The 72,089-nt window shown below is 34.4% G+C and overlaps 4 protein-coding genes across 4 annotated transcripts in view; all 4 read right to left on the minus strand.

Annotated features, from left to right (window-relative positions):
* Nucleotides 1–1,264: 1,264 nt before the first annotated feature.
* LOC129265549 (thioredoxin domain-containing protein 16-like) lies at nucleotides 1,265–28,838 on the minus strand. Its single transcript, XM_064101864.1, has 18 exons — nucleotides 28,386–28,838; nucleotides 25,984–26,069; nucleotides 23,708–23,781; nucleotides 21,992–22,066; nucleotides 20,331–20,452; nucleotides 19,708–19,804; nucleotides 18,525–18,681; nucleotides 17,582–17,742; nucleotides 16,825–16,909; nucleotides 15,295–15,448; nucleotides 14,478–14,633; nucleotides 13,426–13,669; nucleotides 12,671–12,810; nucleotides 11,167–11,251; nucleotides 8,638–8,782; nucleotides 7,777–7,940; nucleotides 4,435–4,637; nucleotides 1,265–3,692 (listed from the first exon to the last, which is right to left on the minus strand). Exons 1-18 carry the CDS (start codon nucleotides 28,531–28,533, stop codon nucleotides 3,457–3,459), a joined length of 2,532 nt encoding a protein of 843 aa, XP_063957934.1. The 5' UTR covers nucleotides 28,534–28,838; the 3' UTR covers nucleotides 1,265–3,456.
* Nucleotides 28,839–34,774: 5,936 nt separating this feature from the next.
* Nucleotides 34,775–43,901, minus strand: LOC129266045 (uncharacterized). The gene is made up of 5 exons (XM_054903926.2): nucleotides 43,026–43,901; nucleotides 39,446–39,604; nucleotides 38,637–38,852; nucleotides 36,959–37,129; nucleotides 34,775–36,554 (listed from the first exon to the last, which is right to left on the minus strand). The coding sequence occupies exons 1-5, from the start codon at nucleotides 43,096–43,098 to the stop codon at nucleotides 36,469–36,471; spliced, it is 705 nt and encodes a 234-aa protein (XP_054759901.2). The 5' UTR covers nucleotides 43,099–43,901; the 3' UTR covers nucleotides 34,775–36,468.
* A 3,187-nt stretch (nucleotides 43,902–47,088) lies between these two features.
* On the minus strand, nucleotides 47,089–59,877 carry LOC129265021 (copper chaperone for superoxide dismutase-like). The gene is made up of 8 exons (XM_054903000.2): nucleotides 59,765–59,877; nucleotides 57,350–57,422; nucleotides 56,494–56,631; nucleotides 55,336–55,516; nucleotides 54,592–54,652; nucleotides 53,637–53,714; nucleotides 52,142–52,224; nucleotides 47,089–51,001 (listed from the first exon to the last, which is right to left on the minus strand). Exons 1-8 carry the CDS (start codon nucleotides 59,780–59,782, stop codon nucleotides 50,845–50,847), a joined length of 789 nt encoding a protein of 262 aa, XP_054758975.1. The 5' UTR covers nucleotides 59,783–59,877; the 3' UTR covers nucleotides 47,089–50,844.
* Nucleotides 59,878–64,756: 4,879 nt separating this feature from the next.
* Nucleotides 64,757–72,089, minus strand: part of LOC129265020 (acetyl-coenzyme A synthetase 2-like, mitochondrial) — a 16,002-nt gene continuing 8,669 nt past the window's right edge. Inside the window, exons 6-14 of the mRNA XM_064101865.1 lie at nucleotides 71,688–71,835; nucleotides 71,089–71,226; nucleotides 70,778–70,870; nucleotides 70,177–70,286; nucleotides 69,474–69,600; nucleotides 69,111–69,238; nucleotides 68,557–68,620; nucleotides 67,949–68,070; nucleotides 64,757–67,487 (exon numbers count right to left, since the gene is read on the minus strand). Of these exons, the coding sequence (XP_063957935.1) occupies nucleotides 67,323–67,487; nucleotides 67,949–68,070; nucleotides 68,557–68,620; nucleotides 69,111–69,238; nucleotides 69,474–69,600; nucleotides 70,177–70,286; nucleotides 70,778–70,870; nucleotides 71,089–71,226; nucleotides 71,688–71,835 (1,095 nt within the window). The 3' untranslated portion in view covers nucleotides 64,757–67,322. The remainder of the gene's footprint in view (nucleotides 67,488–67,948; nucleotides 68,071–68,556; nucleotides 68,621–69,110; nucleotides 69,239–69,473; nucleotides 69,601–70,176; nucleotides 70,287–70,777; nucleotides 70,871–71,088; nucleotides 71,227–71,687; nucleotides 71,836–72,089) is intronic.

Here is a 72,089-nt window from a genome sequence, read left to right on the forward strand (position 1 = left end):
ATAACTAAAAACTATTTGGGTTTTTGTTTGTCCATGGCTATACTATGAAAGCTTGTGAAGATACTTTTCTGTAGCTCTCTTGCCATCCTGGGTCAGTATAGAACCTCTACCAGGATCCATGCATGATGTAATATTTCCTCTTTGATAGTCTATCTAATACAGCTGTTTTGGGGATTTATTCCCTACTTTAATGTTGCCCTTCTTACTGAGGCACCGTTTTTTACAAAGGCGAGAGCTCGCTCAAAGTTTTCTCAAGGATAATTCCTTTGTCGGATTCGCCTACTCAGAAAGATAAATATTCTGAGATAAGTTTTTCAAAAACAGATATCATGTGATTAAAATATTTCATTCTATGAACCACTGTTTTAGTTTTCATAAACTATTTCTGTGCTTGCAATGCATTCATCAGCATTTTGTCTACCTGTTCTCGGGTGCTTGCCACCCTGTTCTTGGCACGCTTGCACCCTACCTATTTTTGACACATTCGTCATCAGCTAGCATTCCTTTCTCTATTACAATCATACTTTTCTCCTTTCTCTTATTTGTTTGTAAAACTTCAGTAATTATCATATATTTATCTTTGGTGTTATCTCTCTTTCCAGAGCTACCTCATAACATGTATAAAACATAAGCATATGAGCGTAGCTGGCAAAATACAGACAACCATATGACGTCATCATTGTGTTTGGAGATTCTGTCAACATTAGCAGCAAAATATTGATGGAAATGTTAATTTAAATATAAGTTTTTTTTAAATAACACAACCATATATTTTATGAATTCCACCAACTTCCTACCTGTTTTGTCATTTTGCTTGATGCAGAGCTGCCAATCAGATATACATGTTTCAATGTTGCTTTTTTTCATCTGCAAGAGCAGTGCGCATTTTAGCTTGCATGCAGCTTGAGCGCCGTGATGAACGTGCACGCCACCCATTTTAATATGAAATACAGTTTCTTGGGGAAAAATACATTTTTTTAAATCACAGAATACAATTTTTCATTCCCAGAGGTTGGCAGGTCTGTTGATGAAGGGAATCTGGATCAATTGGGTTGCTTATTGTGCCTTTAAAAGTCCTTTGTGTATCTAGATTGTATGCTAGAAAACCATGGTAAGATAGCAGTCGGTTTAAAAACAGGTGGTCGATAGGTAGTGGAGTCACTATACATTATGTTCTTACAATACATGCTTATAATTTCATAAATGTGGAAGAATATATTATTTTTTACTACACCAATAAACATCAGGAGGCTTTAACAAAATATTTCTTTTATCTGTGCATTTATTGAGTAAGATCACTATGTCAAATGATGATTGAGTTATTAAATATTGCACTAAATTTTGTATCCATTACTTAGTATTGCATTTACGAGTTGACATTTATATCCGCCCTCCCGAATAATATTATACAAGGGCATCTCAGGAAACAGATTTATTCATATTTTACCCGGTAATACAATTTAACAATAGGCATCGTTAGAATCAAATTTTCTATCAAATGTAGCTCAGTAAAAAACAGTTTGAAGATGCAGAAAACTCATTTGGCAAACAGTATCTGAATTCAACAGAAAATCATGTCTCAAAGTTCTGTACTTGTTTCTTTGAAATCTTGGTGTTATTTTCAATGATTGCATTTTGTAGCAAAATCATGGCTAACCAAACACTTTGAAATATGTGAAGCCTGTGAACATTTTTTATTTAAATAAAATTATGTAAATATGAGCAAAATTAAAAAGAAACAGAACTTTGTTATTCCTAAGTTATTTTCTTAAAGAGCTTCTTCAAACTTCTTCAAATGGTGTTAACTCACAAATGAAGAGGAAAGTTGCACTGGGTAAAAACATATAATCTAAACAAAATCAATATTACTTTTCTGGGATGCACTGTACATTAATACATACTTCATTTCACTTTTTTATCAAGTGCATGGTGTTACAGCTATTACATTGAGAGTTTGAGACCATACAATCTACCAATGTAAAAGTAATTGAACTGTGCAAATAAACATTATTGCAACTAAGTTTTTAGATAAAGGTAAAACAGAATAAATTGGAATTCCTTAAAACTTTAAGACCTCTCAAGTTATCCATTTAACTTTAAAATGTGTCACAAAATTTTGATCATCTAAGTTGCAACACAAATCTATTTTCACAACATTACAGAAAAAATACATTGTTCATAAACCATAAATATACAAACAAGTGCAAGTTTCTACAATTGACCAACATAACATAAAGGCAAGGTTACATATACACTCACTCCCATTGTCACTTGTAAATAGAAATGCATGGGTGATGAGAAATACTACTAGATTGACATGGAGTATTGGCTTTGTTTAATAAGGTTTTCTTGAATTTATCTGTAAGCAGCTGACAATGTTCTCTTTTTGGGATGGAAAGATATTATTAATAATGTTTTTTCATTCACTATGCATAGGGATATCAGGAAGAATAGATTTTGTGATCTTAAATTTGAATAATTTTCAGAATTATTGTTCCTATACAGTATATCCCTCAAAAGCAGACTCAATATTACCTTGAAGAATTTGTGCATCAATTATACACAAATATCAAGAAATTTAATAAATTTCTTATTCATGATTTCAGTAATACTATGATAATGTTGATGTATTAAAGGAATAAATACAATACAAAAATAGCACACATGTAACTACATACTTAGGCCTAATAGTAAAAGAAAAATCTTTCTTAACCAAATTCAAAATGAATGACTTAAAAATGGTAGCAAAATTTCAACCTCTGAAAATAACGTAACACATTCCACCAGAACTTTCGAAAAGGAGAAATTAAATAGACGTAATTAAAAAAAAAAAAGCTTACTACAAAATACTTGCCTATCAAAATGGTATTAAAAATAGTACCATAATGTGACCACGATGGGCATACATATTTCATAAACTGGAATAAACATCAAACACCAAATTGCAATTCATAATAGATACTATTGAAAATGACACACCAGAGATACATCTAAATGGCATACACATAAATGACTACCATAACATAAATACACCAATGCCTCTAAGTTTTACAAGGACAGACTCTATTAATAATAGTATGAATAATTGACGTGTTTAAACAGGAATGTTTAGAGGGTAACTGGTTCAAACAGCTAGTTGATAAAGATTTTCATTTCAAGGATGAGCAAATATCTCCCCCCCCCCCCCCAACATTACAAACATCTGAAAGAAACAAAAAAAATTAATGGCGAATGATTCAGACAAGTTAATATGACAGCTACAAAGATAATCAACTTTAGAATGAAGAACCACAAAAGGTTTCTCAATTATTTCAATCTTATTACATGTGCAAACTTAAAAATATCTTCTATTGAAATCAATGTTATTTAAACATTGGAACTCCATACAAGTCATTAATAACTTTAATATCCACCCCATTCTGAATAAATATGTTGTTTCTTTGAGAGAAATAAACATTAAAGCTCAACATGACTATGAGAATGTTTATTTTCATTCATTGCTACATTAACTTTCATACTATCTTCTGCATCTCGTGCTGGTTTCTCTTCTTCTTTTTCATCTGTTCCTTCATTCGTATCATCTTGGTAACTCCCAAGACCTCTACGGCCACCTGCTATATGTTGTTCATCTTCCATAAACTTGAGGAAATCATATGGAGGAACTAAAGGCTTCCACTCACGATTCATCAAGGCTACAAGACAAAAAGAAAGAGGTATTATCCAGTTATGTTTAGGACACTCTTCAGGAACTACTGCTGTGGGAATACCTAAAATATTTCCTTAAGAGCACACTCTTCGGATGGAACTATCAGCAGAAAAACCCAAGATATCTGTGAGAAGCTCTCATAAGTGTTCCTCTTCATTGAATTTTAAAGAAGGAACTATAATTGAATGGTTTTGAAAAATAACATTAAAATGGAATCCTTGAAATAAACTAAAAAATAATAAACTGCTTCACTTGATTAATCCAACACTTCAAGTTTGATTAATATTTGTATTCATTACAAATCACGAATAACAGAGACAATGGCATGGCAATAGGTCATCTGAGGCCGAATGAGCCACAAATATTGAAATACTTCACATAAAAAAGCTCCTACAAATGTAGGTATATGGCACTACAGGCATCCATGGAATCTTAGAAAGCAGATAATATGGCACTCAGGATTGGAGCTTGGACTATGGACCTCAGAAAACAATGAAAACTTGTTCCAGAATAGATCCATCATCACTGAATAACCAAACACTGCAGAAATATTACCTCCTCATAAAGTACACTCGGGTAGAGCACACCTTGTCCAATATACAGATGCTATTTTGTTGAATAATGTCATGATAAACATCAACATGGTCTTGTAGATGTGCATCCTACGAGTTACTACGATTCATGCTCCTTATCAATCATTAAAGATGGCTTAATGAAATACTTCTCACCTCTAGCCTCAGAACATTGCTTAGGGCTTTCCAGAGATACCTCTAACCAGGCAGTGAGAGCGGTCTCAGAAGGAGCGTTTCCATGGGGACAGCGACACACTTCACCCAATGCATGGTCTAAGATGGCTATGGTTGCTTGTTCAGGGGATGGTAAGAAACCATACGTGGTCAGAGTTTGAGATCCTATAGATTCCTCATCAGTACTGTCAAGGGTAAACATATTAATTTGAGTTAAACACCAATTATACAGACAAATCAAACTCGCTCATACCATTTATGAATATATGTGTCAGTGAATTGGAAAATGCAAAAACAACTACAGCTGAAAAAAAAAAAAATATGTTGAAATTTAGCATTTTCTTCACAAGGAAATTGCCATATAAATATTATAAAATTCCACAAACGAATTAATGATAACCCATGGGTTTATCTAAAGGTCAAGTCCACCCCAGAAAATTGCTGATTTGAATCAATAGAGAAAAATCTAACAAGCAAAACGCTGAAAATTGCATCAAAATCGGATGTAAAATAAGATAAGTTAGGACATTTTAAAGTTTAACTTATACCCCTTTCATAGTGCCCTCTTCATTTTTCACCGGCGAACTTCGCCGGCGAACTTCTCCGCCTCGCATTCCTCACTTCCCCAGCGAAGAAAAAAATGTACCCTTTCGCACTGACATTTCTTCCCCGGCGAAAGTCAACGGGCGATTGCAGAACAAACGAAAGAAAATTGTAAACATTACTTCTTACCTATTACAAAAAGGTATCAAAAAAATTAATTACAACATATTTTGGAAGTATTACGATAAAACCAAACAATATCACCTTGTTTTTATATCTTAGCGCATTTTATACATGTAAAAAGTGCTTTTTAATAAATATTGTTAGTAAAAAAAAAAAAAATGTTCGAGGGTATCTACTTGGCCATAGCATTCAGCTAAGCTTGCAACTATCGCGCGCGGAATCTCGGTGCAGGGGACTTTGGGATAGAAAAAAATTGACCTCTGACGTCATTAAAGAGGAGAAGTTCTCCGGTTTGCTTTCATACTGGCCTTTTCACCGGTGAAACAGTTTCGCCGGCAAAGTTCTCCACCTCTAGAGGTGGAGAAGTTCACCGGCGAACTTCACCGGTGAAGTTCTCCTGTGTACCTTTCATACTGGACACTTTCCCCTTCGCTGGCGAACTTCGCCGGTGAAGTTCGCCGGTGAAAGGCGCAATATGAAAGGGGTATTAGTTTTCTCAAAACAGTTATATGCACAACTCAGTGATATGCAAATGAGTGAGTTGATGTCCATCACTCACTATTTCTTTTGTTTTTTATTGTTTGAATTATACAATATTTCAATTTTTCAATAATGTAAATTCGACACGTTCAGGCAGGAATAAAACTCAATTTAGCATGACCAAGGAGGTTTAAAATGAGATGGAGTAACAGCATGTAAAATCTCTTTGAACAAGGTTATAAGCTGCCAGCAGAAAGTATGTCAGGCATGCACTTTGCTCAACATCTCTTGCAATTGTGTAGACAAATGATTCCCGCATGACTCGCAGCTATAGGTCATACATAAAGGGAAATATGCTTTTGTGATGATAATTACTTTTTCGCGGCATCTTCATGATCTTGGTCTGGTTATGTGTAGTACATAATTCGGAGGCATGCGAAAATAAACTATGCAATATGTCCTGAAATATGACTCAAATTTGCTCGACTGGGCATGTGCGGGCACTCATCTGGCATATACAGTAATGAACAATATTCCACTGACCACATTTGAAATTTTTATTCGCCGCAAACGATTGGAAAAGTGTTAAAATTTGGTTTCAGTAAAGAAAGATCAAATTCTTTCTTTTTTTCACCAATTAAAGGTTAATTGATATAGTCTGTGCAAATATCTCGTCGTAATAGTGCTTGGTTATTGATGTTTTGTCAGGCATTCAAATTTCAGTTTGTTTATTAATATGAAAGATGGAAAATTGATACAAATGGATATTCGTAACTGGCGGCTTCGAAGGCGGACATCAAAAGGTCCTTATTGCCGTTCTTTCTTTTGTGCTTCTTTAGAAATGAACATCTGCTTGAATAAATTTGTTGCCTGTTGGAACTCCAGTCATAGAATCTTCTTGACATGACAAGGGTAGGAAAATCAGAATATTTTATATTTCATATAATAGAATACAAAAGAAATAGTAAGTGGGTGATGTCATCAGTCCCCTCATTTGCATACCGACCAAGATGTACATATAACTGTTGTGTGAAATTAAGCGAAATTTCAAAATGTCAGAACTTTCTTATTTTACATCCGATTTTGATGAAATTTTCGGTGTTGTGCTTGCTTGATTTTTCTCTTTTTATTGTTGGGGTGGACTTGTCCTTTAATATGTGGATTGTGGATCACATCATGAAAGCCCCATTCTGAACTGTGGTAATAAAGCTCAGTAACAGAGCTGCCAAGTTGTATTTTGCATCTTCAGTATTCTTATCCCCCAAAATCAGTATTTTGACAAAAAAAATCAGTATTTTTACCGTGTGAGATAAATATTTTGTATTTTTCCCCAAAAAAGTGTATTTCCTAATAAAATGCTTGGCGCACTCGCCCATCACGGCGCTCAAGCTGCATGCAAGCTAAAATGTGCACTGTTCTTGCAGATGAAAAAAAAAAAACATTGAAACTTGTGTATATCTCACCCTGGTTTTTACAAAATGATTGAATAAAAAAAAGTTACCTGAAATTACATTGATCTGATAACCATATTTGTGTACGTTTTATGAAATAGAGACATATAGAGATGATTTTTCTCAATAAATTTCGATTTTGTATAAAAAAAAAAAAAAAAAAAAATCGTTTTTTTTTTTTTTTTTTTTAAATACAAAAAACGTATTCTTTAAAGAAAAAACGTACTGCCGTATTTTGGTTGCAAAAACGTACTAAATACGGAAAAATCGTACTACTTGGCAGCTCTGCAGTAACATTGTCTAGTGTATGATGAGACATTACACTGCACTTGTGCAAATAAATACACATTATACGTTTCAAGTTTTTTTTAAAATCTCCTATACATGGACATCATTGGATGGTATACTAAAAAGCAATGGATAAATTGGACCACCTTTTATTGAATGCTAATTGCCAACTTTGCACATCAACACATTTTGCTACTATGCAATGATACAATTCAAGAGCATAACAAATGCATCACCTCCTCCCCCTTGTCTATCCAAAAAAAAAAAAAAAATGACCACTTGACTACTCATTCTAAAACTCTTGATAACCAGGAGATATGTTCTGATGTAGTACAGAACCCAGTACTACCATCTTTAGAAACAACTGCAACATACTTACATATCCATCTGACACAAGGTGTACTGGTGACCATATTTTGTGTTTGCTATCTGCTTCATTGACTGTGCAGCAACCTCTGAGATTTCATCACCAGCATGGAAGAGGATGACAAAAGGCTTGTGTCTGGCTAGATAGATGGGCATGCTCGATGCTGTCAGTTCAGGCTAAAACCAAATACATAGAAAATTATGTATATTTTTCATTTATCTATGAAAGTAATTTAAAAAGAAACATTACAGTACAGTACTAAAGTATAATGTGTCTGAATGCTCAAGATTCTAAAGATTCTAAACTAATTTGACAATATATATCCTGTAAAAAACACAATGGTCCTAATCACTTGATTACATATGATTTAAATGATTTAATTGTAATTTAAATTGTATATCAAACCTTCAAATAATTATTCATCATCTCTTAAATCTTATCCAACTTGGAATATTACACTTTTATAAAAAAAAAAAAAAGCTTGTCACTGATGCTGAATGAATATTTGGTAGAGGACCTGCCATTTTACATTTTCTTATTAAAATAAATGTTTGGTACTGAAAAATTGTAAACTAGCCTTAAAAACAGATATACTTAAGCTCTGATGAGTGCATGTTGAAAAGCCTGAGGATGTCTGTTTTTAAGGCTATTTTACAACATTTTTTTTTATTGATAACTTAAATATATCACATAGAAATGTGAACTAAATATGCTCACTTTGAAAATGATAAATGCAGAAGTGAATCCTAATCGGTAGACTCAATAAATCTGATAAAAAATTCTTTCTTCTTACAATAAAGCATTTTAGGAAAGGGGTGGAGGCTGGTCAAGAATTTACTCTTATGGGTCTGTCTTTTTATATTGAATACTCACCAGTAAAGGAAGACTAGCTTGTTTTACAAAAGCCACAAGATCTTGAAATGTAGACCCCTCTATGAACTTCTGCTGGGGTTCCTCAGGGTCATTCCATTTCATGACAGTGATTGAAGGATTTGCCTGGTCTGGGAAAGAGCTTTGCCTAAAAAAAATGAACCAGTGCATCCTTCATAAAATGAAAGTATCTTGGTTAAATGTCATCAGGTCAAAGAATTACATTTGATATGCACTAGCGACATTGAATAAATCAGCTTGAGCTCTGAACTACTGAAATAGTTCATGGTTGCTTACCAAAAATGCAACATTTTTATCACGTAGTCTTATATTATATATCCAATAGAATCATAAAATATTTGTCAACTCCATTCTTCACAACTTCCAAACCAAATATGTTGCTATTAATGACTGCAGAATCCTAAAAGAGAGATTGCAACTTCTGGAATTTAGAATCAGGGAGGATTTGTGACATCAAATCATTTACACGTATCATTCGACTTTTGTGGTCAGGGTCCTTGAAGCTTTTGGTTGCTAGATGCTTTCTGGAGCAATATGAGCCTTATTTTGCAGCAGTTGACATGTTAATAATAACGTAATAACTAGCACATCAATGATGTGGAGCTCATCCGGCATCTCGCGACAAAATTTAGTACAATTTTAATTTCAGCCCAGTTGACACTGTAGCGAATTATATTGGTGCCATAAATTGAGGATATAAAATTGAAATTGATGAAGAAATGACATAGAAGCATTTTCTGTGATCTATGAATAAATTTCATATAAATTAAGCATAAATAATTTTCTGTAGAACCTTGGTGAACCTCATGTAGCTCTCAGATAGAACAAAAATAATCAAAATCAATCAACAAATAAATATTTTTTGTGAGTTTTGAAAATATATGAATAAATTAGCATATTTAATGACTTTCAAAATTATGTGTGGAATTTTGTATCACCACCTTGAGCTATCATATAAAGCAAACAAAATTGAAATTGATCAACAAAATGAAGAAATTTTTTTTTTGTTAGATATGAATAAATTTTGCATAAATTAGCATAAATAATTTTCTAGACAATATTTCACAATTTTGTGTACAAATTTGGTGAACCTCATGCAGCTCTACCAGATGGAAGAAAAAAAATCAAAATCGGTCAACAAATAAAGAAAAAGAGGCATTTTCTGTGATTTATGAATAAATTTTGCATAAATTAGCATAAATCATTTTCTACTGAAATTGTCAAAATTCTGTGTAGAAGTTTGGTGAACCTCTTGAAGTCCTACCAGATAAAAGAAAAAAAATCAAAATCGGTCAACAATTAAAGAAGAAGCATTTTATGTGAATTTTTAAAAATATGCATAAATTAGCATAAAAATTGTTCTAGTCAAAATTTTAAAATTCTGTGTAGAAGTTTGGTGAACCTCATGAAGCTCTACCAGATGGAAGCAAAAATTCAAAATCGGTCAACAAAGAAGAAGCATTTTTTGTGAATTTTGAAAAATGCGCATAAATTAGCATATTTAATGAGTTTCAAAATTCTGTGTAGAAGTTTTGAATCCCCCACCTAGTGCTATCATATAAAGCAAACGGAATTGAAATCTGACTTGAAATGGCGAAGAAGAAGCATTTTGAAATTGTAGACGGACAACAGACGACGGACGCCACGCCACGGCATAAGCTCATCTGGCCCTTCGGGTTTGATGAGCTAATTACATTATTTGCAGGGCGCTTAATACAGGTGTTTCTAAGCGCTCAGTTTTCTGCCTATCAACTATACCAAAGAAAATGACAATTTAATCTTCATGAATTAAAAACAAAATTCAAAGCAACAAACGAGATGCAATTAAGTTGTGCACCTCCATATAGACCTACCCACAACTGATATCTGGACATTAAAACGGTGGGTCTTTAGCAAGGTCTTAAATTGATCAAGGGAGTTGGCCTTGAGGAAATAAAGAATGTTAACACAAATATTACAGAAATTTGTGAAGCACGTTTACATGATAAAAAAAATGTTACAATGGAATCGGGGGGTTGGCATCTCTGCTCTAGCTAAACATTCTCATTTCCTGATACAGATAAAATAGCCACCAAAATTTATATGAACCGTCACAACGTATTTTATTAAACTTGTTTAATCATCATCCTCATCAGTATATTGAAGAAGAATGCAGAGCCTGTCCAGATTCCCAATCATTTCTTATGGAAGATCATGAGCCTACTTGGAGTACACATATCAGAGCTTGTATACAGCACAGAAGTCTATAAAAGGAACCCCACTGTGCGATGTATCTCCTTAGAGGACAGTCCAACATTAACTTGATTTTCATCCATGAAAAATCACATATATAACCAAATTAAGGGTAAAACAGACATATGAGACATAATTATAATGTATTCAAAACACATTAAAATTAATTCAGTAAACAAAAGTGGTTGATCTAAAAAGGTAATGAAGAATTCACTTTTTAATTTGTCCTATATTTCTCAATTTCCTCTTTATTTTTCAGGAAATTGAAATACAACTTACACTTCTTGAGCACAATGAGAAGTGCACAATCCAAACAAATATTCTCCCCTAAGCTCTTCTGCTACTTGCTGAAAGACTGCCTTCTCTGTATGATATAAGGGAGAGAGAGAGAGAGAGAGTGAGGTGTGTCAGAAATACAATGACAGCAGACAACATAAAAATAGATCGACTGGAATGCTGGATTAATCAGTTTTAAAATCAAGCACCATTTTGTATATATTAGGCTTGAAAATAGTCCAGCGCTGAGTTCATCTTTTGTGAATTCCAATCATATCTGAATTTAAGCATGTAACAGCTGCCCTGCTAGAGCCAGGGTATTTATACTGCATTACTGTAGAGCACTTATAGACATAGATAAATTAAGTGATAGGTGCTATACAAGCAAGTTTAATTATAATCACTTTTACGATACACTTCAAGAGAATGTGAACTAGAGTAACTGAAAACTTAATGTAACAAGGGTATATAAATTTGTTACACTTCAATCAAATGCTTACACTGTGAGCAAATGTCCAACAAAGAAGAAACTTTAAGGACGTTCCACAGTTAAAGTGAAATCCATGTCATTTTCACCAAACTTTGCACATAGATACTTTAGAACCTTAATATTCGAAATATGCAAAAATTAACATAGGTCCATGTGCTTGATTATTTGCTATAGAGCTTCAAAGTTCACCCAAATTGATGTTCTTAAGAATTGCGCATTTAAAAGAATTTAGCATTTTTAGACCGACCAAGATTACTACAATGAGTTTAAACCTCTATTACTCAGTCAAAATACATGCAAAAGTCATCAAATTTTGCAAGAGAGTTAATAATTGTATCGTTAGAATGGAGAATCTATTTATAGTGCTATTTGTTTGCAATTGTAAGTTTAACAGCACTGTCAGTTCTTAAAAATGGCGTAAAAGATAACAAAATCCCAATCTAAAAAATGTAAACTTTCAGTAACAAACTACAAACGTACAATAAATGCTGCACTTTATTCAAAATCCATGTCATTTTCACAAAAATTTGCAGAGTTGTAGAGGAAGGTATACCTAAGAGGTACAAACATTAAAACATGGGGGTTCATGTGCTTGTTTTTAAATTATCAGCATTTTTATTAGAGCAAATATGCTTTTTAAAACACCAAAAATGCGCCGAATGCTTTGTATCTATGTGAAGAATAAATCAAAACCACTCTACCATTTTATTTAAACTCGGGGTAATATTCGTGATTCTTGGTAGCACTGCAGAGTAAAGTATTTTGAAATTGTAGAGAATTTTTTTTTAATGGTCCATGAAATAATTCCCTTATTTAGCTTCATGAAATAACGCATCGGATCTGCAGTTAAAGTGCAGAAGATGAGAAAAATCAGCTCATACCCGCAGCTAATTAATCACCTGTTCATCCATTGTGACGTCAGCGCGCAGAGTGTAAACTATGCGCAGATCATAATGCGCACAAACATAACTGTGGAACGTCCTTAAATAAAGATGGAGACATAGAGCAGATAATTACCCTGTTTGAATCCATCTGGTATGACAGCCAAGGTAAGGCTGGTCATGTGATCTTTGACCCATGGAGCTGGAAAGATGCCTTTTGTAGCTTTTCCGACCTCATCCAGATCTTTTAGATCCATTGGATTAGACAGCTTGTACCTGATATATAATTATTCAAATATATTGTAATGGACTGTACCTGATTTCACAATTTTTAAATCAATTTATGTAAGGTCTAAAACAAAATGTCACAGAAGCTGTACCCGAAAGTGTAGCTGCATGCCTAATTATGGTTCAGACATTTTTTTTTATTTGAATGACCCAGTTAGGTGGAGGCAAGTCCAAATAATAAGCAGACTGTATGATCTGCCCATTTCTACCAGAACTACATACCCCAGAACACTGGCAGCACTGATGTGATGTAATCATGCAATGTCCCATAGTACAAATACACCCAGTACAAATTGGGACTATTTATTGTGTAGGGTATCACTAAGCATAATGAAGAGAAAGCAATTTTTTATGGTCTTCAAATGCTATAATACTTGTACTTCCACTGGGGTATTATGTATGATATGTGCTTTTTATCCCTAAGAGTGAAAATCTTTGCACATTTTAGGTTTGGCTACCACATGTATACAAATACCTGAAACATTATGTTAAGAATTATTATGGCTCTGAACTCAAGTAAATGAATCATGTTGTAAGTGAAATAATGGAAATGCCTTGTATGTTGCAAGAATTGTGATAAATTTCAACAACCATGGTACTCACAATAGGTAACTTTTCAAAACATTGCTCTTATCCAGTATCCCTCCATATGTAGCTATATCAGATTGCTCCCTATACATCTTGACAGTGGGATAGACCGTCACATTGTTCTTATCACACACATCAGGCCAGTTGGAGCATTCCACTCTTCCAAGAGGGGGTTCTTGACTTTCAGTTGAGGAGAATGACATGATGCTCTCTGCTGCTGAATCAAATGAATCCAAGAATGCAAGAGATCTTGGATTCCCTGAATGAAGAATAAATAAAAACATTTTGAATCATTTACTATATGAACATGAACAGTCTCTACATCATTCATCCAATAATAACTGATTGAAACATAATATGACAATTCGAAGAAGTCAAAATAATAAAAAAATACATACTAATAAACCTTTTCTTTCATTCATATTACTAGAAAATAAACTTCACTGGGTTTAAAAAAAAAATCATATTTCCTAATGTTTTTGTTGTTGTAATGATTAGATAATGCATCAAATAGCACTGAGTCAAAACCTCAATTATCTATTTAAAAGAAAAAAATCTATTCCATCAAATAGTCTTATGGCAGCCATGTATTTTTTTTCAATTTTGAACATTTTACCATTTTGAGATATGAGATTTTGTCACCCCTACAGTATAATGATTTCACATTGCAGCCTTCAATGCAGCAAAGACAGTGATCATCTCTATGGTCAATGAGGATTTCAAAAAAAGTGCTCAAAACCTGTGTTTGTATCCACTAGAAAGTAGCACTACCCACAACAATGAACTTCATATGAACCTGATGATAGTGTCACAATCAAAATGTATTTAACTTTTAACATTGTGTTTAGAATTTAACATTGCATTTGGAATTTTAAACTGTTTAGCTTTCAACATTGTGTTTGGAATTCTAATTCATTTCATCATTTCCATCAACTTTGCTTAAAAAGCGAACAGTACAATCAGAAAATTGGTGTTGTTGAAGCTAGAATCAGCAACCTGATTCATATTCTCAACACCACCACTGAACTTATAATCCCTCAATGACATAAATAAGATGGGATACTTACATTCCATTGTGAAGAGAACACTGGTTAGATGAGATTGACCAGTAAACTTGGGAAACGTCTTATCAGTCAGAGCAGGGGTGATGTATTTCTTACGTTCAAATGCAAGACGCGAATGACTAGTAGCTTCTTGGACAAGATCATCCTGACGCTCCTGAACTGCAAACATTCATAATAGCATATTCCATTTTTAAACTGCACTTGATACATCAGAACAACAGTGTTTTTTCAGATATTTCATTACACCGGTCATCTGATAAAATATATCATTTTACTGTACATGCATATTTACAACAACAAAAAACTTTTGACACAGTTGTTCATTTCAATAAAGAAATACTTATATACCATCTGTAGCTAGATATCCTTGGTAACTGTACTTTGTCTTCAAAATAGCACTTTACAAAGGTTCAAGTTTCTCTTGTCATTTGTAATAATAATTTGTCATTTAGAAGCAAGGACTAGTAGACGCATATTCTTTTCCTTTGTAAACTGATCATAATCAGTGTGGGTGAATGAACTGGCAAACATAGTCTTTTAATTTGCTGAACACAAAATGATTTCGGTACAATAGACATATATTCACCTATACCCTAGCCCTAGTTATCTCAGGTACAGGCTTAAATGTATGCTCAGATTAATTCTCAAATTATGTTCCCAATTTTCCTTGATTGAGAATGACTTAAATGATTTGTGTCCTATACAAGACTAATGTATATCAAATAAGTCAGAACAAAACTCACAACAGAAGTAAAAACAATATTTAGAATACCATCTGCATTACCCTTGTGTCAACTCGTTCTATTCAGGTGATTCTTACCAGGAATATAATCTTCAGTATAGTGTGTTTCAATGTCTTTCTCATCATCACTCTCATCTTGATTTGGGTAGAGATAACTGAAGACATGCTGGATGTTTGCCTTGATGAATGCTTTTAGTCCAGATGCATCATTCACACCTCCACCATTTATGACCTAAAATATATTAATATTAATCAAAATTGTATATTATTGTGCATATTTTCTTCTAATTAACAACTCATAATATTACTGTAAATCACTTTGATCCTGAGGATGTGACTGTCCCTGCAAGTTCCCTCATTCTCTTGATTGTTAAGTTCATTATATTGTGTCAATATCAATGACTTCAATCAGCTATTATATTTGTTTTTTCTAAATTCTGTTTGTATTTTATGTTATTTTATTGAGACACTGAAAGTACATTAAAACTGTACAATTAGGCCTACTGCTCCTTCAATATGCTCCCTTTTATTTTTCTCTTCCTCTTTGTTTTTATCACTACCATTATCACCATTGCACGTTCGTGTAAAATTTGTGTACAATTATATAATAATTTATGTTATTGCAAATATATATAATCATATATATAATACTAACACATCTACGCTATTGCAATATTGTATAAGGGGACTGTGCAAAATATTTAATGTTACAATTATTTCACTTGCAAAAATGGGCAATACAAGTAATATCAAATTCCCCATATTTAGGTCACTCTCATCCCTTATTCTGTAAATAAGAGATTTTGAATCTTTATGGTACACACCATAAAATACACCATGAAACCATGTTTTATGTTTTCTTACTACATGTGTTATTTTATAACAAATTGCAGCATAAAAAATATTATACAAGAAACTCTGACAAACTATATGTTCCTTTTTACGATTTTAATTTCTCGAGAACAATCATAAGTCACAATGGACCACTTGTGTGGAACAATTTTCCCCCTAAATTAAACAATGTCCTTCTCTTAATTCAATAGAAATGAAAATCACACCTTTTACATAAACATACTTCTTCTTGTTCTCAATGAATAAGCTTTTCTGTTACATTTACATATTCTATGTTTTTGTTTTGTATTTATTATTGTTATTTAATCTGATTTTTAATTATTTTGCTGATTTTGTTGATTTTGAAACCTTTGTTTCTTTCAACAGAAAGTTGATTGGAAAATCTTTGGTAATGAATTTTAATCAGGGAATAACCATGATAGGCCAATGGCTTTTTGCTATTCCCTCACATCCTATTCCTCACCGTATGCAAATTTTGAAGAAATTTGACAATTGTCATTGCTGTTTTACTTTATTATTATTTCATTGGTTCCATCTCTATGTACTGTATCTTATTTGTTTTTTACAGATGAGGATATAAATGAATTTGAGACATCATAACCACATTGTTATATCATCACCATTATCACTGTGATAATCACAGTACTTACCATTGCTAATATGAACAGAGTTCTAAAAATATGCCATCTAGGAATCGTTGACAAAATCAGAATTATACCAAATTACGATACTTTTAATCAAAACAAATCCACACACCTTATCATGACTTTGAAGCACAAAGCATGCTGGGATACATTCTCCTTCCAAATCAGCAAGCAAATTACTGTCTGTTACATCAGCCCTTTTGAAATGAAATTATAAATGAGTACTTTCTGTCATGTCAGGAGCGAAAAATGTATATTTCTTAATAATATGAAATCCTCACTTGTATTTCACATAGATACTGAAATAAATTATGGTTTATAGTAAATTATGAGAGTATTCCATGGTACAATCATGTGATTATAGTGTGCACAACAATGAACATGTTCAATCAATTAAACACATTCCATAAGCTTTCTTTAAGTTATTCCCAAATATTCATATCACATCAAATATAGGGGAGCTACTGACAGACATGTAACAATTGTATGAAATTATGCAATTGCTGTGCAAGCACCCTATGCCACTTTCAATGTTGAATCTTTTGGTACCAAGTTTAATAATAAAATACAATAAAATAGTTATAAAAATAGAAATCTATCTCATTAAATTCAATACTGAAACGTAGCAAAAACCTTAACATGTGGTCTGTCTGTGTAAAATGTATCATCGGACTGTTCGTGGCTAATATCTATAAAAAAAAAGGGGGGGGGGGTTCCATAGAAAATTGATCTGAAAAAGCCAAGTTAGAATAGAGAGAGTGAAAACTTAAATGCTATGATGGACTTTCACCAAACCTACTTTAATTTGATTCTCACATTTTTCTTCTTTATCAAACAAACTTTAAATTCATGAACCAACAAGAACTCACCTATTAACGACAGTAAATCCTAAGTTTCCCTGGTACTCATCTTTCACATCTAATATGAGAGATAAAGCTCGTTCATGATTGGTTGGATCAGTTATAGCATAGAGAGAAGGTACACCATGTTCCTTGTACATATTTGATTGCCCTCCCTCAGGAACGTCATCCTGAAAAGAATACACAGAACAGTTGGTTAATATAAAGACTTGTGTAACAAATTACTGCAGAATGCATCAAAAATGATTAATTCAAGTAATTTCATTTCATATTAGAAGTGTCTGTGAAATGGTGACAAGACATTTGCTCCTGCGACAATTGCTCCAGGCTTAATTTTGTAAAGGGTTAGGGTTGCAATAGGGTTTTATGTTAGGTTTAGGGTAGGGTAGAGTGTTAAACCCAGGGTTGAAGTTGGCCATTCGAGTAGTGTGTGGAATTTAGAGTGGAGCAATTGTTGCTGGAGCAAATGTAATGGAATCATGTGAAATACCTCAAAGAACTAGAATTACTATGATAATAGCTGATAAAGAATAACTGAAAACAATAGACATATTATCAACCCAGTATGATATAGAAATAAGAAATCAATGTAAAACTGATGTTATATCTGCAGAGGAAGAACAAAGTGAAGACGTACAGTAAAAAGAATTTCTGTTAAAAAGCTTGGGGTCCAATTTAAAAACAAATATTCAAACCAATGCCATTCACCAAAGTAATTTATCTACTTTACTGCTCACGAACCAGAGCAAGAAAGAGCTAACAAGTATAAAGGCACCTTATTAAAAGTATATGCTGCATCTCATCACAGATAATGTCGGAAAGACAGTAAATAAAAGTAAAAAGTCAGTTACCCAAATTAAAAGAAATATGAAACTTTAAATCAATGCTTGCTTGCTTTAAGTATTGTGTTCTACAGTGTACCTAAAAATGAGCTTCATATTGAAAAACATACCAAGTCAGGTAGTACTAGATTTAGCATAAGGATAGAGAGACTCTCTAGTGTGACTGGTCCATGATACTTGACCCACATACAATCCTGATGTGACTGTGCCTTGCTGCATTGGCTTATGCCAACAACTGGGTCTGGTAACTGATCCAAGTTAGGTTTACTGCAAACAGGTCCAAATAACAATGATTAGACAAGTGATAAGTATGATCATGAAGCTACTCAAATGAGACTGGTATAATAAAATTCCAGGTCAAATTTGTTATCATGTCCAGCTGCTATTAAATCCACCATACCAAGTGAGTATTGTAGAAATTCACAATTTTCATGTCCAATTTCAACGGAATAAATGCTATTGCTATCGATTCATATGAAAAACTTTATAAGCCAACAAGAGTTTGACCTGTGCCATTGCATCAGTGCAGTGAAATTGATCAGATGCTTTTACTCTAACATGATAAATCAACAGAAAAACTGAGTGTTCTAAAGGTTTCATAATTCTGTGTTAAAGAAATTCTGAACCTTTGCTTCACTTTTTAATTTTTGATATCCAAGGTACAGTAGTATTTTTGCAAATGAAAAGCCTTTTCGTACAAGAGCAGATGAAGATCATTGGCTGTAATCCTGAATATTTCTTTTATATCACTAAGATGAACACGATTATTCATGTTATTTCAAAATATGCCTGTTATCTTACATAAAGTATACCAAATTACCAATTAATCAAGTACCTATTCAATTGAAAAAAGAAAGGTCATATGCAAACAGTTGCTTTAAAATAATTAAAAAATGGCTTATTTGAGGGCTAATTGGCATATTAAGAAATATAGCCCAATTCCATATATCAATGACAATAAAACATTTTACACCCTAAAAAAAACATATTTGCTCCTCATATTCCAAATTAAAGATAGAGATGGAAATGATCAAATTATGACTCGGGGAAAACAACCAAATATTTTTCAAGTTATTAAAAGATTATCAGATTTTAAGGAAGTCTTTCAATACTGGAAACTCTTGATGTTATGCCCAGTTGCAGGACTTTTTTCCCCAATGCACCCAAATATTGGTAAAATAAAAAAAAAAAAGCCTAAAAAATGTTGTGTACATTTAGGTTTTAATCTCTTACACCAGTGAATGAAATTCTTCACAAAAACACACACAAAAAAAACATGAAATTCTTTCTTACTTTTCTTGTTCTTCTTCCAAAAGATATCTATTAGTTGTTAGAATGAAATCATACTTGTGTCTGTAAGCAAAGGCCACCTCCATGAATGCTCGATCAGCTGAAATATTAAAATAAAAAAATAACAACAGCTAAACATCAAACAGGTAATACAGGCTCATACTACCTGTTTGATGTTTTTTAACCAAGTAAATTTTTGACAAAGTGACATAAGAGAAGCTCTCCATCACTAACTATCTTCAAATCTAAATAAAAAGCCTGTCTCTATAGTTAGAAAGTGCATCTGAATATAATCATATTAGAGCTGCACTTTACAAATTTATGTTTAGTAAATACGGAACTGTCTCTCAGAATAATTAATTAATCAGATTACAGAAATCATAAATACTAGGACTCACAAAGTATATATTATGCATAGCTCCAAAATGATATTTTTAATTTCCTTTATGATCATTACTCATTAGCCATCCTTGACCACTGACTTATCATATGATGTATTGTAGTTTTTCTACATTGATACTCTAAAAGCAGTATTATATCTTTTGAGGTACAGGTACACTTCAAGAGTGACAACATAAAGCTAAATATAAAGTACAAGTTTTGATTTATTATTATGATTTAAATACCTGCAGTTCCAACAGCTGGGACATAACCCATGATAATGTCCCTCTTTCCCTTCCACTTATCTTGCTTCTCAAGAAGATTGGATGGTTCTCCAATGATGGGCACATCAATCAGGAGAACAAGGCTGTGTTAAAAGAATTATCAAAGCATTTCAGAGATATCAACTTTTTTTGTAAATTTCAAATGAAATTTTATCATCTTATACAATAAATGTATATCTCATCACTTGCAGAGTTTGTAGGGTACAATACATAGGGGAAACCAAGACCACACTCAAGAAACGATTCTACGGGCACAGATCCACCGTCAACACAGCAAAGCTGGACACTCCAGTTGGCCGCCATTTTAACCTCCCCAACCACTCCATCACTGACATGATGCTACAGGGCATCGAATCTTTAGGTACCCGTCCTGACTCAGTCCGTACTAGCAGGGAGAAGCTCTGGATGAGACGACTTCGCACCACCCAACCTCATGGCCTGAACATCCAAGAGGGGAACGACTGATTTTCTTTCCTATCCACTTTCAATTTATATATACATATAATTTTTCCCCTCAGCTCTTTTGAATAGTTACATTATAGTTTCTTACTCTACTTTCCTCCCATATCTCATACAAGCTCAGCTCCAATTTTTCCTTCCTTATTCAGGCGATATAATAATTATTATATATATATATATATTTGTTTTTTCTCCACTCACCTCTTTTAGATTTACCACATTTGCTTATTTACATGTATACTATGGTTTCTTCATAATACACCCCCTCTCTTCTATATTTGCTTTTACCTTTTTAGGCAATTTGCTTCCTCTTTTTCACATATACATGTTTTTTTTTTCTTTCCTGCTATATAGTCTTATGTTTTTTCCCGTCACACCTAGCGGATTACCATATCAGTTACACCATATGTGTATATATTTATATATTTTTTCATATACATTTCTTTTTTGGATATATTTATATACATATCACTTGTAGATACATATTTACACTTACCTTCTTCTCTTAGTTTGTTTAATGCTTTATCATATATACTTATATGTCTTTTGCACATTATCAGTTGTTCCCCATTCTTTTTCTTCCCTTTTTTCCCCCCACTCTTATGCACCAGTTTATTAAGCCTTTCTTTGTAACCTGTTTGACCCACCTCTCACTAATTCTCTAGTTATTCATCCCTCTATCACTGTTTTGTTCCAGATCCTGTTTGATGTTGCCTGCCTCATTATCTTAATCCCTCTTGGCCTTACTTACACTAACTTTCCTTTGTGTCTGCCTACTCCTTTTCTTTCATCCCCTTCACTAACCTGATTGGTCTTCTCTACTCACTAATGCCCCTTTTGTCTCCTTGTTTCTAGTGTTGCTGTAGCTTGTTTGTGGTCTATATTATGGTTGTTCCACTTTATATGTTTGTCATTTTGCCTCCGACGAAGATTCTGCTAGGATCGAAAGCTTAGGCCCCTTTTTGACTTTACAATAAACAAACATAAACTTTAATAAAAATAAAGAAATTTAGCTTTGTCTTCAACTGTAAATTGAATAGAAAATACAAAGATAAGATATTCCAGCCATTTGTAAATTCATGTGTAACTTCAAACACACAATTACACCTGCCTGTTTAACATATCCAAATGCTTCTAATTAAATAATTACTTTCAGTACTTACTGGAGAATATTAGAAACAATAGAATCCACACTGAAGAGAGTATCATAGGCCAAGGTGATGAGGAAACTGCCATGTCTGAAAACACAAACATATGATTGAATATATTCATTGTGACTTGCATTATGAGAATGAGACAGCTGTATTTTCAGTAAAAGTACAAGTCACTCAAACTTGCATTACCTGTTTCCTAAGATGGTCATGATACAACAGATCTTATATCACCCAAAGTACATGTACTTAGCAGACGTACCCAAAAGTCAAATTCATGCATTTGTGTACTGTATCTATTCATGTCACAAAGCACTGACAAGTGTGACAACAAATGTAGGTATTTAACTATAAACCTGTAGAATATATGACAAATCCTATAAGATCTAAAGATCCTATATGTATCAAACAAAGTGATATATTCGTGACTAGAATAATTCATCATTATTCATTTGTTAAATGCCAACATGATATTTAATTAAAAGAATATACAGTCAGATCAATCATTCCACTTTCTGCATTCTGGTGTTTATTTTATCAACTTCTTTTACATTTTTAGAGCTTTTCAAAGCATCTCCTAATATCGATTCGAATCTATTAAAGTTGCTTCATGTTTATAGCCCATTTGGAAATGAATGGCATGACACAGAAGAGATGAAATATCTTTTAATATCAAAAATTTAAAAAATATGTTAGCATGCATTTTCAACATCTGCACTTTTTTCTTGATGGAATTCAAATGTAGGATATTTTTTGTCCATATTTCACAATACTCTGTAATTATATCTGCAGGTAGTCCCATATGTTTTCACTCAATCATCACAGAGAATCACAATGAAATTCCATACAGATCTAATGGTACAAGATACCAGCATAAAAGAAGTCTGCTGCAGAGATATATTAATCTTACATCTTATTCCTGACAACCAATTCATCATTGCAGTCCAGGGGGAAGTTTCACAAAGGTTAAGTGAACTTAAAATCAATATTAAATTCAAGTTTTGATTATTATTTTTCAGATAATTTTAAGGGTACATATCCAATATCATACGCACACTTAAACATGACTGTAAGTCCTACTTAACTATTTGTGAAACGGCTCCCAGATTTCCTTTTTGTTGATATTCTTATCCAGTCTCAAAGTGATTGGAACATGTACAATAGAAACTTCAGAAAAGATAGTTGATATTCTTATACAGCATAAAAATGATCGGAACACATACAATAGAAATTTCAGAAAAGATAGTTGATATTCTTATCCAATCTCAAAACAATTGGAACACGTACAATAGAAATTTCAGAAAAGATAGTTGATGGAAAGCAGCATTGAAAGGGGAATAGTCTAGTTTCTTGACACGATTTTAATTTCCTTTATAAATTAACGTTTTCTTTCTAAATTTGATGTTTTATGTTGAGAAGAGAAACAATGAATCACTAGTCAATTTTAATTGTAAAGTGCATCATGAAATTTAATATGTAAAGATAATTTCAATGCAAACCTTGATTTCAATATCGTGGTTGAGCAAAGTCAACATATGGTAGTTACCATTAACAGCAATGGTTTGTTTTTTATACAGTATGACCATTTCCATTGATAAAGTAATTCCTTATTCAAAGTTCTCAAATCTAATATTCTATTTAGAAATGAACAATGAATATGTAAAAAGATCATGACTGAGACATGATAGTTTCAAATAATTGAAGTTTTAAATGAATGGGATTGTGTACCTGAAAATGTACAGGTTCTCTGAAGCATCTGATCGAAGACAATAATCAGGTACAGGATCTGACAAACAGTTCACCTGATGAATTGGAGATAAACAAAGAGGATTAACCTTGTTGGATAAAGTAAAACCCAATGTATAAAACTTTATATATGTTTATACATATGGAGAAAAAAAATGGTATGCAGCAGAAAAAAACATCAACCCATTCATGCTCTTAACATAGTACAAATTATATTTTATCAATACAATGCCCTCTTACAACTTTCACTTCCTGTTTGGCCAATGCCTTTCTCACTTTTTGATTAATTTGCTTTCCTGTTTAGATGTAGTTTTTTTTCAATTTGTTGATCTTTTGTAGGGAACAAATATTATTTGAAGGGAAAAAAATTTGTTTGTTGTATGTGGGCTATGCTTTCCACTCTTTTCATTCTGAAATACACTTTATATTGAATCCCATTTACCTGAATTTTACATAAGTTCTATATATATTATATATATGTATGAACAAAGTTCAATTTGGCTTCAAATATGTTTGTAACATAACAAATATGACACTGGCTTTAAAAAGGGGATTTCCTGGTTTAATGAAGTAATTCACTTATTAGTGGAAAAGGAAGTTCAATCCCCATTTTTATCTTATTTACAGACGAACGATCTCATTAATATTGACTAATATGCCTTCTTGCCAATCACTCAACTAATACTTGCTTACATAGAATAATTGATGATTGGTACGAATCTTTTAATGAAAAAGAGAAAGTTGGTGCATGTTTCCTTGATATTTCTAAATATTTTGATTGTATTGACCATTAATTATTACTTTTTAAACTGAATAATTATGGCATTTCCGACACTGAACTCCTCTGGTTTCAAAGTTTTCTTTCAGACAGAAAACAAGCAGTTTTTTCTCAAGGTTAACAATCCAAAACAAAAATATAAAAATAGGAATTCCTCAAGGTAGTATTTTAGGTCCTTCCCTTTTTCTAATTTATATAAATGATATTACAGATTGTTTAAAGAATTGTACATGTAATATTTACGCTGATGATGTTGTAATATATGTGTCTGATAAAGATATTAATGTTATATCATCCAAGCTTCAAGAAGATTTGAATTCTATTAATGAATGGTATAACTGTAACAGATAAAGGATTAATGCAAAAAAAAGTAATGTTATGATTTTGGCCCAATAACTTAAGGAATAATAATGATCTTAGATTGAAGGTGTATATTAATAATGATATCATTGAACAAGTACAAAGCATAAGATATCTAGGCATCATGTTAGATTGTAAACTATGCTGGGATGCTCATATAAAATATTTAATTAAATCTTTAAGTTACAAGATATTTACACTAATGAAAATTAGTAATTTTTTAAGCAAGGATGTTTTGAATAAAATATATACATGCACCATACAACCAACCTTTGATTATTCTTGTTCCGTATGGGGAAACTGTTCTTTACATCATAGGAATACACTTTTACGATTACAGAAAAGGGCTGCATGCATAGTAACAGGCAATTTTGATTATAATGTAAATGGCCTTAGTATAATTAATTCTCTTAAATGGCAAACTCTTGATATCAGACGTGATTACTTTTTAGTTTTTACCTTGTAAAATGTATAACTGTATTCATGGAAAGGCCCCAGTCCGAATGTGCAATGAAGTGGAAATGGTTTTTGAAAGACACTCTGTTAATACTAGACTTGCCAATACGTTGAACGTCGTTTTACCAAAGCCTACTCTCAAATGTTTTAAGAGTTGTTTTAAATATGCTGGCGGCTTGGTTTGGAATAGCCTTCCATCTGATATTCAAAATGCAAATTCTCTTGAAGTTTTTAAACGTACGTATAAATGCCATTATTTTAAAGCCGTCGTTTAATGAAATGATATGTATTGTTCTCTAATTGACCGACCTTCTTTTATTTTTTTCTCCCTCCTCTCTCTCTCCCCCTCTTTCTCTTACTTTCCTCTCTCGTCCTTCTCCTTTCATTTATCCTGTTCTCCTTCTAGGTCAGACAGTTTATGAACTTTAATATTGTGAGCCATTGTAGTCGTTACTCCTTTTTTAAATAATTTTGTGCATTGTATATATTTTGTGTGTGTGTGTGTCAGGACCATGATGTAAAACAGCCTCGGCTGATCATGTTTTATCTTTATCCTGAATAAATATGTTACAATAAATAAAATAAATTATTCATTTTCTTAATGAACATCCAATAATATATACATAAACCCAATCAGCTGAATGTTATACTATTTTGCACTAACCGTTCCAAAGAAGACTCCATAGTCCTCTAGGTAATCACCAGCCTCACTAAAATGACTTTGAAAGCTTTCAGAGTATGGTGGCGTAGCTAAAATAAATGGAAATTAAGAAGAACAGGAAATACATATCTGTTTGAAGGTGGTCACTGACTGAATCAACATAAATGTGTAAAATCAAAGAAACAGATACCGTGTTTACACTTAATCGGCTTTTGAATCGGCTCGCGGTTCAGAATCGCGAGCCGATGCAGCATCGGGTTTTTCATAGCGTGTAAACGCAAGTAACTTGCATCGGCTCGCGGTTCAGAACCGGCAATTTGCACCACCAAAGTAGTAGGTTCAGAACCGCGAGCCGATGCAGAATCGGCTTTTTTACTATGTGTAAACAGAAAGCCGATTCTGCATCGGCAATTTGTGCGCATTTCATTTACTTTACCATTGTGACGTAATTGTAAGTGCACGGATCCAGCGTTGTCTTTATTATGACGTATATTGTTGGTGTGCATATCATTTCAGGTTTTGCATCGGCTCGTGGTTCTGAACCGTGAGCTGTAACGTGTAAATGCAAACCAAAAGCCGATTCTGCATCGGCTTTTGGTTCTGAACCAAAAGCCGATCAAGTGTAAACACGGTATTAGACATCAAATTTTACCCTTTCTTTTGAATTAAGAACATACATGTAGATTACACTCTGATATCTGCACAATCTTACAACATGGATTATTTGTACCCAGTGAGGTCTAATATTCCCAACACTTTGGTGGAAGAGTGCTCTGTAGACAGAAACAACCATCAATTCTGGGGAATCTTTTATGTAACTACAGCCAGAAACAGTCTCAGGGGGAAAGCTTTTGTCTAGTATTAAATGGGATGTACATTAGTTTGCCCAGTGTTTTGTAAACATTGACTTAGCAAAGTATTTTAAACAGCAATTTAGGCTCCACTGGGTACATGTGACACCTCACTTTTGATAAATGAAAATATTATGTTGATCATCTTGAATCACTTTACGTACTATGCTGGGGAGTCTACTCTTCCATTTGGAGTGAACAAAATCGATGCATCGAATAGCAAATTTGATGTGGATTTTAATCTTAGTAATATTACCCGACATACCTGCTAACTAGTGCTAAACAATTCATAAAAATATTGCTAGCAAAATTCTTAAGAATTTCCCTATAGAACCTGTATGGACGTTTCAACTGCATGTTATGTGTAAGCTCTTATTAACCTTTCATTTCCAAATAAAACTAAACCAATATTTTCACAAAGTTCATTAAAAAGTTAGTAAACATAATGTCATCTGATGTACATTGATGTAGATTAGAGTATTTGTAGCCAATGGGATTGTGTCTGTATCATGGTGTACTGACAGAGGTAATCATTTTATCAATGAATTAATACACACAAATAATCATTAAATAAAACATTTAAAACAATAACTTTCATGCATCTAAACACTAGGTAACGTGTACCAATTATTTATTTTGATCCATTTACATGTACTCAACAGTTTATACAGAGGGGATGTTTATTTCAAACAAAATATCATGCCAATGTCATAATGTCATGAGAGCTAACAAAATTTGGATTGCCATTCTTTTTCCAAGAAAGCAGATCTTTTCTAGATCTATTTGAAGCATTCGTGGAAAAATGATGAAAATGCTAGAATAGAATTAGATTGATATGAAGGTTTGATTTTCATTCAAATGCTGCAAGACTAGATCTAGTCTACTTTGAATAAACATCCTTCAAGAGATGTAAGGTAGGGGCCCTAAAGCTACGCACCACTCATCGCACATACAGTTTTTAGTGGCAAATGCACACTCTGTGTGTGGAACTGTGACTGCAGAGTGACGAACGATTCCTATTCATTTTTTTCTTCAGAGGCTGCAGTAAATCTCTAAATGCAGAGAAAATTAACAAATAACTGTTTGGAATTTTTGGAGTGCGTATTTTATCGCTTAAATTCAATAGGCCTATTATCCTATAATAATATGAACATATTGCCCCCTTCTACATCGGGCGGCAAAATCAAGAGGTGTTTGGAAAACATGGCAGGATTTTCGTATAAGTATAAGTGAGTTTTGCGATATTTTCTTCCTGGTTATGTTCTTTAGACTTTAATTAGAATGTTTGCCACAAATTAGTGAGGCAAAAAGATAATTTGTTCAAAAATTAAAATTGGCATAGTTTTTATCATTTGTAAACAAAGTGCATAGCTTTAGGTCCCCCCATCATACGACATATTCTTACTGATTACACATAATACATATGGTTGAATTTGCCACAATTGCACAACACCTACGGCCACAGCCGTGGCGCAGCTCGCGGCAGAGCTCGGGTAGTTACCGGTATGCGTGTACAGCGGCCTGGAGATTCCATTCTCTCCACCGGTTACTTACTTCTTATGAATGAAATAGCGACAATCTCTTTCGATTTCTTGACATCGTTGAACGCCTGAGAAGTAACAGTATTGTAGAACTCACTAGAAGTGGAAATAGCAAATATGGATAAAAATGAGAAAAACAGGAAAGCTGAGCTGCCAGCCATCGTTAATCTATCACGACATTCGACAAGAACAGAGAGATGAAGATGGAGGAGGAAGAGGCCGGCCGAGCGAGCGAGCGGAAGGCCGAGGCGAGGGAGGGACGCGATGAAGCAGCTAGACAAAAGGGGGAAGTACCATATGGTGGGAAATGTGGGCGTGGCTATTATTATTGTTTACGATAAAATAACATGTACATCTTCACAATTCCCTGGTACACCAATCTAATATCCTGTTGATTCAGGATAACACTGTCTAGAATGATGAAGGCATACAAATAGGCCTGCACTGTCTAAAATCACAAGACAACGGTCATTGAGGGGACAATCCAGCTGTTGCCTGTAAGAGGGAGGGGGGTCATTAAAAAAAATCCACATCTCCACCCGATCGGCCGGTCAAAGAGCTGGAGATCCATTTTATCTCAGATAAAATAAAATATTTTATCTCCGTTAAAATCAGTGAGATAAAATACCCTTAAAATCTCTCCGAATTGGTATTCTGAGAACAATTTTATCTTCATTTTATCTCTGTAAGACACACCTATTTTTTAATCAATATCCAATTAAAAATGCGCTTTTATAGCTCTCTCATATCACTCAACCAATGAAAATCCATTCCGCCAGGAGGTGTGGCAAAGGAGTGAGATTGCGTCAATCTATTGACTTCAAATACGCTTGCAATATACGCTTGCGCGTCTTTACAGAGATTTCTTTTTAAAAAAATGACAATACTCTCATCTTTTTTCGAAGTCTATATTTCCTCTTTTCAAGCATCATTTCAAAGACAATATTAGTCAAGAAAAGTCTCATGAAATACTTCCTGATTGTACAGGAATAACGTTAAGGTATTATTCTCAATAAATATATAATTTTTCTTCATTTTCATGTCAACATTTGTAGTTAATTCACCAAGAAATAATGATGAAATCAACGTCGCGGAGATAAAATAGCCCCTACCCTCTTTTAAGTTTATTTTATTTTTCTTCAAAGTAACATGAGCGCAAGCACATCATCCGCGTTGCAATGGCCAGATACGCGAAGGGTATATGTCTACGCAGGCACTCCCCTGTTGCGTATTATCTGTAGATACGCAAGATAAAATTTCTACGCAAGATAAAATTTAAAATTTTATCTGAAAGATAAAATGTCATCTCAGAATACCAATTTCATTTTAAGAGATAAAATAAAATATTTTAAAGATAAAATGACCTCAGAATACCGCCCCTGAATGTTTTTTTTTTTTTTTTTTTTTTTTTTGGGGGGGGGTAGTTCTTTAGACCATAGTTTTAAAATAAAATAGATACATCTTACAAGTTTAAATACAAATATAGGCCTGTTCTTGCAAGAGTAAAGCACTAGCGAGTGAAATTTTTAAATATTTCATGCATCGGCATGGACCTACCTGTATCCATGGGCGGAAATCCCAGGGGGTACAGGGGGGACGCGTCCCCCCTACCATTTTGGAAAGGGGGGACATAATATCAAATGTCCCCCCTACTATTTGTGGTCTTTTATTATGAAAAAAGATATATAATTCAAAATCGAAATTATACACATGTATCCTCGAATTTCGAAATATATGTAAACAGATAGTTTTTATTAAGAACTTGGATAGGAAAACAAAAGGCATACCGGCCCGACTATTCTCGTACTCGCATCTAGCCCTATATGCCAGCCAAAGAGTGATGACATTGATGACATCGATGGCCATTGTCAATTTCATAACTAATAAAAATGACGAAAAAAGAAAATCGCCTCTGGACGCTTATAAGTAAATTTAGAGCATAGATGGTAGACGAGAATGTTCCATAACCCGTAAAAAACATATCTTTGTTTAACCAATTCATTTTCCCTTTATTCCAAATTTTTTGGAATATAAGGATATTTTCTTTGTTCGCGTACTCAGTAAAAAGAATAGTTTTCATCAGTTATGATTAATCCTTCGCAGTGAATTTTAACTATGTTTAATCCCCCAAAATTTGTTTTTAAATACTCTATTAACGAGACTTTTATATTCCATTTTTACACAAAATTCCTGCCGCGGGAGGGTCATCATAGGTAGATCAAGGGGGCGAAGCGGCGGTCCGCCCCCTATTGGCGGCGCAAAATAGGAAGGTGAGGAGAAAAATAAGAAGATAGGACGAGGAAGAAAATTAAATGATGGAAGGGGAGGGGAATAAGTGGAAAAAAAGAAAACTTTCAGGTCATAGTATAAAAATAAAAATTCGCTCGCGCTTTGCATAATACACAGCAATCTCTTTATTTCAAAACGTGCTTATTTTTTTTCTTCACATTTTAGATCGAAATATATAAAATCAAATCATTTATTTAGGAAGATATCCATCTTTTTCATAATTTGTAGGTTAAAATCTTTATTAAAAAAAATAGCTCGCGCTTTGCGCTCGCATTGCTTATTGAGATAAACTGCTTGTTCTTTATTTCAAAGTGCTTGAAAGATCCAGTTTTCAGATCTGAATATAAAAAAAATAATTTTGCGCTTCACGCTCGCATCAGTAATATGGTTAAGTCAGATACTATCCCGTTTATTGCTATAAGGTGAAAAGAAGATGACTTTTTTTGGTCGGAAAATAAAAAAATCAGGATACGCTTCGCGCTCACATTAATTAAAATTTTGTTAGATAGCTACCCTGTCATTGATTTTAAAATATTCTAATAATACAAATTTTTAGGCCGGAAATGACATATCTTCAGCACACACTTCGGGCTCGAATCTAATATTGTTTAGTAAAATTCCTATCATGTTCATGATATGAACAAGCGTGACGATTGTCCAGTTTTTAGGTTGGAGAATACAAACTTTCACCTCTTACTTCGCGCTCGCATTAATTGTTTAGATTCCTATCCTGTTCATAATTTTTTTTTAAGTACTAAGAATGTCTAGTATTAAGGTTGGAAAATCCAAAAACTTTCAGCTCGCGCTTCGCGCTCGCATTAATTGATTAGATTCCTATCCTGTTCATATTCTTTTTAAGGTGCTATGAATGTCCAGTATTTAGGTTGGAAAATAAAAAACTTTCACCTCGCGCTCGCATTCATTGTTTAGATTCCTATTCCGTTCATTATTATGTGCTAAGAATGTCCAGTTTTTAGGCTTCGCGCTCGCATTAATTGATTAGATTCCTATCCTGTTCATATTCTTTTTAAGGTGCTATGAATGTCCAGTATTTAGGTTGGAAAATAAAAAACTTTCACCTCGCGCTCGCATTCATTGTTTAGATTCATATCCTGTTCATATTCTTTTTAAAGTGCTAAGAATGTCCAGTTTTTAGGTTGGAAAATAAAAAACTTTCAGCTCGCGCTTCACGCTCGAATTAATTGTTTAGATTCATATCCTGTTCATATTCTTTTTAAAGTGCTATGAATCTCCAGTTTTTAGGTTGGAAAATCAAAAACTGTCAGCTCGCGCTTCACGCTCGCATTAATTGTTTAGATTCCTATCCTGTACATATTATTTTTAAAGTGCTATGAATGTTCAGTATATTTAGGTTGGAAAATCTAATGATTTCAGCTCGCGTTGAATTCCTATTCTGTTTATGATTTGAAAAAGTGTTACGAATGTCCAGTTTTTAGGTAATTCCATCCTGTGCATGATTTGAAAAAGTTTTACGAATGTCTAGTTTTTAGGTTGGAAAACCAACAACCTTCAGCTCGTGCTTTGCGCTCGCATTAATGGTTTAGGTAGGTTCGAATTTAGTTCATGATAACAACAAATGTTCAGAATGTTCAATTTTCAGGTCACAATTTATGAAATATCAACATATTTGGGCTCGCGCTTCGCGCTCGCATTATTTATTGAGGCCTTTCATCTTTAGTTAGGAATACCTTCCCTCTTCGAAAAATGACTATAAATATATACATATATATATATAATAAACACAAGTTCACAAGGTTGACTGGAGGTTCATCAAATTTATTTGCAACTCTGAGTTTCACGCAACCTACGTGAGGTGCGATCTTCAGGCATATATATATATACATATGTATGTGTGTGTGTTTGAGTTAGTAATTATGTAGAACATAAACACGGAAAACTCAATTGTGTCCCCCTACCTTCAAGGAGAGATTTCCGCCCATGACCTGCCTGTATCTAACCTGATTAAGGATCTCATAAGCCTAATCAGCTTTAAATATAATTATTTAGACCTGAAAAGAGACATTTATATTATTTTTTGTAATATATTTAAAGGACAAGTCCACCCCAACCATAAGCTGATTTGAATAAAAAGAGAAAAATCCAACAAGCATAACATTGAAAATTTCATCAAAATCGCATGTAAAATAAGAAAATTATGACATTTTAAAGTTTCGCTTAATAAAACACTTAAATGCAAATCCTGGTCAGTATGTAAATGATGAGACTGATGACGTCATCCACTCACTATTTTTTTTTTGGTATTTCATTACATGAAATTTGAAATATTCTAATTTTCTCCTCATTGTCAAGTGAAACAAAAACTAATCCCACCCGGAACATGTGGAATTAGCGTTGTTTTAATACTATATGGTTCAGTCAAGTTGGTCCTTATTGTCAAATATGTAAAAAATTAAATATTGTATAATTCAAACAATAAAAAAACAAAAGAAATAGTGAGTTATGGACATCATCAACTGTCTCATTTGCATTTCACTGAGATTTGCACATAACTGTTTTGTGAAAAATAAGCGAAACTTTAAAATGTCATAACTTTCTTATTTTACATCCGATTTTGATGAAATTTTTACCGTTTTCCTAGTTTGATTTTTCTCTATTTATTCAGATCATCATTTTTCTGGGGTGGACTTGACCTTTAAACAACTAGCCCGATTAAAAATTTTGTTTATTTATATCGATCTGGAAATCCTGGAAATTTAAGGACTCTTTGTAAGAATTCATTAAGAGGAAACCATTTCATTTGTAATCAAATAAGCCTAATGTGAGCGCAAACCGCGTGCTTATAACATGCTTAATATTCAGACCTATAAACGAAACATTTCAAGGCCTTTTTGCAATGATGAACAGGATGCGTATTTTACTAAACATAACAGTGAACATGGTGAATGGTGGTTGAAGCGAAGAGCCAGCAGAAATATCTCCGTTAGTAAATATGCATGATAATCAAGCAATGCGAGCGAGAAGAACGTGAATTTTTATCATTCTTTTTTTCTCTCCACTCTTGCTGTATACAGGGATTTTTGATTATGTTACTTAATTTGTAGTTTATATGTTTATCCTCCTGATGGCTATCTAATTCAAGATTTTAAAAATATTGTAGATCTGCTCTAAATGCTAAGTTTCGCTCTATAATTTTCTTCGTGACGGTATTACAATTCCCTCGTACCCGAACATAATGATATATATTTTTAGGGGGTGGCATTGATGTTGAAATCGAAATCACTGTAATAGTCCACACACATTAAACATTATTTTGTCTTCCCTAAACGTATAAGATTGTATATTAAGTAACCCGATTGAGTATACTTTTCATCAAAAGTACTTCATAAAAAAGAGAAACTATCTTTAGTTCCCAATTTTTTTTTCATTCAAGAGCTAATACGTTTGTGCTTGCGTCTCAGCGTCTATGTTTGTACGTAACATCTCTTTACAATGCTCTTTTATCTCTTTTATTTTCACCAAAATGATAGAAATAGATGAAAATACATATTGACACTAACGTGTGCAGTCATTTATTGTTAGAAAAACAATTAATCAATCAGTCAATCAATCCATCAATCAATCAATCAATTAGTCAATCAATTAATATATACATTAAATTTTATTGATTAATCAGTTATGCAGTCAATCAATATTAATTAATCAATTAATTTATCATTCAATAAAACAGGCAACCAAACAATCAGCCAGTCATTCAATAACTCAAACAATTAACCAGCAATCACTCAAACAATCAATCATCCAGTTTATCTTTTTCATTCAGAGTTTCCATAAACATAAATAAAGTAAGCTAGCAAGTAAGTAATCAGTGGATCAACCAATCAAAAATACCAACCAACTAATCAATCAATCAATCAATCAATCAATCAATCAGTCAATTAATGAATGAATGAATAAATGAATGTATGAATTAATGAATGTATGAATGAATGAATGATTAAATGAATGAACGAATGAATGAATGAATCAATAAACCATTCATCAATCAATCATTACTCTGACTTATCAATCTATACAAACCTCAATCGTTCGATTTAACCAAATGGCATTCAAATCAAGTGGAAGCTTCCAAAATTCATAGACCTGGATAATAATTTTTCCTTTAATATAATCTGTAATAATGTAGTTTTATTTTGGTAGCTTAACTAAATGATGATAAAAGACCCGGCAATACAATTCATGCGTGTGAGTTTTATGACCATGTGAGAGGATAATATTTTTCAAAATAAGGGCCAAAGTGACCTGAAAGAGTTTTGTTTTACTGTCTTCAAAATTTCAAATGAAACTGCAATGTGATCGTTATATAAGGACCCCAAGCATGATAGAAACTGACAAAGTGCCACCAAATACAATGTGATTGGCTATCATGATGTTAAGGCCACCGCACACCTTACGACTGTTCGCGATCCGATTTTGGAACAAATCGCATTTTGCTTATTTTCTGAAAATGTGAATGGGACATATCATTTTATTTGAGGTTGAAATCAATTGAAAGAATACTAATATAACCATTTTGAAAGATTGCAAGCTTTTATTTTTGAGTAAAGGCCAAATTAGTTTCAAATCGTAGTCAATCATACGACTGCTATGACGTCATTACGACTAGATATTGAATTCGCTTTTATTCTAAGGAGCCGGATGATAGCATAGTCACAGATTTGAACATAGGTATTCGTACGATGATTTAGAACATTACACAGTAAGATATTCCAAGTCTCAATATATAGCATCAAATTCTACTACATTTTATTCTGAAATCGAGTCGCCGACCAGTCGTACGGTGTGCGGTTGCCTTTAGACATACAGTGTGAATTTTAACAATTTTTGTGTTATAAAGGTAAATATCTTCAGACAATACTGTTGGATATAGGGTTATCTAATCACTTTTGACATATAAAACAAAATAATTAATAATCCACTTCTGGTTACACTCGTGTTACAGAGAACATGATGGAAATATGTATATATATTTTTGTTGCATAATTTAAAGCACTACATACACTTACAAGGTAATAGTTTAAGTCCACGAAAGACCGAAACAAATTGATCGTAAATAGACAATAATTGATTTTAATGAATATATACACTTGCATATCTTTAGAATCTTCTTTATTTTTCCGAATAGCTAGCCTCATATAGCACAAGAATTTAGCCAAATTTAACAAAGTGTTACTTTTGGAATAAGCTACCTTACACTTTTCAATTCGATTCAACCGATCGGGAGAGGTATAGGTTTAATCTCCTCCACTTGGGCTCCCTGGAAGAAAAAGAGTGAGTGATGGATCTATGGGGGTACTGGTGGTTTAGGACGCAGTCGCATCCCAGGTAAAAGAGATGAACCCGAAATGGCATTTGGGAGTGATGTTTTTTTTTTTTTTTTTGGGGGGGGGGGGTTGTCTTTTTTTCTGGAGACCAAACGCCCTTCATTTTAGGTGATGACTGTTGGGTGTGGGGAGGGGGGGGGGGGCTTGTCAAATATTCAGAAAATTCCTGACTCTGCGCATGTCAAACCAAATGGTGTCAAACCCCCTCTTATAGCAGAAAGGTAAATCTGCTACTAGTAGTGTATACTGATATCGAAAATAGTATCGTTCGTACTGAGGTAAGAGAACAACAACTTGCTGTAAATACATGTACTTCGTTAGATTACAATGGGAAGGTAAAACCTAGGAGTTGCCAATAAAAAACAGACGTGTGATATACAGCTCCTAAGATTCGACTATAATAATGCGAATGATGTATAATGATGTAGGCAATCAAATGTTATCTTATGGAGTAAAGCCGCCGATGACTCGATAGTGTGGATCACGCATCATGCCAATTAAAGCTTGCAGAACCTGGGCGACATTCTCGGCTGATGAGATACAAGAAATGGAAACAAACGGAGATGAAAAAGTTAGTTAAGAGAAAGGACATATTGAAAATTTGTATTAAAAACAGTGCTATTATGCTTGTCTGCAGGGGCGGATCAAGGATTTTCCAGGGGGGTGCATTTTTGTCCAGAAATATTTGACAAAAAAAACCCAACAAAACAAAACAACAACAAAACGGCATTCACTTGCATATGAACGACATTCTCCGCTAAAACAATATTTTCCCGGGGAATATTTTACGGCTCGATTATAATGACAGTTCTGTTATAATTTTATGCCTGTTTGATTTTTCTTCGAATCAACATTTCGTTGGGGTGACTTGCCCTTAAAAAACACATCTATTTTGATGAAATTCAATGATATAAAACACCTGATCTGTTATTACCTCTGTATTGGCACGCAACTCCTATGAATCCAATGTTACACTGACAGAAAGCTCCAATGCCATCCACAGAACAATGACCTTGTCTGTTACTACATGTATTGGTTCCAGCATAGAGCTCATCACATAGGAATGCTACACGATCTCCTTCATCTCCACCAATAGCACCTCCATCTGGGAGAAAACAAATGTTAAAAATATTGCAAACAAAATATACGCAAAAACCACATAAAATGACCGGGGTACAGGGATGGGGGGGGGGGGGTGGTCAATGGAGGTAAACAATATCCAGTATCAGGGGCGGATCCAGCATTTTTCAAAGGGGGCCGGGGGCACATTTTCCCGAGGAAAATTGGACATGCAAAAAAAATGGTCCTCATTTATGTACGAACGACATATTCCGATTAAAAATACATGCTGTGACTTTCAAATGCGGGACCTATTGTGTAAGTACGCCATATTTACATTAAAAAAATGATAAAGGCTCTCAAAAGGGGGGCACGGGCCGAATTTGCCTCCCCCTCAATCCGCCACTGTCCAGTGTGGTCTAAACATATGCGAGAAGGTAAAAAATAATATAAACTAAAATCATACAGGCCAATAGGATTAAAAAAAAAAAAAAATAACTCACCACAAAACAAATAAACCTTGCAGTCCTCGTTTCATAAAATCTCAGTGCAAATGTGTGAAATGTTGGTACATACATTTTTTAGTTGAAAAGGGCACGATCATAACCATTTCAAATTTTTACTAGTTTGTTAAATGCATCAAATCCAAATCCACCCGGCTCAATAACTTATGAACAGTACTAAAAACGGATGAGAGAAAAAGATATCGTGGGAAAAGTTGTAATTTATTTTCTCGATCTATATGTATGATCAATAAATAAAAAATAATAGCTAAATGGCAAAATGATTAAATGAATAGATATCATATATTAACGATTGGATAAATAAATAAAAAACATAAATAACAAATGCTGAATACATTAATAAAGAAAAATTCAATGTATTCACAAACAAGTAAATACAAACAGAATAATAAGAATATTTGCTCGCAAGACTGGGAGAAAATACATTTGCTGAATTTTAAGAGTACTATTGATAGCCGCCTCAGATAATTTATTTCAAGATCTTCCATAAGACAATAGCCCTTAATGCATTTTTATTTAAAATCAAGAGAAAATATTCCCCAAACTGTTCATTCTGTAAAAGAGACCCTGAAACAATTGTACATATTTTTTTGATTGTCCGGTTGTTAACATTGTGTGGGACGATCTTTTATCTATAATAAACCAAAAACAACGAATATAATCATTTCCTCTTTTGTAAAGATATTTGGTATTCAAGGTGATAATTTTTTAACATTCATTTTCCTTGCTTTCAAATACTATGTTCACTTTTGAAAATTTAATTAAAAAACCCCCGATATTGTGAAATTCAAAGCTCGTATCAAAGGCATTAAGGATATTGAATATTTTTGGGCGTTTACCTGTACATAAAAAAAACACGGAGATTTTGATATTTAATTTGTCTTATGTATCTGTCTCTACAAACTTATACATACTTAAGTGCTGCTCTGTTTAATCATGTAAATAGCTTGTTGATTTGTTTGATTTATATTGTAATTTATACTTTGATCAATAAAGATTGAAAGAACTCTCTATTCATAAAACTCCTACCTTGTGTAGAGTTAGGACGTTCTGTTCTCATCACCTCGTCATCGTCACCATCATCGTCGCCGTCGTTGTCTTGGTCTACAGTCGTTTCTTCGTTCATTGCTTGGGTTGTGACCTCTGGTCGTCTGGTTTCTTCTGTCACTTGTGCAACATCGTCATCATCTTCACTATCACCGTCGTCGTTATTGCCGTCGTCATCGACCAGGGGGCTCCTCTCTCCTATGAAATACACGGGTGTATATAGTACAGTCAAACTTATTTTTTACAAGCCCCAATGGTGTCGGGAAAAAAATATTGACATAAGTGATTTGGCAGGACTTCGCGGTTATTTATTTTTCTTTGTTCCCTTTTTATTCATTTATTTTACAGTTCGATATAAGGGCTGAAAAAAACATTTACCAGAAATGTTTGATATTTTTGAAATTCGCATTTTGAAGAAATTCCTGAGCGACTTCTGTAATAAAATAGTCTGGAATTGTACAATCAGAAGAATTAAGAAAGAGATTAACTGTCCTTGAGAAATGACATGCTGTCTCAGTAATTAATCTTTTCATTTCATCATGAAGTTTACACACGGAGAGTAATCAGATCAAGGTATACAAAATGATGATAAAGAACAAGATTGACCATGAAATGAAGAAAGAGAGAGAGAAAATAAAAAAAAATACAGGAGTGAGGATGAGAGGAGGGAGGGTGGAGTGTTTGGCATGGGTGACAAAGGGATGGAGCAGGCCTGGCATGGAGTCAGGTGGGGGTGGTGGTGGTGGGAGGGGGATGGAAGAATGGGGGTGCATGGGAGGGTGTAGATTTACCTTGTGGTGTATTGATGGCATCCTGACAGAGATAACCACCCCATCCTTCGTAACACATACAATGAGGTCCGATGTTGTCTACGCGACAGTAACCATGGTTACTGCAATTATTCGTGCGAATCATCATGACTCCACATGTTTCACGCTTCGTACGTTTACCTGTTGAAATAATGATTACATGGATATAAACAGTAATTATTTTTTACTATAATCTCGTATGTCACAAAAAGTAAGAAAATAAGACCCTTTTTACGAGCATAATAGTCGAAACGTGTTACAGCATGCGGTGGATAATAATTTGAAGAATGTAAGCATATTATAATAATAATATGCATTTATATAGCGCAAAACTATTTCTATATATTCTATTGCGCTGCAAGAGCTTCCTAGGTGCTGTACGTACTATTGGAATAGATAGGTTTTTAATTTTAACTTGAAATTATGTAAACTTGTTGAATTCCTTATGTCGAGTGGAAGTTTGTTCTACAGTCGTGGGGCTGACATCAGAAATGACATATCTCCTAGTGTTGCTTTAGTCTTGTGTGGGGGTACTTGCAATGTGAGTGTATGTGAGCTACGAAGGTAATGGTCATGAGATCGGGATTTCAATTTCAAGAGATCCGAGATATAACTTGGGGCCTAATCTTAAATGTGATTCTTTGCCGGCAGCGGTGTAACAGGGGTCGGTGGCCAGGGGGGGGGGGGGGACAAGAGCCAAACATTTCCCGGTGATATCATGGTATGAACAGGCGTAGTGGTGTAATGAGGCGACTATTTTAAGGCCAGATATTGCGTATCGGGCAGAATTTATCTTTAAAAAAAGTTGCGAGCGAGTGAGCAAAAATGTTGACCTTTTTTATACAAAAATCCAATTTTGTGATAGATATTGACATGATATCCAGAGAATAATATATTTCACTCTTCTCTCTATAGATTACTTTTTTTGTGGTCTGTACGCCACTGTGAACAGGATTCTTTGCGGCATTAGCGTGAAGAGTAAAAAAAAAAAAAGAGGGGCGCAGTATAGCACATGTGCTAAAAAGCGAGCGAAGCGAGCGAGAAAAAAATCACCTTTTCATGAGAATCTAACTTTGAGCTATTTTTTGACATTATATTCAGTAAATAAAATCATATCCTACACTTTTCCTTTGCTTTTCTTTTTTGTTCTTGTCTGTAAAAGTTTTGGGGTCATGGCCCAACCCTTCCATACGCAGTGCTGTACGGTTGGGGTCCGGGGCGGAGCCCCCGGAACTTCTTGATATCAAAGCCATTTAAACCTCTCAGACTGCCGCTATTTTAATCAAATCGCGGGCATATATAGAATATAGCTTTTACACAACACATTTATTCAACCCAGTTGCGTAATGAACCAAATATTTTGAGGGGGCAAAACATAGCAATGATGGAAAAATTTGTAAATAGTCGCCAGCGTGCAAAGCGAGCTGGAAAAAAAATAGCCTAATGAAATCAAATTCTAATTATGTGATAGATTTTCCCATTATATTCAGCAAATAACACATTTCATTGTTTCCATTCATTTCATTATACGTTGTCTCCTATAATTTCTTTTATTTATTCTTGGATGTGGAACCAAGATCCCCCCGCCCCTGTATGCCAATGATTGAACGTGATTGAGCGGGGGGGGGGGGGGGCGTTATAGAGCCATTTGAAGGTTATAAATGAAGAGCCCCTACTGCGTGGGGTCTGGGACAAAGGTAGCTTATTTCATAAAATTTAGCAAGCTTATAGCAGAATGTTGTATGCAGTCCATCTTTCTTCCCGCTCTTTAATTTCAATCATCGGCAGCCCGGTTGTGTTATTTTTTTTTTCTTGTCCCTTTTCTTTGTTTTCCACTTAAGCTTTTGACTAATTCCATTCTACCTTCGATTCCCGCTATTGTTTGTCAATTTGTCATCTTTTGATTTATTTCCCATTATGCTATGGCATACATATAGGCCTATTTCAGAATTTGTTCTTTCTCAAATGTTCTTCTTTCTTACATTTTCCCGCTTTCTTTCCTTTTCCATTAAAAAAAGTTTTCTTCGTTTTCTTTTCGCTTTTCCCTTTCCTCGTCCTCCTTTCCTTTTCCCATTTTCTTCCCCTTTCCCTTTTCTTCCCCTTTCCCTTTCCCTTTTCTTCTCCCTCCTTTTTTTTTTCTTTTTCCCGTTTTTCTTTTATTTTCCCGGTGAAATCCGCCAGGGGGGGGGCAGCTTGCCCCCCCCTGCCCCCGCCTGTTACGCCACTGTTTGCCAGACAGGTTACCAGTGTAATTCTCTCAATAGTGGGGTGACAGGAGAGAATTTGGGAAGACGACATATTAAACGTGCACATGCATGTGTTTTGCACTCTCTGCAGTTTGCTTATCATTCGAATAATCTACATACTAAAATCATTTTCAAAAGGTAAAATATGACATGCGGCATCATCGGAAATCAGTTTGACCCTATCTAGCCCCCCCCCCCTTGAGATTTTGGCTGTCGACTGCACGATCGCGCCTAAAATTGGCACGCAAGATGTCTGGGACAAAATTTACAGAAATTTATTTCATGAAATCTAAGCATTTTTGTAACCATGAACAGGATGAGAACAATAATTGATGCGAGCGCGAAATAAGCGCGAGCCAAATTTTTTGTGATTTTCTTACTTAAAACATGTATCATGCTTTACTTCAAATAGGGTATGGTATTTCATTTTGAAAAAGGCATTTTTTCCTACGGGAATTTAATACTTATGTTTTTTTTTTTGTTTTTTTTTGGGGGGGGGGGGGGGGGGTAGTGTCCCTGCTCACCCCGGTTCCGCCGCCCCTGTTGTGGTATTCTTAGCAAATGTACGTGAAAAAAATGCGATATCAGATATCATTCTCCTATGTATTAATTCTTTTTTTGGCAATTTCTTATGTGCAATTTTGGGTCTGAAAAGCACTTACAAAATGTTGCGTAATTTCGGAACCGTGTACCCGGGCGTCGAAAATGTGGCCTCAAATTTGCCCCCCCCCCCCAAAAAAAAAAAAAAAAAAAAAAAAAATCGCGTGGCAAAGATATTGCCCGAAATGTTTTTATACCTTCGAGACCCCCTGCCTAGATAGGGGGATAATGAAGAGATAATCGGTACATTTTCACTCCTGTGAAATAAATAAAATGATGCGAGAGAAAGTGCGAGGGGTGGAACATAAATCGCAATAATGGAATCGATGTGCGTGCATGGGGGAGGGGGGTGGGGGTAAAATAAGTTAGTGTTATTTCGCAATATAACGAATCTGATTATTTATATTCCACCCCTTGCAATTTCTCTTGCATTTTTTTAACAAGTAATATTGTACCGATTATCACAGTTATAAAGTGCAGCATTCCCAGCAATACGAATTTATTTCGATTCTGTTCGAGGGTTAAAAATAATGATAATAATAATAATAATAATGATAATAATAATGATGATGATGATAATAATGGTAGTAATATGGTAATAATAATAGGTGATATTTATAATGCTCCATATCCACTCTGCGGAATGCAAATAAAAGAAAGTATATATAATATTATAAATCAAAGTAGGACTTCTTGACAATAAAAATGAAACTTACCTATTGATGCTCCATGCACAGAAAACGAAGCAATCGTATAAAACGCCAAAAGGACACAACCAAATCGCACCATCTTTGTTTCTATCTTAACTTCAAGGAGGATTTAAACAGTAAGTGTTTTCAGGAGGAGAGTTTGGAGAGAGACTGGCTCGATGATCTGATATGGCTTCTCCAGATTTCTTATTAGGATTCAGATGTAAACAAAAGAGGTTGGGGAGTCGGGTGCGGGGGCGGGGGGGGGGGGGATGGAGAGATCTTACGGGATGAGTTGGCTTCTTTTACCAACACAAGCAGGGCCCCGTTTCATAAAACTCGTTATAATAACAATTGACAATAATAGTTTAAAGCTACTAAAATCATTAATTTTGTTTGGCTGATAGAAGATTTGTCATAGAAATTGATATTATTTGTTATTATAACAAGTCTGTATAAAACGGAACCCATGCAGGGTGAATGTCCAATTGATATATATTTTATGTTGTTTTTTATTATTGGTTATCATTACTATCCAAACCAGCAACCCCTAGAAATCGTTCCCAGGTCCCTGCATGTAGTAGTAGTAGTAGTTGCTGTTGTTGTACAGAGATTTCCTTGCTCATTAATCATGTGTTTTTACAAGTAATTAATTTCTTTCCGAAAAAAGCCATACAAAATGATATATTTCAATTTTATTCCTGTCACACAAAAGAATATTTATACTGGAAACAAAAGGAATTGAACCCGAATTCATCATCAAATTATGACCTTAAATTCACCACAAAGTGTTCACTCAGGAAATATCAAAAGAAAAAAAAAACATAAGAAAATAAAATATTATCACCCTCCAAAAAGGTCTGAATATGATCCCCCCCTCTCTCTCTTTCGTGTTCTAGAATTATCTTTAGCACTGAAATAGTTTAGGCAACTGGGTGCGGGTTACCGTTATGTAACATTTGTAGACGCCAAACTCGAAACAAATCGTGCAAGAGACGTCAAACATTGATTCAGCAAATAATGCCAGCTTTTCCACTTGAGATAAGAAACGTTTTAGGAGAAATTACAAACAAGAAAGTTAAATATCACTACCTAACAAACACAGACGATCCTTTTTAACACAAGACAAATGGGAGTTATCGCAATAATATTTCATTTTCAGTGATTAATTGCTTTATTCTCGCTCAGATAAATTATCAACAATGTTCTTTGTTTTGGTACACCGAACACCATAACACTCCTTGCGTGATAATAGACTTTTGTTTATTGTTGGGCCAATAAGGGGAATGATTGTTTTCTTGGTAGGTTATGCTGTGTGATGTTCCATTGTAAACAATATTTAAAGACTATTCCACTGTTCTCCAGTCAAAATATTACCTGTACCCAAGACCTGGTCCTGAAGAAATTATCATAAAAATTATTTATGGACATAGCAAAGACAATGAATTCTTGTTCACTCATGATATAAATGATTCATGGGGCTCCAAAAATCACGGAAGTCCCAAATGTGAACTCTGATTGGTTGAAAAACAAGTTGCATTAGATTGTTTGTCTTGTGTTTAATTGCAATTTCTTCTTCAACTTGCCCTTTAATTTAATTTAAAGGGTAAAAGTCTAGACACTAAGATAAAAGACTGAAAACAAAGACATCTTGCATGTTTCATATTTTCATGTTGCTGCATGGCTACTTTTCATTACCTATCACTTCCAAATTGCTTCACTAAACTGAAAAGTTTGAATGTTTTATTGCAATTAATTAAAGTCAATTCAATTCAAAGTTATTCAACATACGTCATAAAAACACATTACAAAATTTATATAAGTATTACAAAAAGTGAGATAAATATGATAACTATAATAACAAAACAAAATGTATAAACATAATGAGAGTGTAAGGGGTAGCAGAAAGGAAGAGATTCCTTTTATAATCGTTACCCCAACAAAATCCAAAAATTACAAGTGATATAATTATACACATAAAAAGCAAAGAGAATATTATACATATATGACAACAACAAAAAGTTATTATAAACATAAGCAGAAGATCACAATGCCTAGATTATTTAAAATTTCAATTATTACTCAGTAATACATGATAGAAGGATCAAACAGAACATGGAAATGATCCAGAGCTTATTTTTTAATATACTTTTAGACTTTTAAAAATAACAATTTAAAATATGACTACATTATTAGTAATAATTCTAACTGGATGGGAGGGTGTCATAATGAGGAAGATGGAGAATGTGGCATATAATTAGTGCTCAAAAGTTAGTTAACGCCACCAGAAAATGAACATATTTGTTCAAGTTCTGGCCTCTGTCATGTTTTAGATATTTAATTGTGAAGTCAGGTGATAAAATATTACATTCAATAAGGTTTCTATAGGCTCGCCGAACATTTTAGTTTTGTTGACTATACATTCAACACTCAGCACGAAGGTGTGTATTTTGTGGTAAGGTTCACTAACTTTTGACAACAGCGGTACATATAAGTTGTGCGGGCTTATTATCAAAATGTGCCAGAAAACTACATCAATTCAAAAATCTGTTTTTCGCCATGGACATCAGCCCTGCTGAAGATGCATTCGTCATATCGTTTACAAATTTGTCTTAAAAATTATTGTTGAACGAATTTGGAAGAATTCTTCGGGAGTTCACTTGGATAAATTCACTTTCCAAGTAGCAGAATTATAACAAAGAGACTTATGAAGGATTGGAATTCACTGATACTAAACGCAAATCAACTGAGTTGGTTTCTTAGCATACATCTTTGAATAACATTGTGATCTGTGACGCCCATCAATGCACACGTCACAAAACTTTTGTTACAAGTATCGAGGGTCAGTTATATTCACGACTGCAAACTAGGGTGCCGAGTATTTTTACAGATTGAACTCTCCTTCAAGCTTTAAGAAGTAAAAATAGGGAGATAGCAACATCCCGTACCATGACGTGCAAGGTGAAACTGTCCGCTGACAGAAGAGATCTGATTCGAAAATAATGCGCCGATACTCACAAAAAAATAAGTTGTTTTTGCTTAATATAATTACATCTCACCACATTTTCCTCATTAAATGCCGACATATATTCCAAAATCTAATCAGATGAAATCATTTAGATTAACCTCGAACACAACAGGAGATTAAGAAAAAAAAATGGGGAGAACGGGGAGGAGGAAAGATATAAACATTTGATATTAATGATAATCGTTATTCTGTAGTAAAAATATCACATACATTCCTAAATGTTATGTTCACATTTTGTTTTTAAGTTTAAGTAGCGGCCATTATCAATATGATATGTATCATGATCAGATCACTTCTAGTTTTACCATTGGACATTAACGATGAAGAAATTAAAGACCGGGTCTGGATATCAAGGGTCCCTACTCTCAAGTGACCTTGAGTCGGGCTTCCGTTGCTAAAGGACTCTTTTTGTATCGGGCCTTTTCTATTCAATCAAGCCAGCTTACAACCAGTTAATCTACTCCACCCGTCCAGTACACGTGCGCAAACAATCACTTATAAGGTTTCTTTTTTAATCGTGTCTGTTTTCCAGGACAGAGGATACATGTTCTTATTCATATCTTTCTATTCGGCATTAGATCTACATTTTCTGCGTCATCACTTCACAGGCAATCTCTGTCACCACCACCACCTGCCCCCACTCCGTACTTCGCTCGCTTCGTCCGGCTCTCACATATTTTTGTTTTCAACCACCCCCTCCCCCTCTCTCTTGCTACCTCCGCTTCCTGACACATACGCAACACATACATTCATACGTACATGCATAATTCCATTTTCTATATCTCTTCAAGTGTATCCGATTTCTAGCGTTATATAATCCATGAGCAATTTTCCCCTGAATCAGGTTCACTTCAGGGCATAACAATTACTATTATGATAACTTTACCTTCAAATGGTAACTACCATGTTGACATAACACAACAGTCAATCAAAATCAAGTATTCCATGACAGTTACAATTGGATGGCAAATTTACCATAATAAGTAACTTTTATGCAACGGGACCAGGTCAGTTAATTCAGAAAAACAACAAAAAATAACACACCAGGGAGACACTGATATCTAAAGTACTGATCCTCACATGATTTATCTTTAAAATGGTAATCTTTTGTAGTATCTTACATGATGCATGTCATAAACATTAGCAAACTTATTATTTCAATATATTGATGTACATTCAACATCAATAACAGATTCAGAATCGTAACAAATCATATAGGAATGCAATCTACTATAAAATGGAACAAAGAACAGGTAGTTTACAAAAATATATAGCAAGAGACAGACATTAACAATTGTCTTACCTGCCTATATGTATGTCACCATAAGAATACCTCAATACCACAAGAAGGACAATGATTACAGTATTTCCACAGAAAGTACATCAACCTTGGGCCTGGGTTAAATCTAACCCATCAAACTTTAGAACCCCAACTTGAAAAGATTTACAAGTTAAACAGTCCTTTTTGCAGAAAGTTTGAATTTTGGAGTCTGGACTGGATCAGATCTTATTCAATTTCTAACTTGACTTGTGGCTTTAAGAGATGCATCTGAGGGATGCAGTAGCATCAGCCCCCCCCCCCCCTACGAAAGGCATTTATCTTGACCTCTTAACTGGGTCAGATCCAGCTGATTTCATAACTTGACTATTACAATTCAAGAGACTGGGTATGAATTTGATGAAGCTATATATCTAGTATAAAAAAATTATAGTTATTGTCATATTATTGACACAAAAGCTTGACAATTGCATAAAATCTGCACCATCAATGTCAATACAGACAAATAAAGTCTACTTTGTCTATGCAAGCAAGACAAAAATGTCTGAATTCATGTATTTTAGCATACTATTTAATATCGTTGCTGTTACAAAATTTAAAGAAAAAAAAATCAACCCGTCACCTACATTAAGGAATGTGTACATAAATAAACTATAATTTTTTACATAATAGGCCTAAAATTAGGCAAACATCTTACAGCTAATAAGTAAATTCCAAACTTCTAAAGTCCAGAGTTAACAATTACATTTTTATGGATTGTTTCATATTCCATGCTTGCCTAAGAGATGTAGCATAACTACTCATTTTCTCTTTACTTTCTTGTACATGTATGTTGTATACAATCACAGTTATGAGAGAGAATCTCATAACACATTTTCCCACATATATTTAGTAGGTTATTGCATTGATCACATATACAATATTATATAAGTTCTTCACTATAAAAAACAAATTGCACATAAGCATAAATATGAATTTATTACTACTGTATAAGATACATTTATTTCCTGTTTAACTTATGGAATTAATTCTGAAATTAGGGAGCTTTTAAAAACATGATAGAAGGAAAAGAGAATGGAAGATTCAAAGAAAATTGAACTGTACATGCTAAGTTCTAAATTTTTATTTAGATTATGAAAATCTGATTAGGATTGAACGTTTGCAGATCTATCATCATCTAAATATTGTCATATTTTCAAAAGCTCCATAACAGCATACATACAGTATATAATGGCCTATCTCATTTTTTATCTGCAATGATTGTAACAGCTGTAAACAAATATTTTAAAATATTGTTACCTTTATCTGTATAATGTCAATTTTGACATAAACTGGTAATTTAGTAACTTTAACGTTTTCAATAAGACATACACAGATTTCTGTACTAATATCAAAAGCAAAAGTCAATTGAAATCAAAATTCAAATTTGACCCATCATTCATCTCATACTGGGACAATTACACCCTGAATAATGAATATCTTTGGCAATAAATGCATAAACACAAAATTTAACAAACATGTTTAAACTTATATCGTCACTTGCCCGCACAAAGGCCGCTATCTGCAAATTTTGTCAAAATTTTCGAAAAATACTTTTTGTCTGTATCAGGTAGGAAATAAAAAATGCTACCATTTGATACGTCACTTTTTTTCCAGATGCGTCTTTTTTATTGAATTATTCTTAAAGGCCGTTATCTCCCTTTGGTACAAAATTTCCCTGCACAAAGGCCGCTATTTGCATTATGGCATTTGTGCAGTGACAAAATTATGCAGTCAAATGCACAAAAGCCGCAATTGCGATAAGGACATCGCTGGCAGGGCAGTCAATTGGCTGTCTATCTGCCAGAAAATGGTGCAGAAAAGAGACCCTGGGTCTGTGAAGGTTTGGACAAACTTCACAGAGGATTTCCAGGAGATTTGTGTCCATGGCATTGGAGATGCCAAAGGGATGCGCTGCAGACCCTGTATGAGCATCCTATTGGAATTGCTCCTGAGAAGAAACATGATCTACTTGATTTGTGTAAGGCAGGTATTATCCCAAGCCAGTACAAGGGATTCTATCATATTCATGCTGGCTTATTAATAAGAACTCTGTGTTCATCCATTATCAGTGTTGTAGTCAAGGCATGAACTCTATAGGCTAAGGCCAACGCTAAGGCATCAAACTTCAAGGCCAAGGCATTACGACGTACATGAAACAAGAAATGCAGCTCAACAGATACACGTACATAAAACAAAGCAGTTAGTATTCAATGCGATGTTTATCGTATTCTGAAGTCAAAGAAGAGTAACATCTTTATCATGTTTATGTGTTTATATGCTACAGTAATATAGTGTGAAATAGGGTACTGAAGTGATGGGCAGTTTGCATGTTTTCATCTGTGAAAATAAAACATGGTCTATAGCTTAATAGTATGTAATAAGACATTGCAATGAAGGGGCGTTCTAAGCGAAACAACCTACCCTTTCATAATTAAAACATTATATAATAGGCAAGTGCATAGGAGGTGTATTTGTTGACGACGGCTGGAGTGATCAAGCAGGAACATTCGCCATTATAACCACAGAGAAAGTCAGTATTTTGAACCAAGTAAAAAAAAACCTACACATAATGGCATGGCAGTGAAGGGGCTCTTTTATGCAAGGGAGCGAGAAAATATGGCTATTTTCAGAAGTGAAATTATGGAGCATTTACGCTAGAATACCCTAATTGAATTTTTCAATATGTTAAAAGTTACTTTCTGTGGAAAGGTCCTAATTAAAAAGAGTGAATTTTATATCAAACAGAAAAAGAACAGTGAGTAGTAAAAACAAGAATATTCACTTTTACTTTTCAGGAATAAAAAGGAAGCTTTTGTTTGGGTTTAAAGGACCACTAATATGGCAAAAAAAGAGCTTATATTATAATGTATAAAATAGAACAAGTGCAAAGTGTGCATCGTACAAAGAACACAACATAATGCATTTAAAAAAAAGGAGAAAATAGTGCAATTTCAGTTAGGAAAGGGGCATTTTTAATGCACTGTTTATTACGAAAGGGGCATTTTTAACGCAGTTTACCCTGGGGGTGCTTTAAACCTCTATATCTAAATCTTTAAATAGTGGTGGGCTATAGAATGTTGATGTTTCAGATCACAGAGAGGACCAGCTCTATAGATGCAGCTTGTGCTCCTGAGCATTTTGACACCTTTTTCAGAAAAATCAGTCAAAAATTGAGGGGGTGCCACCAAAAAAACGATTTGGGGCAAAAAGGTTGTTGACCCCAACCCATTTTTGTCAAAAGTGTATATCTCGGCTTCTTCATAAGCTATTTCAACGATTTTTGTGTCAAATTCTATGTTATTTTGGACAACTAACCTTTCCATCGCCACGCGCGATAGTGGCCTTTGTGCAGGCACGCGACGATATGCATACTTTCAGACAAAGGGTATTCTTGTAAAAAAAATCTCAGATTTGCCTGGCATAGCAAAACTTAACATATGCAGACTAAGTATTACAGTTCATTGATAACCGATAAATGAATATCGATTGCTTTTGAGCTAGAGTTTTCCAGCCTTTTTCTTTGCGAACTCACTTCTTTCCTTACCAGCAACAGGCACTTCTCTCTCATCCCAAAGTGTGATACCATCACAGGCACAGATCTTCTTTGTATTCTCAAATAATCCTGCTGATCTAGCTATCACACCACATGAAATTCTATGGAGAGACAAGAAGATGGATTGATACAGATTATATGATGTTAAGAGTACAATGAAGAGAAGATAGGTGAAAGAGGAAATGACATTCAGGAAAGAAATTATATGGAAGGTTCTGAGACAGAAATTTTTTTTTTATAAAGAAAGGTGAGGAAGGAAGAATGGAGAGAGATGAGATAGTGCAGGGAGATAGGATCAACAATGATAACAAACTGAAGTTAACAATAATTACAACATCAAATAATGATAATTTTCCAACCTTCACTTTACTAACCAGCTATCTTTAACATTTATCTATCAAGATCACATTTCCTGTGCTTGGTAAGTTTGGTTTCTCATTAAATCATACACATGTCAATCAATATCACATGGTGACACAGACCACTTCTCTGTCTTCTTCTGGAAGTCCATTATAGGTTTCACTGGATTTTTTTTATTGTTAATAGATTCATTGCTTGCATTAGCTAGTCAGTCCATCTTTCCACTTGAAATATCTATATAAAGTGCCTTAAATGTCTACTACTGCTACTGCTGTTGCTACTACTACTACAACTACTACTACAACTACCACCACTACCACCACCACTACCGCAACAACTACTACTTCTACCACTACCACTACTACTACTACCACTACCACCACCACTACCACTACTACCATACTACTACTACTACTACCACTACCACTACTACCACTACTACCACGTCCACTACTACTACTACCAATACTACTACTACTACCACTACCACTACTACTACCACTACCACCACTACCACTACTACTACTACCACTACCAGTACCACCACCACCACCACTAGCACCACCAACACCACCACTATCATTATTATTATTACTAAATTAAGTGAAATCTCTATCAACAGTAGGTAAAACTATAACATGATTCATGATCTCCCCATGATTCTTCAAATTATTAAAAACTGGTGTCAATGACTGTTTTTGGTTGATTATATGTCTATCTTTTTAAACAAATATAATATTAGTATTGTAAGAAATATTGGTAGAAACAATGCATTGTAAGATGCTATCAAATTGAGGGGGTGGTGATGGTTGTGAGGTGGAGAACCTTTATTCATAATAATAATAATAATGCACAGGCTTTTTCCATGATAAAGAACGTACCCAATACCAAATTTAGCTCCAATATCTGTGGTGACACCAGACTTTTCTCCAACGACCATGGATCGACCAATAACATCCCAAACCTGAAAAATATCAATACATGAATAAGGACACAATTGAGAATTAGACAGGGGATATTAAACAGGATGAATCGAAATGAATGACAAGAGAGATATAAAGATGAAAGGAAGGTTAATACCAAGGAAGGAAAAAAGATGATCAAGAATACCACAGTAACATATTTTATTTTGATGTTAACAAATATTTCCATCCCCAAAATGCCATGACATTCAGAATTTACTTAAGCCAGGCACATATCACATGATCCATTGCAATCTAATATTTAAATGAATTATGATAGCATTTAACATCCCAGTATATAAAGTCTTAAAGATCAAACTTCATAATAGTGGCATGAATATTGAAATACAAATTCCAGTCTCTTTTGAGCCTCCCTGTAGGAATAAAAGCAAATAAATTTCCAGTTTGCAAAGACGTTTACATCAGCTGCGACTTGAAGTTAATTTGGATTTGATTCCAACCACAAGGCTTGCTGCAAAGCAGACGTCTGATTATAGTATTCCATGAATTATGACAAACTGCCAATAAAATAATTTTACTTCTTGTGAATTTCATGTTTAATGCAAATTGTAATTTATTTTATTGTGCGAGATTCCATAAAGACTAATTTGAAAGGGTAAAATGAAGGTAATTGAGACCTAGTTGTTTCCTGTCACTTTTTCTTATGATTTCAAGTTTGGATACCATTCGTGCTATAAAATTCTCCTCTTTTCAAATACTGGATTGTGTTAAAAGTAGAAGGCATCATCCCATGCTTGTTGCATTCATGAAATAATTGGAGATATTTACGTCATGTTTCTTTGAGTAGAATAATCTAAATTTCTAACATTGACATTAGTAAGTCCATGTACTAAGTATCATATTCCTTTGATTATACCTCATGGATTTCTAAACTACAATTAGTCAAACTGTTAGACTACATCTATTGTACATTGTATAGAGGGACTGAAAGGTTTGATTACACAAACATCCTTTTAGGCATTGCTGCCCTCTTTGGTCAAATATGGTAAAACTTGATAGTGAGAATTCAATAGGCTATAATAAACAGTGGGCATGCCACACACTAAGACTAAATCAAAGCTTTAATTGATATATTATATTGTGTGAGTCATCATGGAAGTGGAATAAAACAGAAATCTTCCTGATGACCAATAAAAATATTGATATGTTTCCCAACATGCTCAAATAGATTACCGTTCGGGACAATTTGCAAGGGCCACAATCACTTATTAATTGCCACTAATTTGCTATTATCCAAGCCACAATATCACTAACAGATTTTTGAGATATTATATTTTTGTTTAAATATCATAATTAAAATGGAAATTTTCCATTTTGAATGTCCATTGCATGTACTTTGTGTGTTCATTGTTCAATACTATATCATTTCATCTTCAATTCCCCTTTTTTGTACCTTGAGTTGATCATTTTCCATTCTGAATGTGGATCTGCCATTGTCTTCTGCAACAATCTCACCAAGATATCCTGTTGCCTAAACAAGAGTAAAATACAGAGAATAATGAAAATATTGCCAACTTGCACCCCATACACTGTGTTCATAGTGAAGTTAATCAAGTCTTGACAGAATAATACTCTGAAAAAAAAAGGACAGATATGATGTTTATACCTCGGTCACATTTGCTCTATGGCGAGTCTAAAACAGCAGTTTAAACATTTTTGTACCAGTTAAATATAGGTGGTTTGAATAAAAATATAAAAATAAATTTTTATATTTTTATATTTATATGGTTTGAATAAAAATATAAAAATAAAACGGCTGTTTTCGGCTCGCCGTAGAGCAAATGTGACCAAGGTATTAATGACAAACTTGTTCGTTTTTTTTTATCAATGTGAGATCTGCCTCTCAAACTATGCAAGCCCGGGGGGGGGGGGGGGGGGTACTCACGAAATAAGGCATACAGAGATGTGCCGCTGGAATGGGTCGCTTTTTGGGAAGAAATCCCTAAACATGGGGTATGGTTTTATGCTGGAAAATCCATAAACATGCCCCCAATTTTTAGATAATGGCCTTAAACATGGTCCATATTCTCCTCTAACTTTGGGTGATAACCTTTTTTTTGCTTGTCAAATTTTAATAGATCCCTAATAATGGGTACCGTTTTAGCCAAAATGATCCGTAAATATGGGTATGGGTTTTGAACCATCAGCTGCACACCCCGTCCAAACTAAATCTAAGTACCCCCCCCCCCCCAGGCAAGCTCCACAAAATGCAGATAGACAATTAAAATGTATGATTAATAAGAGAAGTACTTCATATATTTCTTTGCTAAACCTTAAAGCCTCTTTGCTCAAGAATACAGGGTATAGATATACAATTTGTAATTAACACATCATATAACTATTCTCACCTTTTGTTCTGCAGCCTTCTCTCCATGAAGTATACCTCTTGCATCAAATATGTTGCCACAACTGAAAGAATAACAATACAAAAATAAAGGACTCAGAATGCATGAGAACTTTAAATCAAATCAGGTAAGATTGACTAATTTTAGTAAATATACTAAAAAATATATTAGACAATTACACAGTGATAGAAGGATAAGGTTTTTTTGTTTGAGGGCAATCTCATTGATCTGGTGGTAAGTAAATAATGATTCAATTTGCATGAGAAAGTGGACACTTAAATTCATTTATAATTGCTTGAACAACTTTAATACATCTTTAGGGTAATATCTTTTTTACTGATCTATCTTTATTTATTCATTTAAATAAGGCATTCATGAATTTCTTGCTGATCATTATATCATCAACAAAAAAGGGTTCACTCACCAGACATATTCTCTCTCCTGAGCTTCCATTATCTATCAAAATTACAAAATTTTGGTATTTCCAACAAAGCAGTTATTTCAAGGTAGCTCAAAAATGATTACTTTCCTTTCTCATATACCTGTTTCTTGCTTTTCAATTCTAACTTAACCTCTTTCATTTTGATTCATCTTCAACTTCTCTTCATTCCACCCTCCAAATGGTCCTTTACAGGACTAAACACATGTTGTAAGTCTCCTCTCCGTAATCTGTATAACCATGTAAACTTGCAAAGATCTAAAATTAATATGAATTGTAGAGTGTAATCTTTCATTTTGGTTGCTGACCTTGCACACCCCTCAGAGATGTCTCCATATTGATGGATGCGGAGAGGATGTTTGCCTGGTGATAGACCATCAATAGTCCCATCAATGATACAAGTCTCCTGAGCTACCTGAAGTAATCTAACCACTCCTCGGGCAGACTCTCCTGTCTCTAGCAAAGCTACAGCTGCTCCAAGGTGTTTACCTGAAGGAAGAGGTGTAGAGGTGTTGTGGCTCAGTGGATAAGTCTCCTGACTTTGAACCACAGGGGCTGGGGTTCGAATCACACTGCAGCACTCGCATCTTTTGGCAAGGCATTTATCTGCATTTGCCGCTCTCCATCCAGGTGTAGTAAATGGGTACCTGGTAGGAAGAAATTCCTTGAATGCCATCCGATCAGAGTAGCCATGCTAAAGCCGAGGTAATAGCATGCAGTGCTTAAAAACATGTTATTAAGCGCTATATATTTGTTTGATATTATTATCATTATAATTAAATTTATCTATTATAGACAGAGGTACCTTGAAACCAGGCTATAGTGATTTTGAAGCACTCTATAACAGCACCCCCCCAAAAAAAAATAATACACACAAATTGATCTCATACACCCGCCAATTCACACACTTAATGCATTTATAAAATTGAGATGCCTCGTGCCTGACTGTAACTGATTTCTTTCAAACTGTATATTATCCTATTTTAATAGTCAGAATGCGAGAGGACATTTAATGAGATTAAGCTGGGCAAGCTATAATGTTCATCTGACAAGCAATATCAATGAAAGTCACTTCTTCAAACACATTTAGTGAAACAGCACAGAAGAATGACGGTGCTTAGCAAACTTTGCTAATAAATATCTAAGCACATTTTCAATGACTGATGTCAGAATCACCAAAATTGACTGGATTGACCAAAATACATTGTGCATTAAGTTTTTTTTACCAAGATATTGTTTTCCTTCAGCAGTGGATTATAAAACCTGTCACTTGCGAAAAACAATTCTTTAAATCAAGCAGTAAAACTTGAATCAAGGCACTGTTACACTAAAGTTGTCAGCACTGATAAATTGTTGTTCTCTGACTATTGCCAATCCAAACCAAGGATTTTACTGGCATTTAGTCAGAGATGACAACTTTCATGAGTATACACTTTCATGAATAACCAATCTGCTCTTTAACTTACCTGTGACATTTGACCCTTGACCCTTCAAGACAGCTCTACGTCCTGTTGACTCCAAGAGTGCAGTCACTCTGCTGGAAGGAAGCAGAGTAGTAACAATCACCTGCTCCTTAGAGAGATTGATATCAACCCCCTGGATACCTGTTACAAAGAATTATTTCAATTAAAGTTAAAGCAATTCACCAAAGAACACAGTTATAAAAAAAAACGTGTTCTCTCTTTGACAATAAAAACAGTTCAGTTGCACTACTGGCAAACTTTTCTTAAGAATTACTTCCAAATGAGAGAGGCAATAAAAGGGTTCATGAATCAATCAAAAGCATTCATGATATCCAGCAAGATACTCTTTTCTTCAGACTAATTAATCAAGAATGGTACATGTATACAATACTCCCTAAGTACCTTTAAGTACCTGGGAGCCTGGGAGGACAAGCCCAATGCCTCTGGACCTATAATTTGACTTTAACTTTAACAAGAAGCTTAAGAAATAACAATCCTTATTTTTTTGTGAGCAATACAAGTACATGTAATTTTCATCAAAATCAGTGCAAACTATTACATATATGAAAGATGTGATAGTCGTGCCCCTTTGGGATTGACAAAGAAATAGTCGCCTTGTCTGCACTATTTTGGGTTTTTTTTCTATGACAGAGACAACATGGTTGACATTTTACCCCTTTTCACTACAAGTATTTGAATTAGAATAAGGAATACCTGTCTTAGTACAGTACTAAGGATGTCATGTATGTGTTTATTTGTTGCTTGATTAAAATTCTGAAGAAAAAAAATATATGCATAGACAAGACATCACACTGACCTTACATATTATCAGATTAAACAAAAGTAGGCCTAAACATACCTTCTATCCCTTCAAGAGATTTTTTGACAGCTTCCACACAACTATTGCATGTCATCTGCACAGCAAACTCCATCTGCATTCAGAAAATAATATATTGTTTTGCAGAGCTAATATTCATTTAAAATCAACAATCAGCTTTAAGTTTAACCACGATAACAAGAGAACTGTTAGACCGATAAATAGGTCTATTTCTGTCAGGGATATGCTCAGCTGAGACTTTGTCTGGCTCCACGGTATCCCCTCCATCAATAGACAGATGATGGCCATTGGACTCGTAATGGTGGAGGTTCAACCGACGCTTAACTACAGCTTCTATGGAGAAAGGGGATGCTTTTGCATCCTCCTCGATTACTCCTAAACTTTGCTTTTCAACGGGGTAAAAGGGAAGAAATAATAAAGATAAATTTATATTAAACACATTCAGCTTACCACCCTCCCGAAAAAATTTGATGACTAACAGATCAGGATCAGCCAGGTTCTTCTTTGATCGCCCGATCGCCATCAGCGCAGCTACAGCTGATGAGCGTACGAACATGCCAACCGTCAATCCGCTGGCGCGTCTGTTCATTCAGCTGTAGCAATGGAAGAAGAACCACCTGGCTGGTCCCGATCTGTTTGTCATCAAAATTTGCTATTTTCCAGCATATTTTTCAGAAAGGTTGTAAGCTGATTGTATTTGATGTAAATTTATCTTTAATATTTCTTCCTTTTTCCCCCCATCAAAAAACAAAATTTAGGAGTAATCTAATTGAGGGTGCAAAAGTGCACCCTTTCTCCATACCATAGTCACTGTAGTTAAGCGGTGGTTGTTTGCTCTACACCATTACAAGCCCAATGGCCATCATCCGTCTATGTGTGAGGATAAAAAAAGTCACAAAATGTTGAAAAACTCCTTCCAAAACAGCGGAATATCAGTCTAACGTTAATTAAGCGCTAGTGCTAGCGTGCACTTAGACAGCTGGCAGCCGTCTGTTTCGAGGAGTTTTTTAACATTTTCAATTTTTTTAATTTCTCCTCGTAAACAGACGGCTCACTATCGTGCAGCCACCATTAGGGGGTTAACAATGCAAAATCCCCCCGACGGGGCTCATTGATTTTTGTCTTTATTTCATAAAAATATGTATAACAAATTTTACCAAATTAAAGATAAATAAAAGAAATATAAACTTAAAAGGGGGAAAAACAGTGACTTAATTTTACTTCGGCTGTCGCGCAACTTCACTTCCCTGTTTTATCCGAACTTAATACATAAACATATGGCCAATGAGGCTGTACAGATCGAGCTAGAACTTCGGTCTCTGTATTTGGTGATCGAGTGGATTGGAGCCAACGAAGTTCAGCGGAATAACCTACATATCAGAGACCGAAGCTTTTTTTGTCTGGCGTGCACTGTACAAAATGCTGTTGTATCGCGATCCCGACCCTCGGCCTCATCCTTAGCCTGGAGGCGTCTGGGTAGTAAAAGTCATCTACTCTACATCTAGGCTACTTACTGGGGAGTAAGCCTACGTAGAGTTTAAAAGTGACTTTTACTCCCCAGACACCTCCAGGCTACTCATCCTCACCCTGTTTTTCACACCGCCCGATATATTTCGTTCCCAAGCCACCATGGTCAGTTCCTAATTCCTTGGACCCCCATTTCACGGTTTCGTGAGGCACATCCACATCTAGACCAAAAGCTTCGGTCTCTGTTATGTTGGTTGTTCAGCTGAACTCCGTTGGCTTCACTCACCAAATACAGAGACCGCAGTTCTAGCGCGATCTGTACAGGGGACTCAATGGCAATATGTTTATGTACTTAAGATCGGATAAAACGGGGAAGTAAATTTGCGCGACAGCCGAGGTAAGTCACTGTTTTTGTTCCTTTTAACTTGATTTTTCTCCGTTTTTTTTTGGCAATTAATGCCAAGAGGGAATATTATTATTAATTTGCATTTTGGTCGCGTTAATTTTCAAAATTTGTATTCATTAAAGACAAAAATTGAAGAGCCCCGACGGGGGGATTTTGCATTGCAAATCCCCTAATGGTGGCTGCACGCTAGCGAGCCGTCTGTGTACGAGGAGAAATTAAAAAAAAAAAAAAGTTAAAAAACTCCTCGAAACAGACGGCTGCCAGCTGTCTAATCCACATCAGGCATAAAAATATTCTGAGTGCAGGGGGGGGGGGGGGGGGGGCACAGCCACAGGCCACCACAGCTCAGCAATATAATAAGCACACATGCAGCACAATCTTTGGGAATTCCTACCCAGCCGTCACGGGGAGAGCGACATCAGAAAGGCGCTAGATCCCGTTGGCACGGAGTCCGTCTTGTAAGTTTTTATCTAGCATTAACACGTGCAGTTACACACCAAATTCACAAACTACGATATATTATAAAATGAAATAATGACAAAATTTACTTTAATAACATTTACCTGGGAAGGTGTGGCCATTCTTGTGAAATTTTGGTGAGGTAAATTCACGTGATCATTCAGATTGTCAAGCTTTTCGCAGCAACGGTATGGTCTAGTTTAATAGACAAATTAATAAAGAACAACAAATGAGAACAGGCTGTGGGTTGCACGTCGGATTTTTTGTTCTTTTTGTGATTCATCAGGACCTATTTCTTTTTCATTCCTTTTCTCCATTGTTTTCCCGTTTGTATACATTTTTGACAAGTTTGACAATTGGAAGTTGGGTATCAGTTTGCTCTTATGATTGTTAAACGGCATTTTCACTCCAACAAAAAGTAGATTTGAATAAAGGGCGAAATATTAAACAAACACAATGCTGAAAATTTCATCAAAACCGGTTAAAAAAAAAAAAAAAAAGTTCTTTCGGACCACATAATTCCTTTTTTTTAAATTGTGTAAGGACTGATAAGCAACATGTGTCCATCAAAATTCGCATGTATGAAATTTAGATAAGCCATAGTTATTGGTTAGGGACCCATAGGCGGCGGAAGCGGGGGGGAGGGGGACGTGTCCCCCCTAAAATTTAGGTGGGGGGACAATCCCCCCCTAAATTTTTTTATGATAATCTTTTTTTTTTTTTTGCTTGTCAATTTTTTTTCCTGCGTCCCCCTAAACTCAAAAATGTGCGCGAAGCGCAAAGACCCTTGCGGTCGGAGTCCTAGATGCTCTCTAATCTGGCCCTTATTTTGGGAGCTTTTATTCCAACAAATTTATAACAGTTTCATACGGAACGCAGGCAAAATTAGAAAAGATTTCAAAATACAGCGAGAGTCAATATTAATGATAAAAAAATTGCAGCACTTTGTTAAAAAGAATCTAGATTTTACCTATACATAACTGGTATTTGGGAGACAGATAATGTCTTGAAGTATCTATATCTTTGCAGTCAAAGTAGAATGAATAATAGAGTATGTCTGTTGTAGACTCTAACAAGGATGTCAGTCTCCTAGTCACTTTCAATATGGGAAAAGTAACAGTCTGTCAGCAACAAGTTGCTTGAACCTTGGCACAAAAGGTGTAATTGCCAGACGAAGGCACTGATGCAAATGTTCACTGGTCAAGCAGGGGCCGCGGAAGCTTCAGCCCCCCACTTTTTCCCAAAACCATTTATAAAAACGTAAAAATGACCATATGATTGTGATTTTTTGCATGGCCAGCGTCCCCCCCCCACTTTGAAAACCGTTCCGCGGCTCCTGTCAAGGTACTTCGGTATGAGTTAGTTCTTTAAAATGTTCATTGTGGAAAATGCACTTTCACACCTGTATGTAGATCCAAACATGGTGAGAACAGCGCTGGTCATCTAATAAGAAAGTAGATCGAACAGACAGAAAAGACTCCACTAAACTTAGTTTAAAAGTCAAATTAATTTGACTGCCATTACTTTTATTACGGTTAGGTCTATATGGATACACAATGTAATCATATTGAGCTATGTTTCATATTGTGACTTTAGTGATTAAAAAAAAAACATCAGAGTCTCGCGGGCCGGATAGAGAAGCTCCGCGGGCCGTAGTTTGAGAACCCCTGATCTATAGATACGCAAGATAAATGTTAAAATTTTATCTGATAGATAAAATGTCATCTCAGAATACCAATTTCATTTTAAGAGATAAAATAAAATGTTTTAAAGATAAAATGACCTCAGAATACTGCCCCAGAAAATCAGTGTCTTTGTTCTTCAGGGATATGTTCAGATTCACTCTGCATTGTAATTTTTTATGAAAAAATAATAAAAGATAAAACCTATCAAAGAAAGATTTTGTAGCATCTGTGATTAAACAGGTACATCAGCAAGTGCCTACACCCATCCCTGACCCTATGAAATACCTCCTACATGTTGGCTCTCAACCTTAACCCTAAAAAGACTGGGGGGGCTGATTCAGCCCCCCCCCCTCGACATTTTTCGCGATAAATCTGTAATGCGAAAAGCTGGCGCTGCGCCGTTCCATGACTTTTTTCTTTCAAGTCTTGCGCAACTTTTGAGACCAAATTTGCGACCCCCGGGTACGTGGTTCCGAAATTACACAACATTTCGTAAGTACATGTCGACCCAAAATTGCTAAAAAACGTGAATTTGTGTACAAATCCAATGCAAATTGTGTTTTCAGCCAAAATTCATAAATGTATCATTATTTTCAATTTTACTAATCAAACTAAATTAATTTCATCTTGTTTATGGTCAGAATAAAGTCACGGATGATTTTCATTGAAAAAACAATAAAAAACAAAAAGTAAAAAAACAAAGAAATACATAAGAAATTTTTAAAACAATAAAATACATAAGAAAAGAATTGTGATGTTGAATTTTTTTCATGTACATTTGATTAGAATCCTACAAAGAGTCTATGAATAAAAAAAATAGCAGTTTAGAGGCCTTATTTAGTTAATTAGAGCAAATCTTTGATTTTACGCATAAATTAGCATAATTAATTAATTTTGAAATTTTTCGGAAAATTTGATCCTACAGTCTTGGAGATTATGCCGTGGGTAATGCACGTGCCAATTTTCGTCACGATCGCGCGGTCGACGGCCGAGATCATAGGGGGGGGGGCTGAATCAGCCCCCCCCCCAGTCTTCTTAGGCATCAAAATAGCCCAGTCTATTTAGGGTTAAATAAAGGTCTGGGGCTGGCACTGAATCAAGTGTCACATTAACAATGACAATCAAATCCTGTTTCATTCATGGAATGGATATTTTTTTTAAACACAAGCCTGAGATTTTTGTTTTATTGTTGAAGTTCCATTTTCATAGCAAGCAGCAAATGGGAAAAAACTATTTCATGAACATTTATAAGATTGCATGCTGGTGCCATAAGGAGTGCCTTACAGTGCACTAAATGGCTATTGTAAGTTGTAAAAGAGCCACTGTACAATGCTGCCAGGTATAAAAGTGAAAAAGTGTAATTGGCAAATGGAAAAGTGGGGAAGAAATGTCCAAGCTCCGAAAATATTTCCCCTATTGGTACATCCTCCCAATCACAACTGTATCTCCATTTCAGTTATATGACAGTTAAGAATGTAGGTGGTTTATGCATGGAAGATACAAATATTCCACCCTTGATATCTTTTAGCACCCTATCTGACTCTAAAAAAATCACCTATATATCAAAACAAATATACTCAACTCCTGACAAGAGTACACAATTGAGATTGTATTTTTACAAAATAGCACTCAAAAATTTTATTGCTCAAGTCTTTTCTGCCATAACATGATGATTATAATGACATATATCTGCAAAGTATATATCAATAACTCATTAAGTCTCATTGTGCATTGTTTCTTGAAATATATTGCTTCATAAAATATACTCTTGGATAATAATTTTTATTATAACAATCGTTATAATAATGACAATGAATTTGCTTTTTAAAGTAAGAAAAATAAGCAACTGCATTTCAAGAACCTCATTCCAGTGGTCTATTGATTTATAAAATAATACATATTATTAACAAGTGGAACGCCTCTGGCAGTCTCGCCTGCATTACGCGATTTAATATAGCAGCAGTGCTAACTTTGAAAACTACTATAAAATAATCATTCACAAAAACACCATTCATATAATGACATAATACCATGTTCATTGACCATAAATGACATTTGAACGGTGACTTAAGACTTGTCAACTACACCCATGTCCACATTTCATTCACTCTATCCATAAACTATCAAAGTTATGATGGCAATTCAACAATTACCCCAACATGGCCTAGGTTTATTGACCTTAACTGACCTTTGTTTTGTGACCTAAAACTCACAGGGGATGTTCAGTGATACTTGATTACTCTTATATCCCAAGTTTTATGAACTAGATCCATAAACTTTCAGAGTTAGGATGGTAATTCAACAAATACCCCCAACACGGCCAAAGTTCATTGACCTTATATGACCATTGACCATGGTCATGTGACCAAACTTGCACAGGATATTCAGTGGTACTTGATTAACCTAATGTCAAAGTTTCATGAACTAGATCCATAAATTTTCAAAGTTATGATGTTAATTCAACAAATACCCCCAACTTGGCCAAAGTTCATTGACCCTAATTGACCTTTGACCTTGGTCATGTGACCTGAAACTCAGGCAGGATGTTCACTAATACTTGATTAACCTTATGTCCAAGTTTCATGAACTAGATCCATAAATTTTCAAGTTATGATGTCATTTCAAAAACTTAACCTTCGGTTAAGATTTTGAAAATAATTCTTCCAACATGGTCTAAGTTCATTGACCCTAAATAACCTTTGACCTTGGTCATCTGACCTGAAACTCAGGCAGGATGTTCAGTAATACTTGATTAACCTTATGTCCAAGTTTCATGAACTAGGTCCATATACTTTCTAAGTTATGATGTCATTTCAAAAACTTAACCTTAGGTTAAGATTTGATGTTGATGCCGCCGCCGTCGGAAAAGCAGCGCCTATAGTCTCGCTCTGCTATGCAGGCGAGACAAAAATTAAAAAAGAAATATGTGATAATGATTCATTAAAATTCATTTTAATAAGAATGAAAGGAAAAATAAATAGGAAACAGAAGCAGTAACTCAATTTACATGGAATTTTACAATTACTGTTAGCCAAACAATACAATATTATATTACTGATTGACTAAACATATCATATAGCTATTAATGAAGCGGCACTGTGCTACAAAGCTACATGCAAAGAATAAATGAGACTTTAAAATAACAAAATTTGCACAACAACTTTGATGTAACACACAGATAAAGGTCACATCAAAATACAAAAAGTGCAATATTTACAACTCGATAGAATGAGTGTATTTCATGACAAATACAAATTATCTCAGAAGCCAATTCATTTTGGCAAAGATGAAGGCTGAGGAGAATTATCAGGCAATTTTCTTCACTGATAATTTCATCAATAATTATTCATTCTTTTGTCCAGTAATAATGACTGGATAACTTACAGGATATTTCAGATATTCTAAACTATGCTATTTGCAAATATAAAAAAAATCAAATGATTATGCAAATTACAAAATATAATCAAAACCAAGAGTTAGTAATGGCTAATGTAATTGGCAATTCTTGAACAGTGGAGAATTAAATTTAGAGAGAAAAATCAATGATGATACATGTCATAATCAGTGATCTTAACATTTTTAGACCAGTACTTGCAAGAACTTACAATTTTCTCTCCAAAACTTAAATGCATTTAAAACAGCTTGTAAATCACATAGTAAAACATCTTAACATAAGAACTAGATAAATACTTCCCAGCATACCATGAATTTATGTTTTGAGTATGACCAATAACCTTGTGACATCCCCCCATCTGACCAATCAATGTTTCAGATGCATACAAAATTAGCAGTTGCTTTTGCTAGGCTTTTGCTTGGAATTTGCTTGATTCCGTATGCATAAAAATGAGCGAGCAAATGCTTTTACTAGTAAACTCAAGCAATTGGTAACTGTCTGCTAGCAATTGCTTGACAATTAAACTATTGCTAAAAAGTATATGCATTAAGCAAAACTTTTGCTTGTGCATTTAAGAATTTGCTTAGGTTTTTTTTCAAGCACCATCAGAGCAGCTTGAGAATTTGCTTGATCAGGTCGTTTGCGTTTCATAATGTTTATGCACCCGAGAGAGAACTCCAAGGTGTATAGCAACCAACACGTACATGTTTTCTTCCTGGAAAGTGCAAACTGTATGTCAACTATGTAATTTATTCATTAGAAACGAGTTAGTGGAATAGTTTGACACCACGTCTAAGGAAAAGATATTACATGAGAGATGCAGTATATTGCTCTGCAAAACCTTTGCATCTGAGTCCCGCCTTTGTTCTGTGAGTCATGTTCACACCAGAGTGACGTTGCCTATTGTTCAAACCGCTAGCAATTGCTTTCTGAAGGCAAGAAAAGGGTTTAGGCACAAGCAAGGGATTTATGCATACAAAGTAATGCAAATTCTTGCAAGCAATTGCTACCTTTTATGCATCTAACTCGCTGTCACTCCTAAACAGAAACTTGAGCACAGTTTGAAGATGATTTAAGGTTATTTTTCCCTTGACAAAGAATAAAATCAGCTAATTGTAAAATACATCAAGAATAAACAATCATGAAAACTATGAAATTACCCTTTTCTTCGTAAAGAAAGAAAAATCAAGGATTTTTTTTTAAATTCATAAGTAATACGGCAAGGCACATTGTTCACAACATATGTGCGCGATTGGTTCCAAGACATTTGCTCCAGTGACAATCGCTCACATGGAAAATCTGCACGCTAAAGTCAAACATAAAACCAAACCTTCGAAACTAAATAACCCCTAGTCCTTATCTTTACATTATTCCAAAATAAAAACTCTATTACAATCTTAATTCTAACCCTATGCCTTCTGAGAAATCAAGGCCTGAGCAAATGTCGCAGGAGCAAATGTTTTGTGTCACCGCGTGATTAGATATATATTTTTTTCCAAGTGAAAGGTCATCATATTCAATATACAACATTTTGTATTAATTTAAAAGAATCAATCTCATACAAGTAAAACTTTAAAAAAATAACCTTGTACATTTACATTCACAAATACAACTTGGATGATATTTGTTTAAACTAATATTTTTATTAGGTATAAAATTAGATTAGCGATTCCCCCCCCCCCCAAAAAAAAAAAGAAGATATTTCAGGAACCAGCTAGTGCAGATTGTAATAATGATCCCCTTTCACATACTTGGGATAGCTAATCTCATAATCATTATTATGCATTGTACACATATTTTACTAATTTTATCAGCTTGAATATCAAAGTTTTGACAATTGTCCACAAATTTTGAGTAAACAGAGCAAAATAAACCCATTTGCATTACATTAATATATACACATAAAAACGCATAGTTTCAAAGATTACTTGTCTTGTAAAAAATGTGTACCTTGGTGTAATACATATATATTTTGTATGACAAGATTATAAACAATATAAATGGTTATAATATACAACCATGTAAGTATTTACAGTATTATCATATTCTACTGTCTCTGAAATAATAATCCTTATCACTTCAATCTCATTTATCAACTTAATGAATAAAGGGATTTATGTCTTTTAACTAAATTATCAATTCCCCTATTTCAATGCTAACGAAACTGTTCAAATAGGCATATTTTGTCTATAGGAATAATTTCTCTCCATTGGTTCCTGACATTCATTTAAACCAATTATATATCAAGTCTGAGAGCAGTGCCATACTTTAATGAATTTAACCTTGAAACACAATTGATACCGGATTTTCTTTTCACATGAAATAAGTTTTTTGAGAAATCTTTGGTCTCAAGTACGAAAAATATTTGAACTTTGGACCCATAACTCTGACGAGGCACATGCACTCTAAGAAGGTGAGCAAGATTTCCATAAAAAGTTCAGGAACATCACAGGATCCCCCCCGGAAATGTATGCAAAATGGATTCAAAGTATTGTAGTTCATTCTCTAACATCAATAACTTTGAGCTGATCCTCAAACATGGTTTGAAAACTTTTGAATTCTCAGCTTTGCAACACAATTGCTCTATTTCTTAGCCAGTTTATCATGGTTCTTCACAATGACTGCTACAATGGAAGGATCTGCCAAGGTGGACACATCTCCAAGCTCATCACTCTTATCAGCTGAAACCTTCCTTAGGATACGTCGCATGATCTTACCAGAGCGTGTCTTTGGCAATCCTGGAGTGATCTATTATAAAGAGATCGGAATTACAAAAATCAAAGCTTAACCCCTAGAGATTGTACTTGAAAATTATATGACATTGTAAAGAAGAAAGAATAAAAGGAGTTGTCCTTGTTTAGCAAGATCTAGACCTTGTTACATAAAATTTACAATTATGGGGACATTTTCTCCAACAGTCAATCAAGATACCATCAATGGTGCAAAAGCCTCCAGGAAAATACAGAGTGAAGTATAGTCAATCCCATACAAGATTGCGATAAATCAATTCATCAAAAAATTACAACATATTGACTCCTGAGGTAATTTTGGCATTCATGATAATAGAAATAATAACAAAAGAACAATAACATCAATGAAATTAACAAAAATTATTATAATAACAATGATAAAAACAAACCTAACCTAATTATCTACAGTTGGGAGACATATCTACCACAGCACCTCTAATAATGATAATAGATTCTCACCTGGATAATATCAGGAACTGCATAAGCAGCAATCTTCTGCCTGACTGTAGCCTTTAATTCTTTGATGATATCCTCTTCACTGGTTGTTACATCATCCTTCAGAATCACATATGCATATACACCTAAGCAGAGTAAAGTGAAAAAAAGTATAATGAAAGTAAGGTAAGTTATAGGATATTAGCACCATTTTACCTCAGAGATATGATTATGTCCTTACACTTGATTATTTTGAGACACATTAGAGAATACAATTACCCAGATATCATATACATATATGTATATCATTTAATGTAGGAATGATAAAAACCTGAAGTGGCTTTAACCTCTTCACATGAAAACATTGCCATCACAGAAAACAACAAAGAAAAATACATGAAGAAGAGCAGTTTAATTTTCAAGTATTAACATGTATGAATGAAGAGATGCTTTGATATGAAAAAAAAAACCCACACAACTAAGGTGAACTATCATCAGCCATTAGGCTATTACCAAAGATTAGAAAATACTTGTATGGAACTTGAGAGACCTGTTCCAAGAATGGAATATAGTTAACTACTCTCTCAAGAAGTTATCAAACACTTGATGATTATTCATATTGTAGTTCATACCTTCTCCTTTGATATCATGTGGGTAACCTACGACCGCTGTCTCTGCTACTGCAGGATGTTCATCCTAGGAAATAAAGAAAAGTAGGATATTAACCAAATGTAATTTATCATCATAAGATATCTGAGCTCCTCAGTCTTTATATGAATGTGAAATCAATATCCTGTTTGTCTTTGAAGAATTAAGTAGCAAGAAAATATGATATAGAATATTTTTTTCATTTATACATTTAAATTTAAATGAGGTCATGAAAAAAGTCAAAGAATTAAATTGATAACAGTGTCATTACTGTTTTGAGAGGCAGTTGAAACTACAGTGCAAGAGGATTTAGAACGTTATGTGTTCACTATTTGCTAGAATGTCTAGATGCCATGAATCTCAAATTACAATCATAGTAATCTATTTATTGACCTGTTTGGGATTCTTTTCCTGGTTCAGAGGTTGATTGCAACTTCATGAACTAGACTATATTTTGCCATCCTGGAGCACTTGCAGTTATATATGCACAGAGATTGGACCTCTTGTGATAAAATCTTGTATAAGAGGAGGATCTCACCACAGCATCCTCAACCTCTGCTGTTCCTAAGCGATGACCAGTGACATTAATGACATCATCCATTCTACCCGTGATGTGGTAATAACCATTATCATCTCGAATAGCACCATCACCAGAGAAATAAAATCCTGAAGGAAAGGAAGGAGAATCAAGCTAGCAATAGACCAATTAACTAAAGAGTCTGGAGGAGAACCTAGAAATTAAATTGAACTGTAATTGTTGAATGACATACAAATGGAATCAGGTCAGAATAATTCTTTTTTCCTCTAGCTTTGTTCAGAAAACATCTGAACATCTCTACTTGTCATGATTCTTAAGAGCACTCTTTAGATTATTTGGTTTGAATCTTATTCAGGAACTTACCAGGGTATGGACTTAGATATGTCTCTAGATAGCGTGTGTGATTGCCATAGATTGTTCTAGCTATCCCAGGCCATGGTCTACGAATGCAAAGGGCTCCAGGTTCATTGTTCACTGTGATTTCCTGACACTGTAGAATGGACAGGACAAATTGATTGTAATTTGTCTGGAATGAAAAGCTAAAAAGCCTTTGAAGGGGCATCACACATGAATTCACTTTCCAACTGTGTAGAAAGTCATGTCCATTGATAGTTACTTGCTCTGTCACTTCAAAAAATTCACATCTCCTTCTCCAATTCCCATTTGTTTTATAAATACTGAATGGGAGGATTAGAAGGGGAAAGACATTGAGTGGAATTCCTACTATATGATGTAGGGCTTAGGTTATGTTATGGAACCTTCAAATCTTGTCGAAATGTAAGATTATTGAGTCTTATGAAGTTCAAAGATTATAAAAACAAGAATTGAACAGCATACTTTGAAATACATACAATATCATTTGAAGAAGAGTACGGTTCATACAAAAGGAGCAATAGGTTCATGAGGGTGTAATTATCAATTTATTCATCCATCTATTCATTCGGTCAAGTCATTCATTTATACATGTTCAATAAATAAATCATTCATTCTTATAATGACATGATGAAGTATATTGGTAGAAAATATCTTACCAACGAAAGCATACACAAAACTCTTATTAATTTACCTTTTCATCAAGTAGAACTGGTTCAATTCCAAAGAAGGGGCGCATAGGACCACCTGTTATTTCAGCATTGGGTGCCGATGGGCGCGGAGTGATGCATATACCACCGGTCTCTGGAAAAGAAGAAAAATTGATTAAAAGGGTACTCCTTTGTTTGGAATACTTATGAATGTCTAACTTTGATCTCACAAATCTTTGGAGCACTAAATACTAAATATAATCTGATGAAGCATGTCTTCCATTGGTAAAAGAAAGTCTGCAACTTCAACCTCAAAAGATTAACAAAAGAAATGACATAACTTGCTTATAATTTTTGTACATGGATTACAGGTTATAGTCTATGGGCTTACATTCACGCTTATTCATATGACCGATAGCATCTCTTGTGTTACAGATACCATGTAAAAGTTTATGATATCACACAACATTTGCAACATGGTTCCAATAAACTCTCTTCATTTTGCTTCAGGGAAAGCCATACATATACTCTTGTAATATACAGTACATTTCTCACACACAAAAAAAGAAGAAATCTGTTGAAATCAACATTTGCATTGCTTCAAACACTCTGGCTTTAGTGATAAAACAGGCTACTTTATCTTACCTGTCTGCCACCATGTATCAGCTAATGAACAACGTCCTTCTCCTACAACATTGTTATACCAGTCCCATGCTTCATGGTTGAGTGGTTCACCAACTGATTTGAACAAAAAAATGAAATACATTTCAATTAAACTATTTCATCATCTTCATTTGCCCAAACTTCGCCAAATTCTGAATGTTATTTGATAAGTCACCACTCAACACTGTCATAAAATCATCTAATTTCATAAAATGGGTATGATAGCTATCATTGCTTTCACACTATTACCCATGCAGGTCCTTTTAAATTCATGAAAGATAAGCCAAACTTACCACATCCTAGTGTTCTCAATGTTGATCTGTCATACTTGGTAACATAAGAGTCTCCTGATTTGAGTAGTAACCTCACAGCTGTAGGGGCTACATAAATCTGGTTGACTTTTAACCTTTCGACCATCTCCCAGTACCTTCCTGTGAGATAAATGAATAAGAAAAAAATCTTTACTTTGAATGTGTTAAACAACGCAGCACTGATTATTCTAAGATTGGATTTTAAAAATATCAAATCAACTTACATTGTGAATATTGGGCAACTTTTATTTGACAGACACAGGAAGCCCTTCCAATGTACTTTCATCTAATAAATGTTCAAATATGTTGTTAATAATGACTGCAAAATTGGTTATAAGATTCAAAATAAATTGGCAAGAAATGGGATTGAACTGGTGACACAGCTTTACAAAATGTTCCACAATGTATATCTTTTTCCAAAGCAATTATTCAAACAATATATTCTGTTTTTATGATAATATATACAGAAAAAAAGAGATATGTCCAAATATTTACAAAATTTGATAATGATTTCAGCATGAAATGTTTTGCATCTTGTGAGAATTTTTCCTTTTAAATTTTGAAGTTGAAGGATAGTGTACCTGGATCAGGATAGGTTGGAATACTTTCAAACAAGACAGTAGTGGCGCCATTACTGAGAGGACCATATACTACATAGCTGTGTCCGGTGATCCATCCTACATCAGCAACACACGCATAGATGTCACCAGGTTGGTAGTCAAATACAAACTAGATAGCAAACAGTGTATGAAAAGGAAATTCAATTAGGTTGTTGAAAAAATGAGAAAGAGAGGGGGGGGGTTGGCACATAGAGAAATAGAAAATGAAAGACAGATAGTAAAGAGTAAAGAGAGAGAATGTTGTGAGAAAACCACAAAGATTGAAAAATTATAGACTGAAAAGGTAGATACAGAAAGAAGGTTGACAATCACAAATGAAATGAGGAATTTTTCGGTAAAAATGTATCAATTCAGAATCAGATG

The sequence above is a fragment of the Lytechinus pictus genome, chromosome 7 (genome assembly GCF_037042905.1).
Source record: "Lytechinus pictus isolate F3 Inbred chromosome 7, Lp3.0, whole genome shotgun sequence".
In the NCBI taxonomy this organism is placed as follows: domain Eukaryota; kingdom Metazoa; phylum Echinodermata; class Echinoidea; order Temnopleuroida; family Toxopneustidae; genus Lytechinus; species Lytechinus pictus.

Excerpts from the sequence above, each read along its gene's own strand:
- LOC129265549 (XM_064101864.1), bottom strand. The coding sequence starts at position 28,533 with ATGGCTGGCAGCTCAGCTTTCCTGTTTTTCTCATTTTTATCCATATTT. Across the intron at positions 22,067-23,707 it reads GAGAACCTGTACATTTTCAG|ACATGGCAGTTTCCTCATCA; the intron begins GTACACAATCCC and ends TTGTGTTTTCAG. Across the intron at positions 13,670-14,477 it reads TGTTCTCTTCACAATGGAAT|GGAATCCAAGATCTCTTGCA; the intron begins GTAAGTATCCCA and ends TTCTTCATTCAG.
- LOC129266045 (XM_054903926.2), bottom strand. The coding sequence starts at position 43,098 with ATGGTGCGATTTGGTTGTGTCCTTTTGGCGTTTTATACGATTGCTTCG. Across the intron at positions 38,853-39,445 it reads TGCCATCAATACACCACAAG|GAGAGAGGAGCCCCCTGGTC; the intron begins GTAAATCTACAC and ends TGTATTTCATAG. Across the intron at positions 37,130-38,636 it reads ACGTCCTAACTCTACACAAG|ATGGAGGTGCTATTGGTGGA; the intron begins GTAGGAGTTTTA and ends GTTTTCTCCCAG.
- LOC129265021 (XM_054903000.2), bottom strand. Across the intron at positions 55,517-56,493 it reads TCAAGGGTCAAATGTCACAG|GTAAACACCTTGGAGCAGCT; the intron begins GTAAGTTAAAGA and ends CTCTTCCTTCAG. Across the intron at positions 53,715-54,591 it reads AGAAGGCTGCAGAACAAAAG|GCAACAGGATATCTTGGTGA; the intron begins GTGAGAATAGTT and ends ACTCTTGTTTAG.